The sequence below is a fragment of the Cervus canadensis genome, chromosome 31, assembly GCF_019320065.1.
Source record: "Cervus canadensis isolate Bull #8, Minnesota chromosome 31, ASM1932006v1, whole genome shotgun sequence".
Lineage (NCBI taxonomy): Eukaryota > Metazoa > Chordata > Mammalia > Artiodactyla > Cervidae > Cervus > Cervus canadensis.
This window is the reverse complement of record NC_057416.1, coordinates 5,886,030-5,958,118: the sequence shown is the minus strand read 5'-3', so window position 1 is coordinate 5,958,118 and position 72,089 is coordinate 5,886,030. Positions and strand designations below refer to the sequence as shown.

At 45.0% G+C, this 72,089-nt stretch overlaps 1 protein-coding gene and 2 pseudogenes across 1 annotated transcript in view; all 3 read left to right on the top strand.

The window, feature by feature from the left end:
- LOC122432336 (beta-defensin 103A-like) overlaps nt 1–2,994 on the top strand; it is an 11,572-nt gene extending 8,578 nt beyond the window's left edge. Inside the window, exons 2-3 of the mRNA XM_043454178.1 lie at nt 1,999–2,162; nt 2,849–2,994. Coding sequence (XP_043310113.1) covers nt 2,105–2,162; nt 2,849–2,994 — 204 coding nt within the window. The 5' untranslated portion in view covers nt 1,999–2,104. The remainder of the gene's footprint in view (nt 1–1,998; nt 2,163–2,848) is intronic.
- Nucleotides 2,995–41,176: 38,182 nt separating this feature from the next.
- On the top strand, nt 41,177–42,188 carry LOC122432334 (annotated as a pseudogene).
- A 19,797-nt stretch (nt 42,189–61,985) lies between these two features.
- Nucleotides 61,986–63,156, top strand: LOC122432281 (annotated as a pseudogene).
- The last annotated feature ends 8,933 nt before the right edge of the window (nt 63,157–72,089 follow it).

The following is a 72,089-nucleotide window of genomic DNA, read 5'->3' as shown; positions in this document are numbered from 1 at the left end:
AAATCAAAACCACAATGAGGTACCATTACACGCCAGTCAGGATGGCTGCTATCCAAAAGTCTACAAGCAATAAATGCTGGAGAGGGTGTGGAGAAAAGGGAACCCTCTTACACTGTTGGTGGGAATGCAAACTAGTACAGCCACTATGGAGAACAGTGTGGAGATTTCTTAAAAAAAACTGGAAATAGAACTGCCATATGACCCAGCAATCCCACTTCTGGGCATACACACTGAGGAAACCAGATCTGAAAGAGACACGTGCACCCCAATGTTCATCGCAGCACTGTTTATAATAGCCAGGACATGGAAGCAACCTAGTGCCCATCAGCAGATGAATGGATAAGGAAGCTGTGTACATATACACCATGGAATATTACTCAGCCATTAAAAAGAATTCATTTGAATCAGTCCTAATGAGATGGATGAAACTGGAGCCCATTATACAGAGTGAAGTAAGCCAGAAAGATAAAGAACATTACAGCATACTAACACATATATATGGAATTTAGAAAGATGGTAACGATAACCCTATATGCAAAACAGAAAAAGAGACACAGAAATACAGAACAGACTTTTGAACTCTGTGGGAGAAGTGAGGGTGGGATATTTCAAAAGAACAGCATGTATACTATCTATGGTGAAACAGATCACCAGCCCAGGTGGGATGCATGAGACAAGTGCTCGGGCCTGGTGCACTGGGAAGACCCAAAGGGAGCAGGTAGAGAGGGAGGTAGGAGGGGGGATCGGGATGGGGAATACATGTAAATCCATGGCTGATTCATGTCAATGTATGACAAATACCACTAGAATATTGCAAAGCAATTAGCCTCCAACTAATAAAACTAAATGAAAGAAAAAAAAAAATCGTGCAGGTTGTGTGTAGGGAGGACTTTAACTCAAACCCAAGTGGGTTTGATTCCGAAGACCATCTTTTATGAAATATTCAACAATCCCAGAAAACTAATTTACTTACTGAATTATATAAACAACAAATTTATATATTTGTTTATATATATATATATATTTATATATTTGTTTATATATAAATAAAAAATACTTTAGCTTAAGTGTGATCTGTGTATCACTTGGGATATACTTATCCTACCAGATCGTTTGTTGATCACCTGAAATCCAAGTTAAACTGGGTGTCCTACATTTTCCCTGCAGCCCTCCTCAGGAGACAGCATGCTCCAGGCTGTGCTGTGGTAACAGCGCCTCCAGATCTTAGCATCTTAAAAGAGACAAAGTTAATTCTTGCTCAAATGACGCCAACCCGTGAGGAACTAGGGGCTCTGAGCAGACCCCACCCCCGAGGAGCAGCCACCACTGTGGGCACTGCTGGTCCTGTGTCCGAGGAAGGCGCTCGCAGGATTCTCATGCTGGCGATTAATGGGCCCAGGCCTGAAGGGAAATGTCAGACACCTTCCTGACTCACGAATTTGGTGGTTTTTCAGACCGCAGTAAAGTATATGCTGTGTTTGACCTGAGATGTTGCACTCCATCACAGGCCAAGGACACAGGACAGAGGCTCTGGAATGCAGCCCACTTTCCCTTCCTTCCCACACTACTTAAAAGGTGATTCCATTCTGGGTGTATCCCTGCAGGCTCAGGGCATAACCCAGCACCAGTCTACACCTAGATTCTGAATACACCAGCCTTGGACTGGATTCATGGGGCTCAGATTCTCCCAGGACTTTAGGAAGAAGGCAAAAGCTTAGAAGACCACAGTGGGCACAGGTGAGCTCCCAGCTACATGTCCCAGGACTGCATCCAGGAGTGGGCAGGTCTTTCCTGTCTCAGACAGCCAGACATGAGCCAGCCTACATGAGCACCCAGACCTCAGAGGCAACAGAACAGGCCTGTGCTCACATCAGGCTCTGAGTTTCCCTGAGGTTTGTAATTAACTCCTGGGGGGGAATAGGCATGGTCTGCTTTGTAAGGGACCTTGGCATGAAGCTTAAGGAAATGTATCATATTGTCATCCCTGTAATATTACAGGAATTGCAGCTGCTGAATGCTTCTCCCTATGGCTGCGGACCTGGAGCCTTTATAAAGTGAGCGAGCACACCGTCCTGTCCAGTCTCAGCTGGGAAGCCAGCCAGCCATGAGGGTCTACTACCTTCTCTTTGCGTTGCTTTTCTTGTTCTTGCTGCCTGTTCCAGGTAAGATGTGCTGGGAAATGACAGGACTGAATGGATTGAGAATTTGTCAGTCAGAGTCAGCCCTCTCCATTCATTTGGGAATTTTAGATAAACTAGTTTTGTTGCTTGAGAACTGGACATTACAGTTTTTCTCCTTTATTTTACTTGAAAAAGACCATCAAGAAGCTCAAAGTAGGGTCTCCATCCCTTCTGATTCACTCTTAAGAGGCTAATCAGCTCACAGACCATCCCTCCATGGGAGGATTGTTATACCTGTTCATGAGACAGGAAGAAAGTGATGTAAATCTTTATTTATTTATTTTATGTGTAAATCTTTTAATACCAACAGGAAATCGAACTTAATCTGAGGACAGAAGCACAGGTTCCCTTTTATTAGCTTAGCGGTTGGAGGTACAGTCTTTCGGTCTCTTAAGGACCCGGGGACCATCGTGACCCCTGCCTCCCAGGTGTCAGTTCACAAGGGGGCTGCCACGGTCACGCCACTTTCTCAGCTGAGCCGAACCCACAGACGCATGGTGGGTAGCTAGCCCCACCTTCTTCTTTGCTCCAGATGGTATAGAGAAAGGAAAAAGACATAAAAGAACAAAAAATGGCGATGTATAACTTACTAGAGGGATTCCAAACGCCCTGGACTTGCACCGCGGCCTTCCTAAATCCTTCCGTGCGCTTAGTTTCTTCAACCGCAGGCAATAGCGGAATCATAAGCGGGTTACAAAAGTATTATTGCAAAAGAAGAAGCGGCCGGTGTGCTCTGATTGGCTACCTTCCAAAGGAGGAACAGATAGGCCGCTGTGCCCTTAGTGGCCAAAAATGCTGCCAGAAAAAGAAATGAAATATCCAGCATCACGAGGAGAACGTTGCATAGTGTGAAAATGCCTCCTTATAGACTCCAGAAGCCAAATTAAATTAAAGACTTTTAACAAAAAATTAGAAGCTTGATTATTATCGTGATTATTTTTTAACATTCTCTTTATTGTGCTAGTTCTTACCAAACAGGCAACCTAGAAAGTGTTAATGACTCACCTTTAATTCAAATTAAGTATAATCCCTAGAGGAAGCCACAAGAGGCTCTCAGATGATGTTCCAAAGATTGTCAGATTTTATTCCTCTTTCAAAACTTTAACCCCACAATGACACTGGACCACTTGTTCTTTCTGAAACACTTCCTTTGCCTTCTGTCACCCATCTGAGCTGTGCAGTCTGTCCATCTGTCATAGCATCTCCCCAGCAAATCCAGCTCTGAAACTTCAGGGCATCCCTGAGGGTCTTCCCAAGTCCTTCTGAGCACTTTCCAGCTCAGAGACACGGGATCCTGGCTCCTCCTCAACCTTGCCCTTAGCTTTCCTCTTCTCTTGCTTCTGTTCCGACTGAACTCAGGCCTGGATAAAATCTCTCCTCCAGCTATGTCTCCAAACCCATCTCTCAGGGGCACCTCAAATTCTACCTCCTTCTAGAAAACATATTTGTTTCCCCAACAAATATGATCTTTCCTTTTAAAAGGGTTCTGATCTGAGTGGTCCATCTATGACTCCTGCTTGATTTTTACATTCACTACATTTGCATATTTCCAATATCCATATTTGGTTGCGGATTTTGAAGGACGCTTCATCATTTCAACACTCCTGGCCCAAGTGTTTTGTCACAAAAGCTGCTCAACAAGTGTTTATTGTGACCCCATGGACTGGGGCCCACCAGGCTCCACTGTTCATAAGACTCTTCAGGCAAAAATACCGCAGTGGGTTGCCATGTCCTCCTTTATGTGAACTGAAGTACATTCCGAGGCCCTGTAACTATTCAGTGGTCTCTGGAGGTTGATACAGCATGATTCCAGCAAATGTGGTGGCAGGTCCATCACCCGCAACTAGAGCCCCAAGTCAAGGAACTGAGTTCTCAGGAAGAAAGGGCAAACACTCAAAGACAACAGCTTGGACCCCACAATTCAGCATTAAAAAAAAAAGAAAAAGGATGTGATGGGACTGTATGCTGCCCTTCTACAGTACACAACTAAGGAACCAGGCAAAACCTGTGAAACTTCTGATTCAGACTCTGGCACAAGCAATGCAGGACCGTAATGAGGAGAGCAGAAAACAGGTAGGTGAGGGACTTCCCCAGAGGTCTGGGGCTGGGATTCTGTGTTCCCAGCTCAGGGCGCCTGGGTCCACCCCTGGTCACGGAACTAGATCCCACATGCTTCAGCTAGATTCTGTCCAAGGTCCAAGGCAGTCAAATGAATGAATTAGCTAATTAAATGCTTAAAATATCTGTGCTCAACCATTTAAGAGAAAAGAAAAAAAAAAAAAAAAAACACTAAAGTGAGACTTATGATATCTCCAACCTCTATAGATTTCCAGGCCTAAAGCATAGGGAACAAGAACCCAAACAGGCCAACAATTCTTCTGAGTCGAAGAGAGTGGGGTCAAAGTTCAGAGAGTGCAGACATCTTCACTTCTGGACAGAAAACCAGCAACGGGCCTCAGGATCAGGGCTGTGTGCCTGTGTGCTAAGTCGCTCCAGTTGTGTCCGACTATTTGCCACTCTGTGGACTGTGGAGTTGCTGAAAGCATAGGGGAAAACTGTACTTTTCATTCAATTCTAAAACTGCTCTAAAAAAATGAAGTCTATGATACTAGGTGCAATTTTGGTTCAGCCTTATGGAATGAACTGTGATGCTAAAATTCTAGACACTATCTTAAGGAAACAAATGATCATTTCAGTAAAAGCAACAACAACGACAGAAAAAAGAATAATATCAACTATCTATAAAAAAAAAAAACCCACTTAAGATATCAAATATAAAGGCAAATGGATTTAAAGTGAAAGGATGGAAACAGATATGCTGCTGCTGTTGTTTAGAAGTTCAATCCTGTCCAACATTCTTGAGACCCCTATGGAATCATCCAGGCAAGGTTACTGCACCAGGTTGCCATGCCCTCCTTCAGGGAATCTCCCCCACCCAGGGATCAAAACCATGTCTCCGCATCTCCTGCATCTCAGGCAGATTCTTCACTATTGAGACAACAGATATGCTATGGAAAAATTAACTTAAACTAAACAGAGGAGGCTGTATTGGTTAATTGACTGGCTTCCTGGTGGCTCGATGGTAAAGAATCTGCCTCCCATGTGGGAGACCTGGGGTTCGATTCCTGATTTGGGAAGATGCCCTGGAGGAGGGCATGGCAACCCACTCCAGTGTTCTTGCCTGGAGAATTCCCATGAACAGAGGAGCCTGGCAGGCTACAGTCTATGGGGTCACAAAGCGTGAGACACAACTGAGTGACTAAGCATGGGACACAATTAAATAACTTCTAGGACAAGGACCAGATATAGAGAGGGGTACTTATCCTAATGAGAAAATGTTTAATTCATCAAGAATAATGAGATGGATGAAACTGGAGCCCATTATACAGAGTGAAGTAAGCCAGAAAGATAAAGAACATTACAACATGCTAACACATATATATGGAATTTCGAAAGATGGTAATGATAACCCTATGTGCAAAACAGAAAAAGAGACACAGAGGTACATAACAGACTTTTGGACTCTGTGGGAGAAGGTGAGGGTGGGATGTTTTGAAAGAACAGCATGTATATTATCTATAGTGAAACAGATCACCAGCCCAGGCTGGATGCATGAGACAAGTGCTCGGGCCTGGTGCACTGGGAAGACCCAGAGGAATCGGATGGAGAGGGAGGTGGGAGGGGGATCGGGATAGGGAATACATGTAACTCCACGGCTGACTCATGTCAATGTATGACAAAACCCACTGCAATGTTGTGAAGTAATTAGCCTCCAACTAATAAAAATAAATGAAAAAAAAAATACATCTGAGTAGTGAATCAGAATGTACTTAGCAAAGAAAGTTTAAAATTCTTAAAGAAAACTTATAGGAATAAGCGGAGAAACAGACAAATTAGCAAAAGTGTCAGTGGGGGAGCACAGCATTAGACTCAGCCCTAGTCCACTTCTGAGGACAGGTGTGACCCAGGTGACCATTAGACGTCATGGCACCCACCCCATCCACAGGAGAAGGGAACTGGGAACAACAGCCTCTGCCCATTAACACCCAGGGCTCCATGCTGACAACACCTGAGTTTGTGGAGTCATAGAGGTGAAGGGCTTTGCTCTTCAAAACCTTATCTGTAGGACCGGGACACCCCTTCTTGCCTGAGGAAGTGATGCACTCTCCCAGAAAGACACTGCACTGCCTCAATTTCCTACTCACAGGTTAAAGGTTTGGAGACACAGCATTTATCTTCCTTTTAAAGAATGAGACCCTGAGTTGCCTCTCAGCCCAGGCATGAAGCAACCATGATCCACATGGCCTTGTTTGGCTTTTAAACTGTGAAAACTAATACTCCATTTAGACTTTACCTACAGTGAACCCTTCTCTCTATCTTATATTAACTCATCTCTGGTTTCTGGTGAGCCACCCCATGGTTTCTTGGGTGTGTGACCTCCTTGCTGAAGCAACAGGACCCTTCCCTGATGGACAGAGATGCCCCTGGGCTTTATCTCCAGATTAACAGCTCTGCAAAGCAGTCATCTTTAGATCTTGCCTAGGAAAAATAAGCCACTGCAATTGGAGAATTCCTACAAGGGCCATGTCCCACTAGTGAGGAACTGTGGCAAGAAACTCTCTTGAAACTCACCATGGCACCCAGCAAGCCTTTTGGAAACTTCCTTCTGTGAAAACTCATGCCCGGTCTTACACATAAAACTGCATCATCTTCCTTAAACTGCATCTTCCTTAAGAGAAAAAAATCTGCTGTGCTGCAAACCATAGATCATTAAAACACACCAATTTTTATTTTGTTTACTTATTCTGGCTACACCAGATCGTCGTTGTGGCATGTGGGTTCTAGTTCCCTGACCTGCTATGCTTGGGAGTACAATCTTACCCACTGGACCATCAAGGAAGTCCCAGAAAACAGCATGTTTAAAAACTACATTTAAAAAACACTTTGAATTGGAGTATAGCTGACTAATAATGTTGTGATGGTTTCAGGTGGACAGCAAAGAGACACAGCCATGCGTATACATGTATCCATTCTCCCCCAAACTTCCTTCCCATCCAAGCTGTCACATAACATTAAGCAGAGTTCCCTGAAAAACAGCATTTTCAATGAAGAGCCACTGCAGACAACGATTTAGTCTCACTTCTTTCTCCAGTGTAGTATTAGAGCATGCATGTAAATTAACCCTGTAGCATAGAGTTTGACTGCAAGGTCCATAAATAAACAGAGACATATATATATCTTATGTATCAGTTCAGTTCAGAGTCCTGTCTGACTCTTTGCAACCCCATGAAATCACACCATGCCAGGTCTCCCTGTCCATCACCAACTCCCAGAGTTCACCCAAACTCATGTCATCAAGTTGGTAATACCATCCAGCCATCTCATCCTCTGTCGTTCCCTTCTCCTCCTGCCCCCAATCCCTCCCAGCATCAGGGTCTTTTCCAGTGAGTCAACTCTTTGCATGAGATGGCCAAAGTATTGGAGTTTCAGCTTCAACATCAGTCCTTCCAATGAACACACAGGACTGATCTCCTTTAGGATGGACTGGTTGGATCTGTATAGATAATGATATATATATAAGTAGATGATGTCTACCTCTCTCAAATATCATGTAGAGCTAAAGTAGAAGGAATCATGATCAAGACAACTTATTTTCCATCAGAAAATTTCTATGCCTGGGTGCCAGCCAGGGACTCTGTCTGTTGGAGGCACCCTGCATGGCTTTGCCGAGCCTCAGATGTCAGATGCTGAGCCACAGTGGGGAACCTGAACAAGACTGAAGTTCTGGAGGCTCCTTCAGGACCGGGTCCACCCGGGGTACCCACATTTCTAAAGGGCTTGGAGTTCCACTCAGAGCTGCATGGCAAGCTCCATCCTGAGCTTTAGCATTTCTGAAAAGCCAGGTCAGTGTCTCTCCAGCACTGAGATGGATGGATGTTACTAAGTGAGGGCTGTTACTTAGTGATGGAGGTCACTCTTCACCCAGTGAAGGGATCCCCACTGCTGGGCCTTTGTGATACTAGGCTGGGGAGATGCATTCAGTGGCATTATCCTCCTCCCACTCTGTCTCTGATGAAAGGAAAGGACGCACCCATCTGCCCATCACATGTCCCACTGAGATTTTATGAGACTGGCATGTGATTGTCTTGCAGTGAATTAAGAAAAGTTTTTTTTCCCTCTTTCTTTTTTCCCTTTTGGATCTTTCTACCTTTAACTGTTCCTAACCTACAGTCTGCACTGATAACCAGGTTTCTTCTTATCAGAAGACTAACCGATTATGCAAACTACATCCAGCACCTGTTGCCCTCCATTTCTGCAGGAGTCACATCTGCATCTGTTATCCTTTAATTTAGTCTAGCCACATCCTGATACTTAACTCTATCGCATCATAAACCTCCCCTCGTAGTTTAATTTCCCTTCCTTTGCTCTGTGTTACCTCATGTTGATGCTTAACTTTACGGTACACTCTTTGGAAGCCACCCCCTAGTGGTTTGCTTTCCCCCTTCTGTATTACAGGAAGAAAGTTGCCAGGAAATCCCCAAAGGACAATGGACCCAACCACCAGGACCAACTGCCAGTCCCAAAAAGCAGCTACCTGATTCTGGCCTTGACTGTTTCCAAACAGCCCAAAAAGAGATCATTCAGGACCCCTAAACCTTTTGCGGTGTATCTCCAACCCCTGACTGAGAGCACCAATTGTATGATGCCCTCGATTCCAAATGGAGGGGAGACAGTCTCCTTGAGGCAAGAGCCTACTGTGTTCTCCCTTCTGCCAGCTTAAGGGTTAAAGCCATCTTTCCTTTTGCTCCAAACTCTGTCTCCACAAGTTTTATTCAGCTCTGGTGGGCAGAGAAAACCAAGATTTTGGCGGCAACTGTTGCTGCCAAGCCGTAACAGGCTAGCTGGGGTGGGGAGAGGGTTGGGACCACTGGGTCTCTTCCCTCAGGGCCCCAGGGGCCAGAAAGAGGATGGCTGTCTCTGCGGATGCTGGGAGTCAGCAAGTCTTGCCCAGGGAGTGAAACTGCCTCTGGACGAGTCAGTCCCTATTTGGGCTTGAAACAGCCTTTCAGGAAAACAGTGTATGTGTGAGTTACTTAGTTGTGTCTGTCTCTCTGCAACCCCACAGACTGCAGCACACCAGACCCCTATATTCATGGGACTCTCCAGGCAAAAACACTAGAGTGGGTTGCCATTTCCTTCCCAAAAGAACTAGCGAACTAAAGAAAGTGGATTCACTCAGTCGTGTCCAACTCTCTGCAACCCCATGGACTGTAGCCCACCAGGCTTCTCCATCCTTGGATTTTTCCAGGCAAGAGGACTGGTGTGGGTTGCCATGTCCTTCTGCACAGGAAACCAGTGGGCAGATTCAAAGCCCTGCAGGGGTGAGGGTGGGGCTGGGGAGCGGGTAAGCCAAGGTTGAGCAAGAAGTCTGTGCCCCTGCCAGGGGAGACAGGCCCCTGGGCCTTGCCACACCCTTGCCCAACAGCTGAACTGACTTCCAGGGAGAAGCATCTGGTCAAAAGGGCAGCAGGAAAGCTTGTTTTGGGGATTTCAACAGCCTCATTAGCATAAGAGAGACTGACCCTGCTCTGTGCTATAAAGTCCACTCCCAGGACACACAGAAAGAGACTCAGTTAACCAATTCATAAGAACAAATCCACAGCCAGCGCGGAATTCCTCCTGGAACCTGGGACCTTTATAAAGCGGCAAGCGCAGCCTCTGCTCCAGCGTCAGCCCCAGAGCTCCGGCCGCCAGCATGAGGCTCCATCACCTGCTCCTCGCGCTCCTCTTCCTGGTCCTGTCTGCTGGGTCAGGTGAGCTCCTGGGAGCCCCGGGGGAGCCGCGGGCTCTCTCTCCTGTTTCTAACTCCTTCTGTCCTGCTACCCTCATCTACACGTGGTCAGACTAAACCCACCGTGTGTGATGCTTCTGAGAAGACAGAGCTGAGTCCTTACTAGCGGGAGGGGTCTGGGAACCGCCCTGCAAAGTTCCTGGCTGTTTCTAAGCCACTCTAGCAAGACAAAGCTTCGGAGCCCATCTCCTCATTGGTTTCATGAGGAGAAAACAGAAGATGCCTCTGATGACTGACTCTCTTTTTTTCTTTTTCATAAAAACAAGAAATCTGATTTTGTCCCATGACAGAAGTGCACAATGTCACTTTATAAATCTTTCTACTTGAACGGTGGCGGCTCTGGGCAACCAGAGAAGTCCAGAGGAGAGTCAGGCCGAGCCTGGGCTTTGGGAGCTGCCCCTGGGACAATCGGTGCTCACTCTCCTCAGCAGGAAGGTCCTCCTGGACACGTCGCTGACGATCCGACCCTCGCTCCTCAGCTGGGAGGCACCACATCCAAAGCAGTGTGCAGGATCGGATGTCTAATTTTCATCTTATCCTTGATATTTCCAGAAATAGGATGAAAATCTATAGGAAGAAAGGAAGGAGGGAAGGAGGGAGAGAGCGGATGCAGAGACTGAGACCTGACAACAGATTAGATGTCAGAATGAAGTTGAAAAGCCCTTTTCATCAGTGTTGTTTATGACTGTAACCCAACTCTTACACAGAGGCAGGGAGAGAGGCCAGGGGTGTAAGGATGACGGCTGCTTAGTGCCCGGGGCCCGGGTTCAATCCCTGGGCGGGAGAGGTAGAGGGACCAGAGGTGTCTTGTGGTCAGGAGGAAAAAGGCATGTGAGGTAGATGGAAAGGCCGCTGGTCGGAAGGAAACCTCAAAGGGAGGAGGAGAGCGTGTGAGGGAAGCGGGAAAGCTGCTGGTCAGGAAGAAACCACAAAGGGGGGAGAAAGGCTGTGAGCGAAGTGGGAAGGCCGCTGGTCAGGAGGAAACCAGTAAGGGAGGAGGAGAGCCTGTGAGGAAAGCAGGACAGCCGCTGGTCACGAGGAAACCACAGAGGGATGAGGAGAGGGGCTGATTCGCCCCAGTTCTGAGAGTTCTGAGTCAGTAGAGACAATGATACAAAACTTTTTTTTCCAAACCATTATCACTCTCAGTTGTAAGTTACTTTGAGAGTAAGTTCTCTTTAAACAGTTCTTACACTTTCAGCTGCATCTTTTCCTCCTATCTCAGCTCCATTACTTGACTGACTCCATGAGTTGGAAAACTAGACGGTGAAAATAGACGCCCGCGGGTCGCTTCTGACTCCTGGCCAGAAGGTGGATGTAGCAGAGTTTACGGGTCTTTGCCCTCGAGGTGGAGCTGACCCCGCACACAGCCGTGCTCCTCATACCCCAGTCCCTCAGCCTCTACTTCTGGAAACGTGAGGGTCCACCGGAGCCCGGGCAGGGTCAGCGTCTGCCTGGAAACTGGTCGACGGTGTCCTGGACTCACATCCTGTTGTCACGAGGCCGTGTCCACATATCAGCACAGAAAGCCCCAGGGCCTCGCTCAGAGGGCACACAGCTGCCCTTCTCGAGATGCCGCTTTTCCTGCTGACATGTTCTTTGCCTCTTCTTTCTCTTTTTAGGATTTACTCAAGGGATAAGAAATTCTGTAAGCTGCCGTTGGAATTTAGGCATCTGTCTACCGAACGGGTGCCCTGGACGCATGAGACAGATTGGCTTCTGTTTCTGGCCCCGAGTAAAATGCTGCAGATGGAGATAAAAGAAGGCCATGAGGTGGCCAGGACCGATGCGGAGTCAGAAACTGCACCCTTCGACAGAGCATCTAAAATTGAAACCAGAATAAATTTTGTTCAAAATTAAAGAATTGCCCACTGGTCACTGAGGTTGTTGTGTGGTGTCTGATCCCAGGCGAATTCCCAAATCCCTGAGGATGCTCTCTGAGCTCCTTACGGGAACCAGGGGGGATCGTGGTGGGTTCTCTGATCCCCCTGTTTCTTGGGGGCCTGACCTTCCCCAGCCCCTCTGTCTGCTGTCCTTCCTGATTCCTGGCTCAGGGCACCCTGGCCTGCCCCTCGTCTCCCCTCAAACATGCACCCCAAGGGTCCAGAATCACCAGAACACCAGTCTGGTAGGAAACCCCCGACCCCTGCTCAGGAGGAAACCCCCTCCCCTGTTCCCCTGCAGCCCTCACTTCCGTTTGGTTTATGCTTCTTCCTCCTGCCTTGTGCACACGTGGATAGACTTTCGATTCCCTTTTGGGCCGTAAGCTCTCTGTAGGAATGGACTTGTCCTACTCCTGGATGTGCCGGGCATTGAGCCGAGACATTGCTTCACCAACTGTCATCAGTTGAATAACACAGTTGACAGGGACAAAGCATGTCTCTCTGTGCGAACATGATAGGATGCAACTAAATGCGATGGAAAAACAAATCCTATGGAAAGCACAATTCAGTGAGGACAACACAGCAAGGAACTCAGAGCCCGCCAGGGCAGGGTGAGCACGCGGACCTCAGCCTGCCTGCAGTTTCTTCAGAGGGTTTCCCAGTTAAATCAAGAGCCTTGCTGGTGCAGGCGGTATGTGTGAGCAGCTCTCTGGTCTTCACACAAACTCTTCCCTCAGTGCAAGCTGAGGTCACCAAGGGGATGGTGTTAGGAGACAGGGCGTTTGGGAGGCTATTTGGTTATGAGGGTGGGACCCTCAAGGGTGGAATGAGGGCCTTTATGAAAGAGACCCCAGAGAGATCGCTCACCCTTGTGCCCTCTGAGGACACAGGGAGAACACCGCCGTCTACCAGCCACCTGCTCTGTCTTGATCCTGGAGCTCCCAGTCTCCAAATCTGAGAAGTAGAGGTCTGTTGTTAATCAGCCACCTATTACAATACCACATGTAAAATAGATAGCCAGCGGGAATTAGCTGTATCACTCAGGGAACTCTGACGGGGGCTCTGGGACCAGCTGGAAGGGTGGGATGGAGAAGGAGACAGGACAAGGTTTTGGGAGGGAGCGGACATGGGTGATTCTTGTTGATGTATGACAGAAAACCTCGAAATTCTGTAAAGCAATCATCCTTCAATTAAAAAATACAGTGCAAAAAAAGAGCCACCTAGCCTTTGGTGTTTCTGTTTTAGTAGCCTGAAAGGGCAGACACATGACAAGTGAGAATTCTAGCACAGGTGGAATTAAGGTACCAAATCACTGGGGCTAAGATAGGGAAATGACATGAATTAACTGACTGTGCCCAATGCCATCTCCTTACAAGGAGCCTTCGATGTGGACGAGGGATGCAGCTCAGTGTCAGAGAGATAAGGGCTGAGAGCCTAAACCAGCCCCGGCTCATACTGACGTGGAGGGGGCACCATAAGCCAAGGAGGGCAGGCAGTTTCTGAGCGTGAAAAGAATGGAAGCCTCCAGAAGGAAGAGCATCCTGCTGACACCATGATTTGAAGCCAGCGAGACCCATTTGGGACTTTGGATCCTCAGAACCACAATAACAAGTATGTGTTCCTTTAAGCCACTTAGCTGGTGGCAATTTGATAAGCTGCAACAGGAAATCAATACAGCAATCGCTTAAAATCATGTCTTGAGCCTAAAATGAGGAGCTCAAAAGAGACAAACCTGTGTGTGTTTAATGGAGGAAAAAAATGATAACGGCTGTCAACATTTTGCTCAGCTTTATATTTCTTTATTCACAGAAATGCCCATGGTGCATCTGCCAACTCTTTTTCATCTCAAAGGTTGTATTTGGGACTCAGTGTTACACCTTATAATCTTATATCCCTTTTATCCTTTATTTTTAAAATTTTATCATGGACAGTTTATCTGATATTGAGTGTGGTTTGGTGGTACTGTTTATTAAAGTTTTATCATATTCTTTATTGCGATTTTAATTTTTAATTTTTGCTTAACTTTTAAAGTTTTTTTCTAAATGTATCTGCTGATATTTTATTGCCATAACATTTCTGAGTGTCTTGTTGCACTCTTGCATGGGAGGAATGCTCTTCTCATTTCAGCACCAAATAGAGGAGGATGGCTTTTCCATGTGACTCATGAAACAAACAGGTTCCTGCTCTGATCCAAAGCCAACCTTTCCACCTGAGTTCTGGATCTCATTTCTCTTCTTACTTATGGGTGAGGCCCAAATCAGCTCCACCTCTTGCCTCCATCTACTCAATCTATGGCAAATGCAATGGCACCCCACTCCAGTCCTCTTGCCTGGAAAATCCCATGGATGGAGGAGCCTGGTGGGCTACAATCTGTGGGGTTGCTGGGAGTTGGACACTACTGAGTGACTTCACCTTCACTGTTCACTTTCATGCACAGGAGAAGGAAATGGCAACCCATTCCAGTGTTCTTGCCTGGGGAATCCCAGGGACAGGGAGCCTGGTGGGCTGCCGCCTATGGGTGGCACAGTCAGACACGACTGAAGTGACTTAGCAGCAGTAGCACTGCATCTATAGAAACTAACAGCAGGGATTGACCCGGCATCCAGTGGTTAAAGACTTCATGCTGCCAATGCAGGGGGCTGGATTCCATCCCTGGTTGTGGAACTAAGATTCCACATGCTAAGGAAGAGACCAATAGTTCCAAAACAGACAAACAAAAAGTACCCACCAAAGCCAGTGCTTAAAAAAAAAAACCTAAAACAAGGAAACAGTTCTTCGTTGACATGATAGCAATCATCATCTTGCATTTCTTTGCACTTAGTTTTTCAGCAAAACTCTTCAGAAGGAGTGTCTGCCGCCCCGACTTCCTCTCATCACTCTCAGGGCAATTGGTACCATCAACTCTGGCTGGGCCCACCCCTTTCCCCCAGGATGACTCCTGCAACAGGGATCATGAGGCATCCTGTGTGACCTCACTCAGCCCTTCCTCTGCCCTTTGTTGACCTGGCCCCTCATTGTGTGGCAACGGACAGGGGCTCTCGGCTGTCCCTGCCTCAGTGGATTGGCCGCAGTGCACTGAGAAGGGCGGAGGAGCCAACTGCAAGGTATTCAGGAGAGAGAGAGAGAGTCATCTGTGTTTGAAGAAGTGGTGGGATAGATGCCTAACAATTAGGGAGTCAGTGTAAAGGATCGCTCTCCGTATGAGTACAAGAGAGAAATATGACCCAATGCTTTTAGTTTCTCCTTTCTTTTCTATTATTATAAAAGTACTGTTGCTGGGCCAATGAAGTAAAACCCTCACAGCTATTCTGTTGAACTAGGTAAGACTTACTGAAACAGCTTACTGCAAACACTCATTTTATTTTTAGGTTGATATCACTAAATTAAAATAGATCTCTACTTAGTGAAAGATTCCAATGCTGATCAAAAGATTAAAGGTGAAAACATTTTATTGCTAAGTTGCCTCAGGACAGAGGGAAAAATCTCACAACATACAGTTCATGTAAGATGGAAGAGAGGTGTGTGAGTGAAGACTAGAGACCATGACGTATTATGAGAAGCTTTTCCCTGTTATGTTGGGAATGGGTGAGTGGGTGCTTGTGCTCAGGAACACTTTGGGAGAAAGCAACTTAATGGGCTCTCTCCAGACCCTCAAAACCCTAAGGATTATGCCTGAGCCTTCCTTCCTTTTCTCCTTCCCTCCTTCCCTCCCTGATTCCCTCCATTCATCCATTTATTCATTCACCTATAGGTTGACTTTTCCATACTAGGACCTGTTCATACTAGGACCTCTTTACTGAAACACCAAAACTCTTAATGTCTTCTCCCAAATGTATTCCTCACATCACTATTTACGGGATAAATGTTTTTAGCTCTGTTTTACAGCTGGATTTAGATATAAGGTAATTTCTTCAAAGCCGTGCAGGTTGTGTGTAGGGAGGACTTTAACTCAAGCCCAAGTGGGTTTGATTCCAAAGACCATGTTTTTATTAAATATTCAACAATCCCAAAAAACAAATTTACTTCCTGAATTATATAAACAACACATTTATAGATTTGTTTATATATTTACACATATATAAATTTATATATTTGTTTATATATAAACAACAAATACTTTAGCTTGAGTGTGACCTCTGCATCACTTGGGACATACTTATCCTATCAGATTGTTTGTTGAGCACCTGAAATCCAAGCTAAGCTGGGTGTCCTGCATTTTCCCTGCAGCCCTCCTCAGGGGACAGCCTGCTCCAGGCTGTGCTGTGGTGACAGCGCCTCCAGATCTTAGCCTCTTAAAGGAGCCAAAGTTGATTCTTGCTCAAATGACGCCGACCCATGAGGGACCAGGTGCTCTGAGCAGACCCCACCCCCGAGGAGCAGCCACCACCGTGGGCGCTGTTGGTCCTGTGTCCAAGGAAGGCGCTCTCAGGACTCTCATGCTGGCGATTAAGGGCAGAGCCCTGAAGGGAAACATCAGACACCTTCCTGACTCACGAATTTGGTGGTTTTCAGACTGCAGTAAAGAATAAGCTATGTTTGACCTGAGATGTTGCACTCCATCACAGGCCTAAGACACAAGACAGAGTCTCTGGAATGCAGCCCACTTTCCCTCCCCTCCCACACAACTTAAAAGCTGATTCCATTTCGGGCGTATCCCTGCAGGCTCAGGGTGTGACCCAGCCCCAGTCTACACCTAGATTCTGAATACACCAGCCTTGGACTGGACTGATGGGGCTCAGGCTCGCCCAGGACTTTGGGAAGAAGCAAAAGCTTTATAAGACCACAGTGGGCACAGGTGAGCTCCCAGCTACATGCCCCAGGACTGCATCCTGGAGTGGGCAGGTCTTTCCCGTCGCAGACAGTCAGACCTGAGCCAGCCCTACACAAGCACCCAGAGCTCAGAGGCATCAGAACAGGCCTGTGCTCACATCAGGCTCTGAGTCTCCCTGAGGTTTGTAATAACTCCTGGGGGGAATGGGCATGGTCTGCTTTGTAAGGGACCTTGGCATGAAGCTTAAGGAAATACATCATATTGTCATCACTGCAATATTACAAGAATTGCAGCTGCTGAATGCTTCTCCCTATGGCTGTGGCCCTGGAGCCTTTATAAAGTGAGCGAGCACACCGTCCTGTCCAGTCTCAGCTGGGAAGCCAGCCAGCCGTGAGTCTCTCTACCTTCTCTTTGTGTTGCTCTTCTTGTTCTTGCTGCCTGTTCCAGGTAAGAAGCGCTGGGAAATGACAGGGCTGACTGGATTGAGAATTTGTCAGTCAGAGTCAGCCCTCTCCATTCGTTTGGGAATTTTAGATAAAGGAGATTTATTGCTTGAGAACTAGACATTACCAGTTTTTCTTTTTGTTTTTTTCTTGACAAAGACCATCAGGAAGCTCAAAGTAGCATCTCCATCCCTTCTGATTCACTCTTAAGAGACTAATCAGCTCACAAACCATCCCTCCATGGGAGGATTATTATACCTGTTCATGAGACAGGAAGAAAGTGATCTAAATCTTTAATACCAACAGGAAAAATGAACTTAATCTGAGGACAGAAGCACAGGTTCCCTTTTATTAGCTTAGCAGTTGGAGGTACAGTCTTTCTGTCACTTAAGGACTTGGGGGATCATCGTGGCCCCTGCTTCCCTGGTGTCAGGTCGCAAGAGGGCTACTACTGTCATGCAACTTTCTCAGCTGAGCCGAACCCACAGAATCATTGTTAGTAGCTAGCCCCACATTCTTCTTTACTCCAGATGGTAAAGAAAGAAGAATAAGACATAAAAGAACAGAGAATGGCAACATATAACTAATTAGGGAGATTTCAAAAGCCTTGGACTTGCACCTCGGCCTTCCTAAAACCTTCTGTGTGCTCCGTTTCTTCACCGCAGGCAATGGAGGAATCATAAGCAGGTTACAAAAGTATTACTGCAAAAAAGAAGCGGCCGGTGTGCTCTGATCAGCTGCCTTTCAAAGGAGGAACAGATAGGTCGCTGTTCCCTGAGTGGCCAAAAATGCTGCTGGAAGAAGAAATGAAAAGTCCAGAAACACGAGGAGAATGTTACATAGTGTGAAAATGCCTCCTTGAAGACTCCAGAAGCCAAATCAAATTAAAGACTTTTAACAAAAAATTAGAAGCTTGATTATTATTGGGGTCCTTTGGACCAGAACCTTGTGGTACGGAGTCGATGATAAGAAAGTGAAAGAGAGAAAGAGGCTGATATCCCTTGGTTTATGCAGAGAACCAATAAAGTCCTTGATACAGGACTTGCATCGCTCACGAAGGCACCAGGCGCCCTCTCGAGGGGGTCTTAGAAGCCCGGGCAGAAAAGTGAGCACCACGGGTCTCCACGTTCCAGAGAGTCAGCCAGAAAAAGAGAGAGAGAGAGAGAGACAAAAAAGACCCGGGGACCTAAGCTCTGATGGAGCAAAGGTGTTTTAATGATTTTTCTATGAGTATATACAGGCTGCAGTACAGGAAACTTCTTTCAGGAATGATAGAGATCAGAAAACCAAATGTACAGCAACCGTTACCAAGGGAACAAGGGTTAATGTTAGTCACAAGGTCAGGAGACAATCCATATCTCAAGAAAGGGGAAGGAGATTAAGGTGTTTTGTCCTAAGGAGAATGTTTACTAAAGGAGACTCATGCTTGCCTCACACAATGACCTCAGTCCCTGGGAGCAGCGTGCTGTTCCACTTGAAGAGGGACAAAGGACTCATGAGAGACAGCATGTAGGAATCCTCCCGTCAAACATTCCCTGACAATTCCCCCTTATTTATTTATAATATTTGTAAGAAGAGTTCTGACCATTAGAGTTTGTTTAGTTTTGACAATCTTTGCATGAAGGCAACAGTAGACAACAAATATAATTGTTAAGACAATCACCAAAATTATGGTTCTAGATCCAATGAGTAAGACTTTGAAACCATCTACGTGGGTCTAGCCCAGATAATTGATCAGCTAATTGTTTAGCTAAAGTTTCCATATCAATGGAAGAGGGCAGATTATTAGAAAAGGTTTCAAATATTTCTTTTTGTAATAACTGTACATTCAGAGAGGCATTATCATGTATGTTTTGTAAATGAAACTTGATTTGTTCCCAGTTGTAGGCACTATTATTAAAATGAACAGGAGCAACACAAAATTGAGTAGAATTCCAGTCACATTTTAGCATCACCTGTTTTTGTACATCTGTTAATTGATCTCCAACCCATTCGGTGGCTGTTTTCAGTTCCTGTATTTCTTTTTGAATATCCTCATCTATTTGAGCCTGAGTGGCCCACATAGTATGAGCATTTTTAGTCCAATTTTGGATAAAATTATGTGTTTGAATTGAGGTTTGTAAAGTAACGCTGGTGATGACAGCAACGGTGTAAATAGTTATTAATCCTATAATGCCAAAAATCAGCCATCCAATGAATCATTTACATCGCTAGAGCAATTTAGTAAATAACTGGGAAGCAAGTCTAGCCTTGGGACCTTTTTCCCAGGGCCGTTGGAGATTTATTGGTAACCATAGACTACGTCGAGATTGAAGAATTAAAAGAGAATCACATCTTAAGGAAATAGAGGAGTTAAGACAAGTATATAATCTGCAATTTATGCAAGTTACAGGACGTATAGTCTTATTGAATTGTAAGTTCCCTATAGCTATAACAAAAGGAAATGGAACACAGGCTTGTGTAAAATATGATTGATTATAGTGAAAGAAATAATTGCTATAGCTATGATTGGTCCCTGTGGAATGTCTGGTCCAAGTCCCAAGTTCTTCGGTGTTTGCAAGTTTTCAGCTGTCCCATTGTTTAGGCCCAATCTGTTTATCAAAGATGATTCGAGGACGAGGTGGGGGCCATTCCATCATCAAGCTAGCCAAGAAGTCCTCTGTCATGGTAATGTCCCATTGTAGTATTAGTAACCTTCCATGTTACTTGAGTAATATAATCATACATAGTATTGTTAATATCATCTGATATTTGCCACATACTATGGGGTCCCCAATTGACAGTTGTATGATTAGCTATAAACATTAATTTTCCTGGTTTGGCCTGACATTTGTCCCAATGAACAGGAATATATTTAAAGTTCTTATTAGTAAACCCTTGGCATGTTGTTCTTTGTTCTTTCCCTAATTCTTTCCCTAAAGTTTCAGTAGTGTAAACATGGTTCACTGACAAAGAAAGGGCAGTAAATAATACAAGTAGTGTCCAAAAATCCTTTTCTGGAGGCAGGACAAAAGCCCAAGTTTGTTGACTAATGTTTATACATAATTCTGCTGGGCCCATACATAAAGGAAGGACTTCATAACCTAGAACGATATTAATTAGTTTTTCTTTTTCTTCAGGATGAGAGGGCCCCTCCAGTTCCAAGGAGGGGGCATATGTGTTGACTCGTTAGTGGATGTGATTGGTTCTATATCTGTCCATTTTACAACCTACAATAAAAAAGGGGGGGTTAGGTATATAAGCCCAGTAAGTGTGATCAATCAGGTCAGCCTGAGCGGGGGAAGCAAAAGCAAGCAAAGCAAACATAGCAAAGAAAAATATTTTTAGGATTCCGAGGCATTCCCTGTTGAGAAATCAGGTTTTCAGTTTAATTAGTAAGGGTTTTTAATCTGTCCCCAAGTAGGGAGATCATAAGGTCGATGACGTCGAGTGCGGCGTTTTTTGGAAATTTTCAATGTCGCCATGGCTTATATTGGAATTCTTTCTTCCTGGGTTTTTCGCTGTTTCATCTCTAGTCTGAATGCTGGGGGCCCCCTTAGGTTGAATCTTCTGAAGAGGAAGTCATGTGAGCTCATTGGATCTATCTGGAGAAATAGAAGCATATCCTTTCCCTATAAGATTAGTTTCTTAGATTTCTATTGATTAGTTAACCCATCTTGATATCAAATGGGCAAAGGAAAGGAGGTGTCCTATAATGTTTCCAAACTTCTTTTTTTGTTTGTTTGTTTTTTGCTTTTGTCAAAACATCTCTTTGTGGTAAGTTTAAAAACTTTAAAACAAATAAGGCTATATTAACAACAGTTATAAAAAGAGAGGAAAGTGATGATGATGAAAACATTCTTAGGAAATATTTCAGTCCAAAAGAAAAAAAATCATTCAGAAATCTGTTTGGGACTGGTATTTGGCTGTGGTTTGTGTTATTTGGGGCAAAGGATTAGGAGTAACCATTCAAATATTTTTTCCCAAGTGAAATTATTGAAAAGGCGATGCAGAACAACTTGACAAATGAAATGTTGCTCACATCCAAATATATTTGACCTTGTCCTTGAAAAAGAAATGCAGCTTAGCAACTGTTGAATCTCACTGTTCAGTGTGTTAAAGAGGATGACTACACCTCCAAGACAGATCTGAAAAGAAGGCAAACATTCCACATTTCTGATATTCTTAGGAACAAATAATCCATTCGGGAAATGGTGTCTTTTTTTTTTTTTTTTTTAATGCCGTTTTCGCCCTGCTTTAAGAATCCTACACATTGGGAACAGAAATAGTCACACCAACAATAGTTATAGGCTTAAAGGCTACATTATACCAGAATCTAGCAAAGTTTGCTCTGGACAAGGAAGACAAAAGTGTTCCTGTGTATTTTCTCTTATTTAATTTTTTATTTGCAGTTACAGTGTGTAATGTGTTTGTCCAATCATGTCTTGTGTTTGTGGACTATAAGGAATGTCTGCAATCTGTTTAATAGAGAATGAATGTAAAAACTGTTTGAACTGCTTAGAAATATAGGCAGAGTCATTGTCTGTTTTTATAGAATTAGGTGTTCTCATTATCGTGAAGTAAGTTGATAGGTGGGTTATAACATGTTGTGTAGTCTTACCTTAGAGAGGTGTTGCCCCAAGAAAAGAAGAATTTGTATTGATCGAGACATGTAAGAAGGAAGAGGAAGAAAGTTCAGGACAATGAGTTACATCAATTTGCCATAAAATTTTCCTTCATTTGTCATAAGCCTTTTTAAAATTCCAGCACTATATATCTTTAAAAGTTAAAAGGCCAAAACAAAGTATGATAGCATAATAAACAAATGCAATGCTTACTTCAAATAAACATACCATACTTTGTGGTTTTCACTGTGATCCACCCAAGCATTTCAACTGCATTTTCCAATATATTTGCAGTCTGAATATATCTGCTGACCAAAGTTAATTCTGTTAAATATTGTTTTCCCAGAATCTTTCTCTTGTTTCCAATTTGGTTTAATTTGGAGAAAGAACATTTGCTGTAGCTAGAATGACAATGAAAAACTAGTCTAGTAAAGTTTATGTAAATACCACTTTATTCTATAATAAATGTTTCAACAATTAAAAAAATATTTTTGTATTCATCATTTTATTTGCCATTTTTTATATCTTTTTATTAAAAGCATATATTTTACTTTTTTATAGTAACCATGAAATGTCTTGTATGTTAGCATTTTATAGACCGTTGAACATATTTTTCAAATCATATTATATTATTCTATTTCTATATAAATATATATTTATATTCATTAACAGCTCAAAATCTCTTCAGCTCTTTTGCAAGAAAAACCCCTTTTAAGAGTAAGCCAGTGTTTAGCAATTAACGCTTTAAAATCCTACTTTATTTGGAAATGACCCAGCCATTTAACAAACTTTTACTACTCAGTTCAGCACAACTCTAGAAACCTAAGTCACTCTAATCCCAAGAGATGGCTCCAGATTATAGATAATAGATCATTTTATCAAAAATACAATTATTTTTAAGAGCTTATCTAAAAGTTTTTATCTCATCTATATATTTGTGCATATATATATATATATATATAAAGAGTTACCTTTTTGTTGACAAACTTAGTTTACCTTAAACCAAGGCATAATAAAAGTATTATATAATGTTGATGACTCAAGACATGTCTCAACTAGATTAACAAATAATTATATTTAAATCACATTCACATTTAAATAAACATTATATCTAACATTGAACACCCTTCAGTTCATGTAAAGCTGAATCTAAATAGAGCTCATTAACTCCACACTATCTAAAAACAAAGACATACATTGAGACATAGATAATTTTAGATACATAGGCATAGTTTTTTATTTGAAATTTAAAATATCTTTTTGTTTTATTCATTTATTTTGAGTTCTACCAATTTGTTAATGGCTGGAGTCCTAGATAGAGTAGGCTGTGTATCTCAAGGACATGATAAGAGTTAACTTAAGGGGGTTTTTTAGGCCTATTTTTGTTTCTCAGGCAGAACTGGAGGTCAAAAAATATATATATTTTAACAAGTTAACCTTTTTTTTAACTGCACGTGCAAGAAGAACCGGTTTTGCAATTTTAAAAAAAATTTTATTTTTATCAGTTTTTTCCAGAGTCTAAAGAATATCATAGTCATTCAGTGTCAAAAAATATCATTTCTCTTTTTTGTAGCTATAGTATATTATTACTGATATATGCATGAGGGAATTGTTGTCACATAGGAAGTAAAGCCTTGGCTACAAAATTCTGACAAACACTAGGACTGTTATGGAGACGGCAACGGCACCCTATTTCAGTACTCTTGTCTGGAGAATCCTAGGGACGGGGGAGCCTGGCGGGCTGACATCCATGGGGTCGCATGGAGTAGGACGTGACCGAAGTGACTTAGCAGCAGCAGTAGCAGGACTTTTAAGCATACCTTGAGGTAACATAGTCTATTGAAATCTTTTATGAGGCCCGATATGATTAGGATAAGGGAGAGAAAAAGTGAATTTCTCTCGGTCTAAAGGGTGTAAAGGTATATTTAAAAAGTAATCTTGTGAATCAGTAATAATAATGTGTCAATTTTGAGGTATAGTAATAGGTGATGGGATCTCTGGTTGCAATGTACCCATAGGTTTCATAAAAGAATTAACTTTTCTAAACTCTGTTAAGAGACACCATTTGTTATGTTTCTTTTTTATAACAAAAATAGAGTTTTAAAAAGAGCAAGATTTTTCAATATGTTTCAATTTTAATTGTGTGTTTATAAGTTCTTTAGTAGCTTGTAATTTTTTTTTCGTAAGGGGCCATTGCTTTGTCTAAATAGGCTCATAATTTTTCTTAGTTATTTTAATAATTGTTTTGTTTGTTAAATGAGCAGTGGCCCCTAGGAAAAATGTGGAATGTATATCTGAGTTTGCCATTGTATAAGTAAGTTCCTTTTTATTAGATTAAAGGGTACATTTATCACATAAGGTTTTAATGTTGCAGGTTAGCTTTCTGGTCCCTCACATGAGTATATTTGAACACTTTGATAAACTTCTTGTACTTTAGTTTGAGAAATTCTTGCAATTTGGCAGGAGACCTTTTGTATAGGCCAGGATTTGGGCCATAAATGTTTGGAAATAATAGTAATATCAGATCCAGTGTCGAGGAGACCAGAAAATCTTTTACCATTAATTTTGATATTTATATTTGGTAGGGCATACTCAGATACTAATGATGTCCACAAAGATTGTTTTTGATCTGTACTGCCAAACCCACCTGTCTTTACATTATTAGAGGAATTAATAGAAATGTAAGGTAAAAGAAGTAATTGAGTAATTTTGTCTCCCTTATTGAATTGCCATAGAATCTGAGATGACATCAGAATTTGAATCTCTCCTTTATAATCTGAATCAATCATTCCAAGGTGAACAGTAATTCCTTTAGAAGTCAGACTAGATCGGCCAAGCAAAAGACCAAAAGTTTGTGGGGGCAGGGGTCCAAAAAGTCCGGTAGGCACTCTAGTAGGGACTGTTTGAGGGTAAAGGAAAAAATCATTTAGGGCTGGTATATCAATGGCAGCACTGCCGGATGTTGAGGGTTTGAGGGAAAAGATAGAATTTGCTCCTGTTTGGGGTTTTCTGGAATAGGTTTTCCATCAATATCAAATTTAAATTTACAACTTTTGGCCCAGTGCATTCTTTTATGGCAGCGAGGGCAAATGTTTTGGTATTTTATTAGCCTTCTTAAGGCAGTCCCTTTTTAAATGATTTTCATCTCCACAATTAAAGCATCCTTCATTTTCCTTTCTAAAGGTAGCAGCCATTGCCTCAACCAGCATTTGCATCTTTTGAGTTTTTGATCCTAGATTGCGATAAGCTTTCAAATAATTAATAATAATCTTAGTCTCACAAATTGCAGCTATAGCTCTTTGACATTTCTGATTTGCATTCTCATAAGCAAGTAATTTCTCTAGCTGTTTTTTGGTTTCTTCTCCGATTATGGTACGGGAAATAGCAGCTTCTAATCTAGTTTAAAAATTAGCATAACTTTTTATTAGGTTCCAACAAATGAGAGACTTTTGGAGTTGCGACTGTTGGCAGAGGAGAAGCATTTGGAGCAGCCGGGGAAGGGCTAGTAAGAAAATTTTGAGATATTTTGTATTGTTTTAATTGGGCCTTTTGTAAAGTTTAATCATTTAATTTTTAATTAATCCTCTTTATGTAATAAGTGTTCTGTCTGTTGTTGAATATTGGAAGGGCTATAATGTACCTTGAAATGGCAGAATTATAGCTTTAATAAGAGCCCACAGGGGCGAGAGATCAATTGGAATATTTTTTCCTTGTTTGGCTGCTCATTTAACATTTTTTTCGACCTGGAGCCAAATTTCTAAATTAAAACTGCATTTATCAGGAAACTGAGGATTATGTTCAACTACTGTTTGAAGGCAAGCCTATATTCATTGCCGTGAAGCCAGAAGTCCCTGAAATTTAAACAAATGGTGAAGTAAAGTAGAAAAATAATGGGGCTGGCCAGCTGTTTAACCCATGCCTTAGTACTTACCGACCTCACTAGGTCCCTGAGTCATTCCGCCCGATATGCCACGTACACCAGTGTCCCTGTTCGGGCGCCATTTGTTGGGGTCCCTTAATGGACCAGAACCTTGTGGTATGGAGTCGACGATAAGAAAGTGAAAGAGAGAAAGAGGCTGATATCCCTTGGATTACGCAGAGAACCAATAAAGTCCTTGATACAGGACTTGCATCGCTCACGAAGGCACCAGGCGCCCTCTCGAGGGGGTCTTAGAAGCCCGGGCAGAAAAGTGAGCATGACGGGTCTCCACACTCCAGAGAGTCAGCCAGAAAAAGAGAGAGAGAGAGAGAAGAGAGAGAAAGAGACAAAAAAGACCCGGGGACCTAAGCTCTGATGGAGCAAAGGTGCTTTAATGATTTTTCTATGAGTATATATAGGCTGCAATACAAGAAACTTCTTTCGAAAATGATAGAAATCAAAAAACCAAATGTACAGCAACCGTTACCAAAAAAACAAGAAATAATGTTAGTCACAAGGTCAAAAAACAATCCATATCTCAAAAAAAAAAAAAAAAGAGAGAGAGATTAAGCTGTTTTGTCCTAAAAAAAATGTTTACTAAAAGAGACTCGTGCTTGCCTCACACAATGACCTCAGTCCCTGAGAACAGCCTGCTGTTCCGATTAAAAAGACAAAAGACTCATGAGAGACAACATGTAAAAATCCTCCCGCCAAACATTGCCTGACAGATTATCATCCTGATTATTTTTTAACATTCTGTTATTGTGCTGCTTGTTACCAAATAGGCAGCTTAGAAAGTGTTAATGACTCCCCTTTAATTCAAATAAAGTACAATCCCTAGAGGAAGCCACAAGAGGGTCTCAACTGATGTTCCAAAGATTGTCAGAATTTATTCCTCTTTCACAGCTTTCACCCCACAATTAGGCTGGACCACTTGTTCTTTCTGAAACACTTCCTTTGCCTTCTGTCACCCATCTGAGCTGTGCAGTCTGTCCATCTCTCAGAGCATCTCCCCAGCAAATCCATCTCGGAAACTTCAGGGCATCCCTGAGGGTCTTGCCAGGTCCTTCTGAGCACTTTCCAGCTCAGAGACACGGGGACCCTGGCTCCACCTCGACCTTGCCCTTAGCTTTCCTCTCGCGCTTGCCTCTCTTCTGACTGACCTCCGGCCTGGATAAAATCTCTCCTCCAGCTATGTCTCCAAACCCATCTGTCAGGGGCACCTCAAGTTCTACCTCCTTCTTAAAAACACATATTTGTTTCCCCAACAAATATGATCTTTCCTTTCAAAAGGGTTCTGATCTGAGTGCTTCTGTGTCCATAAGATTATTCAGGCAAATATACTGGAGTGGGTTGCCATGTCCTCCTTTCTGTGAGCTGAAGTACATTCCAAGGCCCTGTAACTATTCATGGTCTCTGGAGGTTGATACAGAATGATTCCAGCAAACGTGGTGGCAGGCCCATCATCCCCAACAAGAGCCCCCAGTCACGGAACTGAGTTCTCAGGAAGAAAGGGCATACACTCAAAGATAAGAGCTTGGACCCCACAATTCAGCATTAAAAATAAAAAAGAATGTAATGGGACTGTATGCTGCCCTTCTACAGTACACAACTAAGGAACCAGGCAAAACCTGTGAAAGCACTGATTCAGACTCTGGCACAAGCAATGCAAGACGGTAATTGAGGAGAGCAGAAAACAGGTGAGGTGAGGGACTTCCCCGGCGGTCTGGGGCTGGGAATCTGTGCTCCCAATGCAGGGGGCCTGGGTCCACCCCTAGTCAGGGAACTAGATTCCACATGCTGCAACTAGATTCTGCCTGCTGTGATTAAGGTCCAAGGCAGCCAAATTAATGAATTAACTAATTAAATTGTAACAATATCTGTGCTCAGCCATTTAAAGAAAGAAAAGAAAACAACTGAAGTAAGACTTATGGCATCTCAAGCCTCTGCAGATTTGCAGGCCTAAAACATAGGGAACAAGAACCCAAACAGGCCAACAATTCTCCTGAGTCAAAGAGAGTGGGGTCAAAGCTCAGAGAGTGCAGACATCTTCACTTCTGGACAGAAAACCAGCAACGGGCGTCAGGATCAGGGCTGTGTGCCTGTGTGCTAAGTCAATTCAGTTGTGTCCGACTCTTTGCCCTCTGTGGACTGCAACTCTGTGGAGTTGCTGAAAGCATAGGGGAAAACTGTGCTTTTCATTCAATTCTAAAACTGCTCTAAAAAAATGAAGTCTATGACACTAGGTGCAGTTTTAGTTCAGCCTTATGGAATAAACTGTGATGCTAAGATTCTAGACACTATCTTCAGGAAACAAATGATCATTTCAGTTAAAAAAGAAACAAAAAAACAAGAAAAGCAAGAATCAGATATTAATTATCTATTTAAAAACTCACTTGAGATATCAAATATAAAGGCAAATGGATTAAAAATGAACGGATGGAAACAGATATGCTGCTGCTGTTGTTTAGATGCTCAGTCGTGTCCACTACTCTTGTGACCCCTATGGAATCATCCAGGCAAGGTTACTGCACCGGGTTGTCATGGACTCCTCCAGGGAATCTCCCCCTCCCAGGGATCAAAACCATGTCTCTGCATCTCCTGCATCTCAGGCAGATTCTTCAGTGTTGAGACAACAGATATGCTGTGGAAACATTAATTTAAAGAAAACACAGGAGGCTGTATTGGTTAACTGACAGGCTTCCTGGTGGCCAAGATGGTAAAGAATGTGCCTGCCATGTGGGAGACCTGGGTGTGATTCCTGGTTTGGGAAGATGCCCTGGAGGAGGGCATGGCAACCCACTCCAGTGTTCTTCCCTGGAGAAGCCCCATGGACAGAGGAGCCTGGCAGGCTACAGTCTATGGGGTCACAAAGGGTCAGACACGACTGAGTGACTAAGCATGGGACACAATCAAGTACTTCTAGAACAAGGACAAGATATAGAGAGGGGTATTTATCCTAATGATAAATGTTTAATTCATCAAGAATACATATGATTACTGAATCAGAATGTACTTAACAAAGGAAGTTTAAAATTCTTAAAGACAACCCATAGGAATAAGCATAGAAACAGACAAATTAGCAATTACAACTGGAATTTCCCTGGCATCCAGTGGTTAGGATCCCTAGCTTACAATGCAGGGGGCACAGGTTCCATCCCTGGTTGACCTCTTATATCATATACAAAATTAAACACAAGATAGATTAAAGGTTTACAAAAACCACACAACTCCTAAAAGAAAGCATAGGAGAAAAATTCTTTGGCATGGGTCTCCACAAGGATGGTTTTGAGCTTGCCACCTAAACCACAAGCCACAAAAGCAAAGCTAGACGGTAGGATCCATCAAACTGAAAAGTTCTACACAGGAAAGGAGACAATGAACAAACTGAAAAGACGGTGCTCTTCTAGTGCTCCAGGGATCTCTGAGGCTGGAGGAGACGGGAGCAGGCTGTGGGCAAGAGAGTGGGGTGAGAGAGGATGGTCACATCCCAGGTCATGTCCGAGTCCCTGGGATGGCCACCAGGTGTGGGTACTTGGCTTCACATAGGTAGGAATTCAAGAGCGAGTCACGGTGAAGTGAAAGAAGGTCAATCCAGGGAGAAAACACTCTATACAGAGAGTGTTGGCCATCCTGGAAGTCAAGCGCAGCACCAGGGTATGGGGCGCTCAGTGTTTATAGGGGGGGTCATTTCATAGGCTGATGAGTGGAAGGAGTATGCCAGCTATTTTCAGTAAACAGTAGGGATTTCCAGGAACTAGGTCAGCACCCACTTTTTGACTTTATGTTCAGCCCTGGAACTGTCATGGTGCCTCTGGGTGTGTCACCTAGCTGCTGCGTTACAAAAGGATTTAAAAAAAAAAATTACTTCAAGTCTTATTTGTGGTATGCAGGATATTCATCTCAGCACACTGGTTTAGTTGCCCCATGATAAGTGAGGAAGGAAATGACAACCCACTCCAGTATTCTTGCCTGGAAAATGCCATGGATGCAGGAGCCTGGTGGGCCAAGGTCCACGGGGTGGCAAAGAGTTGGACACGACCGAGCGACCTCACTTTCTTTCTTTCACATGGAATCCTACTTCCAAGGCCAGGGACTGAACCCACATCCCCTGCGTTGCAAGGCAGATTCTTAACACTCAGACCACCAGGAAGTCCCTGTCATTCTTTTAGAGGTTGTGCCCCGCCCACTTCCGGTCTCATCTGCACCAGATAGCGGGCCTTTGAAAACGCTTTGGGAGCTCTCGCCTTACAGGAGAATGCCCTGGTGAGGTTCTCAGGACCCTGTGCTGACTGCAGGCGGCGCGCGGGACCCTGTGAAGAGAGGCTGATTTTGCTCCAAGTTACACCACGGCCACTTAGCATGCTGAGGCCTTGGACAACATTTTTGTTGGATTTGCAGCCAATTTTAATTGACGTTTTAAGTCAGTTTTGCCTGTGGCCTCACACATGGCTTTCTAGTCCTCAGGACCGTCTTGTATAAAACTTGGGTCATACCTACCTGGCGGCTTTGTTTAGGGGAACTCAAAGTGATAACTTGAATACAAGTGGCCAGCTACTGAGCAAGGCTCATTGCAAAATATAAGTGTGGGACAAGTTCAAAGAAAAAACTACTAAAAGTGTCAGTGGGGGAGCACAGCATTAGACCCAGCCCTAGTCCCATTCTGAGGAAAGGTGTGACCGGGGTGTGACCCAGGTGACCATCAGAAGCCATGGCACCCACCCCATCCACAGGAGAAGGGAACTGGGAACAGCCTCTGCCCATTAACACCCAGTATTCCATGCTGACAACAGCTGAGTTTGTGGATTCATAGATATGAAGGGCTTTGCTCTTCAAAACCTTATCTGTAGGACTGGGACACCCCTTCTTGCCTGAGGAAGTGATGCACTCTCCCAGAAAGACACTGCCTCAATTTCCTACTCACAGGTTAAAGGTTTGGAGACATAGCATTTATCTTCCCTTTAAAGAATGAGACCCTGAGTTGCCTCTCAGCCCAGGCATGAAGCAACCATGATCCACATGGCCTTGTTTGGCTTTGAACCTGTGAAAACTAATAATCCATTTAGACTTTACCTACAATGAACCCTTCCCTCTATCTTATATTAACTCATCTCTGGTTTCTGGTGAGCCACCCCATGGTTTCTTGGGTGTGTGACCTCCTTGCTGAACAACAGGACCCTTCCCTGATGGACAGAGATGCCCCTGGGCTTTATCTCCAGATTAACAGCTCTGCAAAGGAGTCATCTTTAGATCTTGCCTAGGAAAAATAAGTCACTGCAATTGGAGAATTCCTACAAGGGCCATGTCCCACTAGTGAGGAACTGTGGCAAGAAACTCTCTTGAAACTCACCATGGCACCATGCAAGCCTTTTGGAAACTTCCTTCTGTGAAAACTCATGCCCGGTCTTACACATAAAACTGCATCATCTTCCTTAAACTGCATCTTCCTTAAAAGAATAAAAAAACCTCTGCATCTTCCTTAAAAGAAAAAGAAATCTGCTGTGCTGCAAACCATAGATCATTAAAACACACCAATTTTTATTTTGTTTATTTATTTAGGCTACACCAGGTCATCGTTGTGGCATGTGGGTTCTAGCTCCCTGACCTGCTATGGTTGGGAGTATAGTCTTACCCACTGGACCATCAAGGAAGTCCCGGAAAACAACATTTTTAAAAATTACATTAAAAAACCCTTTGAATTGCAGTATAGCTGACTAATAATGTTGTGATGGTTTCAGGTGGACAGCAAAGAGACACAGCCATGCATATACAGGTATCCATTCTCCCGCAAACTCCCTTCCCATCCAAGCTGTCACATAAAATTAAGCAGAGTTCCCTGAAAAACAGCATTTTCAATGAAGAGCCACTGCAGACAACGATTTAGTCTCACTTCTTTCTCCAGTGTCCTATTAGAGCATGCATGTAAATTAACCCTGTAGCATAGATTTTGACTGCAAGGTCCATAAATAAACAGATATATATATATATCTTATGTATCAGTTCAGTTCAGTTCAGTCACTCAGTCGTGTCTGACTCTTTGCAACCCCATGAATCACAGCATGCCAGGCCTCCCTGTCCATCACCAACTCCCAGAGTTCACCCAAACTCATGTCATCAAGTTGGTGATGCCATCCAGCCATCTCATCCTCTAACGTCCTCTTCTCCTTCTGCCCCAATCCCTCCCAGCATCAGGGTCTTTTCCAATGAGTCAACTCTTTGCATGAGGTGGTCAAAGTACTGGAGTGTCAGCTTCAACATCAGTCCTTCCAATGAACACACAGGACTGATCTCCTTTAGGATGGACTGGTTGGATCTGTATAGATAATGATATATATATAAGTAGATGATGTCTAACTCTCTCAAATATCATGTAAAGCTAAAGCAGAAGGAATCATGATCAAGACAACTTATTTTCCATCAGAAAATTCCTATGCCTGGGAGCCAGCCAGGGACTCTGTCTGTTCGAGACAGCCTCCATGGCTTTGCTGAGCCTCAGAGGTGAGATGCTGAGCCACAGCAGGGGACCTGAACAGGACTGAAGCTCTGAGGCTCCTTCAGGATGGGGTCCACCCGGGGTACCCACATTTCGAAAGTGCTTGGAGTTTTACTCAGAGCTGCATGGCAAGCTCCATCTGAGGTTTAGCATTTCTGAAACGCCAGGTCAGTGTCTCTCTGGCACTGAGATGGATGTATGTTACCAAGTGAGGGCTGTTACTTAGTGATGGAGGTCCCTCTTAACCCAGTGAAGGGATCCCCACTGCTGGGCCTTTATGATACTAGCCTGGGGAGATGCGTTCAGTGCCAGTATCATCCTCCCACTCTGTCTCTGATGAAAGGAAACAGAGCACCCATCTGCCCATCCCGTGTCACACTGAGACTTTTTGAGACTGGCGTGTGATGGTGTTGCAGTGAATTAAGAAAAGTTATTTTTCCCTTTCCTTTTTACCTTTTGCATCTTTCTCCACTATAACTGTTCCTAACCTACAGTCTGCACTGATAACCAAGTTTCTTCTTCTCAGAAGACTAACCGATTATGCAAACTACATCCGGCACCTGTAGCCCTCCATCTCTGCAGGAGTCACATCTGCATCTGTTATCCTTTAATTTAGTCTAGCCACATCCTGATACTTAACTCTATCGCATCATAAACCTCCCCTTGTAGTTTAATTTCCCTTCCTTTGCTCTGTGTTACCTCATGTTGATGCTTAAGTTTAAGGTACACTCTCTTGGAAGCCACCCCCTAGTGGCTTGCTTCCCACCTTCTGTATTTCAGGAAGAAAGTTGCCAGGAAATCCCCAAAGGACAATGGACCCAACCACCAGGACCAACTGCCAGACCCAAGAAGCAGCTACCTGACTCTGGCCTTGACTGTCTCCAAACAGCCCAAAAAGAGATCATTCAAGACTCCTACACCTTTTGTGGTGTATCTCCAACCCCTGACTGTGAGCGCCAATTGTATGATGCCCTCGATTCCCAACAGAGGGGAGACAGGCTCCTTGAGGCAAGAGCCTACTGTGTTCTCCCTTCTGCCAACTTAAGGGTTGAAGCCATCTTTCCGTTTGCTTCAAAATCTGTCTCCACAAGTTTTATTCAGCTCTGGTTGGCAGAGAAAACCAAGATGTTGGGGGCGACTGTTGCTGCCAAGCCGTAACAGGCTAGCTGGCGTGGCGAGAGGGTTGGGACCACTGGGTCTCTTCCCTCAGGGCCCCAGGGGCCAGAAAGAAGATGGCTATCTCTGTGGATGCTGGGAGTCAGCAAGTCTTGCCCAGGGAGTGAAACTGCCTCTGAATGAGTTAGTCCCTATTTGGGCCTGAAACAGCCTTTCAGGAAAACAGTGTATGTGTTAGTTGCTTAGTTGTGTCCGTCTATGCAACCCCACAGACTGCAGCACCCCAGGCCCCTACGTTCATGGGACTCTCCAGGCAAGAACACTGGAGTTGGTTGCCATTTCCTTTCCAAAAGAACTAGAGAAATACAGAAATTGGAGTCACTCAGTCGTGTCTGACTCTCTGCAACCCCATGGGCTGTAGCCCACCAGGCTTCTCCATCCTTGGAATTTTCCAGCAAGAGGACTGGAGTGGGTTACCATGTGCTTCTGAAGAGGAAACCAGAGGGCAGATTCAAAGCCCTGGAGGGGTGAGGGTGGGGCTGGGGAGCGGGTAAGCCAAGGTTGAGCAAGAAGTCTGTGTCCCTGCCAGGGGAGACAGGCCCCGGGGCCTTGCCACATCCTTGCCCACCAGCTGAACTGACTTCCAGGGAGAAGCATCTGGTCAAAAGGGCAGCAGGAAAGCTTTTTCTGGGCTTTTCAACAGCCTCATTAGCATAAGAGAGACTGACCCTGCTCTGTGCTATAAAGGCCACTCCCAGGACACACAGAAAGAGACTTAGCTAACCAGTTCATAAGAACCAAATCCACACCAGCGCGGAATTCCTCCTGGAACCTGGGACCTTTATAAAATGGCAAGCACAGCCTCTGCTCCAGCGTCAGCCCCAGAGCTCCAGCCGCCAGAATGAGGCTCCATCACCTGCTCCTCACGCTCCTCTTCCTGGTCCTGTCTGCTGGGTCAGGTGAGCTCCTGGGAGCCCCGGGGGAGCCGCGGGCTCTCTCTCCTGTTTCTACCTCCTTCTGTCCTGCTACCCTCATCTACACGGGGTCAGACTAAACCCACCGTGTGTGATGCTTCCGAGAAGCCAGCGCTGAGTCCTTAATACTGGGAGGGGTCTGGGAACCGCCCTACAAAGTTCCTGGCTGTTTCTAAGCCACTCTAGCGAGTCAAAACTTCTGAGCCCGTCTCCTCATTGGTTTCATGAGGAGGAAACAGAAGATGCCTTTGATGAGTGACTCTCTTTCTTTTTCATAAAAGCAAGAAATCTGATTTTGTCCCATGACAGAAGTGCAGAATGTCGCCTTATAAAGCTTTCTACGTGAAGGGTGGCGACTCTGGGCAACCAGAGAAGTCCAGAGGAGAGTCAGGCCGAGCCTGGGCTTTGGGAGATGCCCTTGGGATGCTCCGTGCTGAGTCTCCTCAGCAGGAAGGTCCTCCTGGACATGTCGCTGATGATGCGACCCTTGCTCCACAGCTGGGAGGCACCACATCCAAAGCACTGTGCAGGATTGGATGTCTATTTTCATCTTATCGTTGATATTTCCAGAAATGGGATGAAAATATGTAGGAAGAAAGGAAGGAGGGAGGGAGGGAGAGAGAGGATGCGGAGACTGAGACCTGACATCTGATTAGATGTCAGAATGAAGTTGTAAAGCCCTTGTCATCAGTGTTGTTTATGACTATAACCCAACTCTTACACAGTGGCAGGGAGAGAGGCCAGGGGAATAAGGATGAGGCTGCTCAGTGCCCGGGGCCCGGTTCAATCCCTGGTGAGGGAACTAGAGGGACCAGAGGTGCCTTGTGGTCAGGAGGAAAAAGGCGTGTGAGGGAGATTGAAAGGCCGCTGGTTGGAAGGAAACCACAAAGGGATGAAGACAGCCTGTGAGGAAAGCGGGTAGGCCTCTGGTCACGAGGAAACCACAAAGGGATGAGGAGAGGGGCTGCCTCGCCCCAGCACTGAGAGCTCTGAGTCAGTAGAGACAATGATAGAAAACTTCTTTTTCCAAACCATTATCACTCTCAGTTGTAAGTTACTTTGAGAGTAAGTTCTCTTTAAACAGTTCTTACACTTTCAGCTGCATCTTTTCCTCCTATCTCAACTCCACTACTTGACTGACTCCATGAGTTGGAAAACGAAACAGTGAAAATAGACGCCCGCGGGCCTCTTCTGACTCCTGACCAGAAGGTGGATGCAGCAGAGCTTCCTGGTCTTTGCCCTCATGGTGGAGCCGACCCCGCACACAGCCATGCTCCTCACACCCCAGTCCCTCAGCCTCTGCTTCTGGAAACGTGAGGGTCCACCGGAGCCCGGGCAGGGTCAGCGTCTGTCTGGAAACGGGTCCCCGGTGTCCTGAACTCACATCCTGTTGTCACGAGGCCGTGTCCGCATCTCAGCACAGAAAGCCCCAGGGCCTCGCTCAGAGGGCACTCAGCTGCCCTTCTCGAGATGCCGCTTTTCCTGCTGACACATTTTTTCCCTCTTCGTTCTCTTTTTAGGATTTATGCAAAGACTAGTAAATTATCATATCTGCCATTGGAAGAGAGGCATCTGTGTGCCAAAGAGGTGCCCTGGAAGCATGAGACAGATTGGTACCTGTTTCAGGGCCCAAGTAAAATGCTGCAGGAGATAAAAGAAGGCGAAGACGTAGCCAGGACCGATGCGGAGTCAGAAACTGCGCCCTTCAACAGAGCATCTAAAATTTAAACCAGAATAAATTTTGTTTAAAATTAAAGAATTGCCCACTGGTCACTGAGGTTGTTGTGTGATGTCTGATCCCAGGCTAATCCCCAAATCCCTGAGGATGCTCTCTGAGCTCCTTACAGGGATCATTGGGGGACCATGGTGGGTGCTCTGATCGCCCTGTTCTTGGGGGCCTGACCTTCCCCAGCCCCTCTGTCTGCTGTCCTTCCTGCTTCGTGGCCCAGGGCACCCTGGCCTGCCCCTCATCTCCTCTCAAACATGCACCCCAAGGGTCCAGAATCACCAGAACACCAATCTGGTAGGAAACCCCCGACCCCTGCTCAGGAGGAAACCCCCTCCCCTGTCCCCCTGCAGCCCTCACTTCTGTTTGGTTTATGCTTCTTCCTCCTGCCTTGTGCACACGTGGATACACTTCCGGTTCCCTTTTGGGCCGTAAGGTCTCTGTAGGAATGGACTTGTCCTATTCCTGTATGTGCCGGGCATTGAGCCGAGACATTGCTTCACAAACTGTCATCAATTGAATGACACAGTTGACAGGGACAAAGCATGTCTCTCTGTGCGAACATGATAGGATGCAACTAAATGCGATGGAAAAACAAGTCTTGTGGAAGCACAATTCAGTGAAGACAACATAGCATGGAACTCAGAGCCCGCCAGGGCAGGGTGAGCACACGGACCTCAGGCTGCCTGCAGTTTCTTCAGAGGGTTTCCCAGTTAAACCAAGAGCCTGGCTGGTGCATGCGGTGTGTGTGAGCAGCTCTCTGGTCTTCACACTAACTCTTCCCTCAGTGCAAGCTGAGGTCACCAAGGGGATGGTGTTAGGAGACAGGGCGTTTGGGTGGTGATTTGGTCATGAGGGTGGGACACTCATGGGTGGAATGAGGGCCTTTATGAAAGAGACCCCAGAGAGATCGCTCACCCTTGTGCCCTCTGAGGACACAGGGAGAAGACCGCCGTCCACCAGCCACCTGCTCTGTCTTGATCCTGGAGCTCCCAGCCTCCAAGACTGAGGAGTAAAGGTCTGTTGTTAATCAGCCACCTATTACAATACCACATGTAAAACAGATAGCCAGCGGGAATTAGCTCTATGACTCAGGGAACTCTGACAGGGGCTCTGCGACCAGATGGAAGGGTGGGATGGGGAAGGAGATGGGATGAAGTTTCGGTAGGGAGGGGACATGGGTGAACACTTGGATGATACTTGTTGATGTGTGACAGAAAACCTCGAAATTCTGTAAAGCAATCATCCTTCAATTAAAAAATACAGTGCAAAAAAAGAGCCACCTAGCCTTTGGTGTTTCTGTTTTAGTAGCCTGAAAGAGCAGACACATGACAAGTGAGAATTCCAGCACAGGTGGAATTAAGGTACCTAATCATTGGGGCTTAAGCTAGGGAAATGACCTGGATTATCAGGCTGTGCCCAATGCAATCTCCTTCCGAGGAGCCTTAGATGTGGAGGAGGGATGCAGCTCAGTGTCAGAGAGATAAGGGCTGAGAGACTAAACCAGCCCCGTCTGGCACTGACATGGAGCGGGGCCATAAGCCAAGGAGGGCAGGCAGTTTCTGAGCATAAAAAGGATGGAAGCTTCCAGAAGGAACAGCGTACTGCTGACACCGCGATTTGAAGCCAGCGAGACCCATTTGGGACTTTGGATCCTCAGAACCACAATAACAAGTATGTGTTGCTTTAAGCAACTTAGCTGGTGGCAATTTGCTAAGCTGCAACAGGAAATCAATACAGCAATCGCTTAAAATCATGCCTTGAGCCTAAAATTAGGAGTTCAAAAGAGACAAACCTGTGTGTGTTTAATGGAGGAAAAAAACAGCTGTCAACGTTTTGCTCAGCTTTATATTTCTTTTTTCACAGAAATGGCCATGGTTCATCTGCCAAACCTTTTTCATCTCAAAGTTTATATTTGGGACTCAGTCTTACACCTCATGTATCTTATATCCCTTTTATCCTTTGTTTTTAATTTTTTATCATGGAAAGTTTATCTGATATTGAGTGTGGTTAGGTAGTACTGTTTATGAAACTTTTATCATATTCTTTATTGGGATTTCAATTTTTTATTTTTGCTTAACTTTTTAGATTTTATTCTAAATGTATCTGTTGATGTTTTATTGCCATAACATTTCTGAGTGTCGTGTTGGACTCTTGCATGGGAGGAATGCTCTTCTCATTTCAGCACCAAGAAGAGGATGGCTTTTCCATGTGACTCGTGAACCAAACAGCTTCCTGCTCTGGTCCATAGCCAACCTTTCCACCTGAGTCCCTGATCTCATTTCTCTTGCTTACTTGTGGGTGAGGCCAAAATCAGCTCCACCTCTTGCCTATATCTACTCAATCTATGGCAAATGCAGTGGCACCCCACTCCAGTACTCTTGCCTGGAAAATCCCATGGATGGAGGAGCCTGGTAGGCTGCAGTCTGTGGGGTCCCTTGGAGTCAGAAATGACTGAGTCACTTCACCTTCACTTTTCACTTTCATGCACAGGAAAAGGAAATGGCAACCCACTCCAGTGTTCTTGCCTGGGAAAACCCAGGGACGGGGGAGCCTGGTTGGCCGCCGTCTATGGGTCGCACAGAGTCAGACACGACTGAAGTGACTTAGCAGCAATAGCACTGCATCTATAAAAACTAACAGCAGGGACTGACCCGGCGTCCAGTGGTTAAAGACTTCATGCTGCCAATGCAGGGGGCTGGTTTCCATCCCTGGTTGTGGAACTAAGATTCCACATGCTAAGGAAGAGGCCAAAAGTTCCAAAACAGACAAACAAAAAACACCCCCCAAAAGCCAGTGTTAAAAAAAAAAAAATCCTAAAAGTAGAAAACAGTTCTTCATTGACATGAGAGCAATCATGAGCTCGGATTTCTTTGCACTTAGTTTTTCAGCAAAACTCTTCAGAAGGAGTGTCTGCAGCCCCCACTTCCTCTCATCACTCTCAGGGGGATTGATACCATCAAGTCTGGCTGGGCCCACCCCTCTCCCCAGGATGACTCCTGCCAACAGGGATCACGAGGCATCCTGTGTGACCTCACTCAGCCCTTCCTCTGCCCTTTGTTGACCTGGCCCCTCACTGTGTGGCAATGGACAGGGGCTCTCGGCTGTCTCTGCCTGAGTGGACGGGCCGCAGTCCACCCGAGAAGGGCGGAGAAGCCAACTGTAAGGTAAGTTGTCAGGAGAGAGAGAGAGAGACATCAGTGGCTGACGAAGGGGTGGGAATAGCTGCATAACATTTAGGGAGTCAGTGTAAAGGATCGCTCTCAGTATAAGAGTACCAGAGAGAAATGTGACCCAATGCTTTTAGTTTATGCTTTCTTTTCTATTATTATGAAAGTACTGTTGCTGGGGCCAAGGAAATAAAACCCTCACAGCTATTCTGTAGAATTAGACTTATTGAAACAGCTTACTGCAAACACTCATTCCATTTTTGGGTTGATGTCACTAAAATAAAATAGATCTCTACTTAGTGAAAGATTCAAATGCTGATCAAAAGATTAAAAGTGAAAACATTTTATTGCTAAGTTGCCTCAGGACAGAGAGAAAAATGTCAGAACATACAGTTCATGTACGATGGAGGAGAGGTGGGTGAGTGAAGGCTAGAGACCATGATGTATTATGAGAAGCTTTTCCCTGTTTTGTTGGGAATGGGTGAGTGGGTGCTTGTGCTCCGGAACACTTTGGGATAAAGCAACTTAATGGGCTCTCTCCAACCCTCAAAACTCTAAGGATTTTGCCCGAGCCTTCCTTCCTTTTCTCCTTCCCTTCTTCTCTCCCTGATTCCCTCCATTCATCCATTTATTCATTCACCCATAGGTTGACTTTTCCATACTAAGACCTGTTCATACTAGGACCTCTTTACTGAGACACCAAAACTCTTAATGTCTTCTCCCAAATGTATTCCTCAAGCACTATTTACGGGATAAATGTTTTTAGCCCTGTTTTACAGCTGGATTTAGAAATAAGGTAATTTCTTCAAAGCCGTGCAGGTTGTGTGTAGGGAGGACTTTAACTCAAGCCCAAGTGGGTTTGATTCCAAAGACCATGTTTTTATTAAATATTCAACAATCCCAAAAAACAAATTTACTTACTGAATTGCATAAACAACACATTTATAGATTTGTTTATATATTTATATATATACATTTATATCTTTGTTTATATATAAACAACAAATACTTTAGCTTGAGTGTGATCTCTGCATCACTTGGGACATACTTATCCTACCAGATTGTTTGTTGATCACCTGAAATCCAAGCTAAACTGGGGGTCCTGCATTTTCCCTGCAGCCCTCCTCAGGGGACAGCCTGTTCCAGGCTGTGCTGTGGTGACAGCACCTCCAGATCTCAGCATCTTAAAGGAGCCAAAGTTGATTCTTGCTCAAATGACGCCAACCTGTGAGGGCCCACGTGCTCTGATCAGACCCCATCCCTGAGGAGCAGCCACCACCATGGGCGCTGCTGGTCCTGTGTCCGAGGATGACACTCTCAGGACTCTCATGCTGGCAATTAAGGGCCCCAGCCCTGAAGGGAAACGTCAGACACCTTCCTGACTCACAAGTTTGGTGGTTTTCAGACCACCATAAAGAATAAGCTAAGTTTGACCTGAGATGTTGCACTCCATCACAGGCCAAGGACACAGGGCAGAGTCTCTGGAATGCAATCCACTTTCCCTCCCCTCCCACACAACTTAAAAGCTGATTCCATTTCCGGCATATCCATGCAGGCTCAGGGTGTGACCCAGCCCCAGTCTACACCTAGATTCTGAATACACCAGCCTTGGACTGGACTGATGGGGCTCAGGCTCGCCCAGGACGTTGGGAAGAAGCAAAAGCTTAGAAGGCCGCAGGTGAGCTCCCAGCTACATGCCCCAGGACTGCATCCAGGAGTGGGCAGGTCTTTCCCGTCTCAGACAGTCAGACCTGAGCCAGCCCTACACGAGCACCCAGAGCTCAGAGGCATCAGAACAGGCCTGTGCTCACATCAGGCTCTGGGTCTTGAGGAGGTTTGTAATTAATTCCTGGGGGGAATGGGCATGGTCTGCTTTGTAAGGGACCTTGGCATGAAGCGTCAGGAAATACGTCATATTGTCATCCCTGTAATATTACAGGAATTGCAGCTGCTGAATGCTTCTCCCTGTGGCTGCGGAACTGGAGCCTTTATAAAGTGAGCGAGCACACCGTCCTGTCCAGTCTCAGCTGGGAAGCCAGCCAGCCATGAGGGTCTACTACCTTCTCTTTGCGTGGTTCTTCTTGTTCTTGCTGCCTGTTCCAGGGAAGATGGGCTGGGAAATGACAGGGCTGACTGGATTGAGAATTTGCCATTCATTTGGGAATTTTAGATAAAGGAGATTTCTTGCTTGGGAATTAGACATTACCAGTTTTTCTTTTTTTTTTTTTTCTTGACAAAGATCATCTAGAACCTCAAAGTAGGCTGTCCATCCCTTCTGATTCACTCTTAAGAGACTAATCAGCTCACAAACCATCCCTCCATGGGAGGATTGTTATACCTGTTCATGAGACAGGAAGAAAGTGATGTAAATTTTTAATACCAACAGGAAAAATGAACTTAATCTGAGGACAGAGGCGTAGGTTCCCTTTGACTAGCTTAGTGGTTGGAGGTACAGTCTTTTGGTCTCTTAAGGATCCGGGGGACCATCGTGGCCCCTGCCTCCCAGGTGTCAGGTCACAAGGGGGCTACCACGGTCACGCCACTTTCTCAGCTGAACCGAACCCACAGAATCATTGTTAGTAGCTAGCCCCACCTTCTTCTTTATTCCAGATGGTAAAGAAAGAGGAAAAAGACATACAAGAACAGAAAATGGCAACAGATAACTTATTAGAGAGATTTCAAAAGCCTTGGACTTGCACCTCGGCCTTCCTAAAACCTTCCGTGTGCTCTGTTTCTTCACTGCAGGTAATGGTGGAATCGTATGCGGGTTAAAAAAGTATTATTGCAAAAAAGAAGCGGCCAGCGTGCTCTGATCGGCTGCCTTCCAAATGAGGAACAGATAGGTCGCTGTTCCCTGAGTGGCCAAACATGCTGCCGGAAGAAGAAATGAAAAAGCCAGAAACACGAGGAGAAAGTTGGATAGTGTGAAAATGCCTCCTTGAAGACTCCAGAAGTCAAATCAAATCAAAGACTTTTAATAAAAACTTAGAAGCTTGATTATTATCATGATTATTTTTTAACACTCTGTTTATTGTGTTACTTGTTACCAAATAGGCAACTTAGAAAGTGTTAATGACTCCCCTTTAATTCAAATAAAGTATAATCCCTAGAGGAAGCCACAAGAGGCTCTCAGATGATGTTCCAAAGATTGTCAGACTTTATTCCTCTTTCACAACTTTCACCCCCCAATGACACTGGACCACTTGTTCTTTCTGAAACACTTCCTTTGCCTTCTGTCACCCATCTGAGCTTCGCAGTCTGTCCATCTGTCAGAGCATCCCCATCAAATCCATCTCTGAAACTTCAGGGCATCCCTGAGGGTCTTCCCAAGTCCTTCTGAGCACTTTCCAGCTCAGAGACATGGGGACCCTGGCTCCTCCTCGACCTTGCCTTCAGCTTTCCTCTCACTCTTGCCTCTGTTCTGACTGACCTCAAGCCTGGATAAAATCTCTCCTCCAGCTATGTCTCCACATCCATCTCTCAGGGGCACCTCAAATTCTACCTCCTTCTTAAAAACACACATTTGTTTCCCCAACAAATATGATCTTTCCTTTTAAAAGGGTTCTGATCTGAGTGTTCCATCTGTGAGACCTGCTTGATTTTTACATTCACTACATTTGCATATTTCCAATCTCCATATTTGGCTGCAGGATTTTGAAGGGCACTTCATCACTTAATCACTCCTGGCCCAAGTGTTTTGGCACAAAAGCTGCTCAACAAGTGTTTATTGTGACCCCATGGACTGGGGCCCACCAGGCTCCTCTGTCCATAAGATTCTTCAGACAAAAATACTGGAGTGGGTTGCCATGTCCTCCTTTATGTGAGCTGAAGTACATTCCAAGTCCCTGTAACTATTTAGTGGTCTCTGGAGGTTGATACAGAATGATTCCAGCAAACGTGGTGGCAGGCCCATCATCCCCAACAAGAGCCCCCAGTCAAGGAACTGAGTTCTCAGGAAGAAAGGGCAAACACTCAAAGACAAGAGCTTGGACCCCACAATTCAGCGTTTGAAAAAAGAAAAAAAGAGGACATGATGGGACTGTATGCTGCCCTTCTACAGTACACAACTAAGGAACCAGGCAAAACCTGGGAAACCACTGATTCAGACTCTGGCACAAGCAATCCAGGACCATAATTGAGGAGAGCAGAAAACAGGTGCAGTGAGGGATTTCCCTGCCGGTCTGTCAGCTGGGATTCTGTGCTCCCAACATAGAGGGTCTGGGTACATCCCTGGTCAGGGAACTAGATCCCGCATTCTGCAACTGGATTCTGCCTGCCATGGTCAATGTCCAAGGCAGCCAAATTAATGAACTCACTAATTAAATTGTAAAAATGTCTGTGCTCAACCATTTTTAAAAAAAGAAATGACAAAAAGTGAAGTGAGACTTATGACATCTCCAGCCTCTACAGATTTCCAGGCCTAAAGCATAGGGAACAAGAACCCAAACAGGCCAACAATTCTTCTGAGTCGAAGAGAGTGGGGTCAAAGTTCAGAGATTGCAGACATCTTCACTTCTGGACAGAAAACCAGCAATGGGCGTCAGGATCAGGGCTGTGTGCCTGTGTGCTAAGTCGCTTCAGTTCTCTTCGACTCTTTCCCTCTGTGGACTGTGGAGTTGCTGAAAGCATAGGGGAAAACCTGTGCTTTTCATTCAATTCCAAAACTGCTCTAAAAAAATGAAGTCTATGATACTAGATGGAATTTTTGTTCCGCCTTATGGGATAAACTGTGATGCTAAGATTCTAGACAATATCTTAAGGAAAAAGATGATCATTTCAGTAAAAAAACAAAAAACAAAAAAAACAAACAAGAATCAGATATCAATTATCTATAAAAAAAAAAAAACCCACTTGAGATATCAAATATAAAGGCAAATGGATTAAAAATGAAAGGATGGAACCAGTATGCTGCTTCTGTTGTTTAGACGCTCAGTCATGTCCAACACCCTTGAGACCCCTATGGAATCATCCAGGCAAGACTGCTAGAGTGGGTTGCCATGCCCTCCTTCAGGGAATCTTCCCCACCCAGGGATCAAAAGCATGTCTCTGCATCTCCTACATCTCAGGAGATTCTTCACTGTTGAGACAACAGATATGCTATGGAAACATTAATTTAAAGAAAACACAGTAGGCTGTATTGGTTAACTGACAGGCTTCCTGGTGGTTCAGATGGTAAAGAATGTGCCTGCCATGTGGGAGACCTGGGTTCGATTCCTGGTTTGGGAAGATGCCCTGGAGAAGGGCATGGCAACCCACTCCAGTGTTCTTCCCTGGAGGATACCCATGGGGAGAGGAGCCTGGCAGGCTACAGTCTATGGGGTCACAAAGGGTCAGACACGACTGAGTGACTAAGCATGGCACACAATCAAGTAACTTTTAGGACAAGGACCAGATATAGAGAGGGGTAATTATCCTAATGATAAAATGTTTAATTCATCAAGAATACATATGATTACTGAATCAGAATGTACTTAGCAAAGGAAGTTTAAAATTCTCAAAGAAAACTTACAGGAATAAGCGGAGAAAGAGACAAATTAGCAATTAGAATTGGAATTTCCCTGACAATCCAGTAGTTAAGATCCCTAGCTTTCAATGCAGGGGGCACAAGTTCTGTCCCTGCTTGAGTAAGTAAGATCTCTTATATCATATACAAAATTCAATGCAAGATAGATTAAAGGTTTACAAAAACCACACAACTCCTAAAAGAAAGCATAGGAGAAAAATTCTTTGGCATGGGTCTCCACAAGGATGGTTTTGAGCTTGCCACCTAAACCACAAGCCACAAAAACAAAGCTAGACGGTAGGATCCATCAAACTGAAAACTTCTGCACAGCAAAGGAAACAATGAACAAACTGAAAAGACGGTGTTCTTCTAAGCTCCAGGGATCTCTGAGGCTGGAGGAGACCGCAGCAGCGCTGCGGGCAAGAGAGTGGGGTGAGAGAGGATGGTCACGTCCCAGGTCATGTCCGAGTCCCTGGGATGGCCACCAGGTGTGGGTACTTGGCTTCACATAGGCAGGAATTCAAGAGCGAGTCACGGTGAAGTGAAAGAAGGTCAATCCAGGGAGGAAACACTCTATACAGAGTGTTGGCCATCCTGGAAGGCAAGCCCAGCTCCAGGGTATGGGGCTGTCAGTGTTTATAGGGGTGGGTCATTTCATAGGCTGATGAGATGGAGGAGTATGCCAGCTATTTTGTGGAAAGGGTGGGGATTTCCAGGAACTAGGTCAGCACCCACTTTTGGACCTTTGTGGTCAGCCCTGGAACTGTCATGGTGCCTCTGGGTGTGTCACCTAGCTGCCATATTTCAAAGGGATTTAAAAATATATATTTACTTCAGGTCTCAGTTGTGGTATGCAGGATATTCACCTCAGCACACTGGCTTTGATGGCCCATGGCAAGTGAAGGAAATGGCGATCCACTCCAGTATTCTTGCCTGAAAAATTCCATGGGCAGAGGAGCCTGGTGGGCCAAGGTCCATGGGGTCGCAAACATTCGGACATGACTGAGGGACCTCACTTTCTTTCTTTCACGTGGAATCCTACTTCCCAGGCCAGGGACTGAACCCACATCCCCTGCGTTGCAAGGCAGATTCTTACAACTGGACCACCAAAAAGTCCCTGTCATTCTTTAAGAGGTTGTGCCCACCCACTTCCGGTCTCATCTGCACCAGATAGCGGGCCTTTGACAGCACTGTGGGAGCTCTCGCCTTACAGGAGAATGCCCTGGTGAGGTTCTCAGGACGCTGTGTTGACTGCAGGCGGCAGGCAGGACCCTGTGAAGAAAGGCTGATTTTGCTCCAGGTTACACCACTGACCCTTAGCAGGCTGTGGCCTTGGACACACCTTTTTGTTGGATTTGCAGCCACTTTTAATTGACTTTTTAAGTCAGTTTTGCCTGTGGCCTTACACATGGCTTTCTAGTCCTCAGGACCATCTTGTATAAAACTTGGGTCATACCTACCTGGCGGCTTTGTTTAGGGGAACTCAAAGTGGTAACTTGAATACAAGTGGCCAGCTACTGAGCAAGGCTCCTTGCAAAACATAAGTGTGGGACAACTGCAAAGAAAAAACTACTAAAAGTGTCAGTGGGGGAGCACAGCATTAGACCCAGCCCTAGTCCCCTTCTGAGGACAGGTGTGAATGGGGTGTGACCCAGGTGACCATCAGAAGCCATGGCACCCACCCCATCCACAGGAGAAGGGAACTGGGAACAACAGCCTCTGCCCATTAACACCCAGGGCTCTGTGCTGAGAACACCTCTGTTTGTGGAGGTGTAGATGTGAAGGGCTTTGCTCTTCAAAACCTTATCTGTAGGACTGGGACACCCCTTCTTGCCTGAGGAAGTGATGCACTCTCCCAGAAAGACACTGCCTGAATTTCCTACTCACAGGTTAAAGGTTTGGGGACACAGCATTTATCTTCCCTTTAAAGAATGAGACCCTGAGTTGCCTCTCAGCCCAGGCATGAAGCAACCATGATCCACATGGCCTTGTTTGGCTTTTAAACTGTGAAAACTAATAATCCATTTAGACTTCACCTAAAATTAACCCTTTGCTCTCTCCTATATTAACTCATCTCTGGTTTCTGGTGAGCCACCCCATGGTTTCTTGGGTGTGTGACCTCCTTGCTGAAGCAACAGGACCCTTCCCTGATGGACAGAGATGCCCCTGGGCTTTATCTCCAGATTAACAGCTCTGCAAAGCAGTCATCTTTAGATCTTGCCTAGGAAAAATATGCCACTGCAATTGTAGAATTCCTACAAGGGCCATGTCCCACTAGTGAGGAACTGTGGCAAGAAACTCTCTTGAAACTCACCATGGCACCCAGCAAGCCTTTAGGAAACTTCCTTCTGTGAAAACTCATGCCCGGTCTTACACATAAAACTGCATCATCTTGCTTAAACTGCATCTTCCTTAAAAGAAAAGAAAGTCTGTGCTGCAAACCATAGATCATTAAAACACACCAATTTTTATTTTGTTTACTTATTCAGGCTACATCAGGTCGTTGTTCTGGCATTAGGGTTCTAGTTCCCTGATCTGCTATGCTTGGGAGTACAGTCTTACCCACTGGACCATCAAGGAAGTCCCAGAAAACAGCATTTTTAAAAATTACATTTAAAAAACACTTTGAATTGGAGTATAGCTGACTAATACTGTTGTGATGGTTTCAGTTGGAAAGCAAAGAGACACAGCCATGCGTATACAGGTATCCATTCTCCCCCAAACTCCCTTCCCATCCAAGCTGTCACATAACATTAAGCAGAGTTCCCTGAAAAACAGCATTTCAAGAAGAGTAATCAAAAATCTTCCAGCAAACAAAAGCCAGGACCAGATGGCTTCACAGCTGAATTCTACCAAAAATTTAGAGAAGAGCTAACACCTATCTTACTCAAACTCTTCCAGAAAATTGCAGAAGGAGGTAAACTTCCAAACTCATTCTATGAGGCCACTATCACCCTAATTCCAAAACCAGACAAAGATGCCACAGAAAAAGAAAACTACAGGCCAATATCACTGATGAACATAGATGCAAAAATCCTTAACAAAATTCTAGCAAACAGAATCCAACAACATATTAAAAAAAATCATACACCATGACCAAGTGGGCTTTATTCTAGGAATGCAAGGATTCTTTAATATCCGCAAATCAATCAATGTAATACACCACATTAGCAAATTGAAAGATAAAAACCATATGATTATCTCATTACATGCAGAGAAAGCCTTTGACAAAATTCAACACTCATTTATGATTAAAACTCTCCAGAAAGCAGGAATAGAAGGAACACACCTCAACATAATAAAAGCTATATATGACAAACCCACAGCAAGCATCACCCTCAATGGTGAAAAATTGAAAGGATTTCCCCTGAAATCAGGAACAAGAAAAGGGTGCCCACTCTCACCACTACTATTCAACATAGTGTTGGAAGTTTTGGCCACAGCAATCAGAGCAGAAAAAGAAGTAAAAGGAATCCACATAGGAAAAGAAGAAGTGAAACTCTCGCTGTTTGCAGATGACATGATCCTCTACATAGAAAACCCTAAAGACTCTTCCAGAAAATTACTAGAGCTAATCAATGAATATAGTAAAGTTACACAATATAAAATTAACACACAGAAATCCCTTGCATTCCTATATACTAACAATGAAATAACAGAAAGAGAAATTAAGGAAATAATACCATTCACCATTGCAACAAAAAGAATAAAATACTTAGGAGTATATCTACCTCAAGAAACAAAAGACCTATACATAGAAAACTATAAAACACTGATGAAAGAAATCAAAGCGGACACAAACAGATGGAGAAACATACCGTGTTCATGGATTGGAAGAATCAATATTGTCAAAATGGCTATTCTACCCAAACCAATCTATAGATTTAATGCAATCCCTATCAAGCTACCAATGGTATTTTTCACAGAACTAGAACAAATAATTTCACAATTTGTATGGAAATACAAAAAACCTCGAATAGCCAAAGTAATCTTGAGAAAGAAGAATGGAACTGGAGGAATCAACCTGCCTGACTTCAGACTCTACTACAAAGCCACAGTCATCAAGACAGTATGGTACTGGCACAAAGACAGAAATATAGATCAATGGAACAGAATAGAAAGCCCACAGATAAATCCACGAACCTATGGACACCTTATCTTTGACAAAGGAGGCAAGGATATACAATGGAAAAAAGACAACCTCTTTAACAAGTGGTGCTGGGAAAACTGGTCAACCACTTGTAAAAGAATGAAACTAGAACACTTTCTAACACCATACACAAAAATAAACTCAAAATGGATTAAAGATCTAAATGTAAGACCAGAGACTATAAAACTCCTAGAGGAGAACATAGGCAAAACACTCTCTGACATAAATCACAGCAAGATCCTCTATGACCCACCTCCCAGAATATTGGAAATAAAAGCAAAAATAAACAAATGGGACCTAATGAAACTTAAAAGCTTTTGCACAACAAAAGAAACTATAAGTAAGGTGAAAAGACAGCCCTCAGATTGGGAGAAAATAATAGCAAATGAAGAAACAGACAAAGGATTAATCTCAAAAATATACAAGCAACCCCTGCAGCTCAATTCCAGAAAAATAAATGACCCAATCAAAAAATGGGCCAAAGAACTAAACAGACATTTCTCCAAAGAAGACATACAGATGGCTAACAAACACATGAAAAGATGCTCAACATCACTCATTATCAGAGAAATGCAAATCAAAAACCACAATGAGGTACCATTACACGCCAGTCAGGATGGCTGCTATCCAAAAGTCTACAAGCAATAAATGCTGGAGAGGGTGTGGAGAAAAGGGAACCCTCTTACACTGTTGGTGGGAATGCAAACTAGTACAGCCGCTATGGAAAACAGTGTGGAGATTTCTTAAAAACTGGAAATAGAACTGCCATATGACCCAGCAATCCCACTTCTGGGCATACACACTGAGGAAACCAGATCTGAAAGAGACACGTGCACCCCAATGTTCATCGCAGCACTGTTTATAATAGCCAGGACATGGAATCAACCTAAATGCCCATCAGCAGATGAATGGATAAGGAAGCTGTGGTACATATACACCATGGAATATTACTCAGCCGTTAAAAAGAATTCATTTGAATCAGTTCTAATGAGATGGATGAAACTGGAGCCCATTATACAGAGTGAAGTAAGCCAGAAAGATACAGAACATTACAGCATACTAACACATATATATGGAATTTAGAAAGATGGTAACGATAACCCTATATGCAAAACAGAAAAAGAGACACAGAAGTACAGAACAGACTTTTGAACTCTGTGGGAGAAGGTGAGGGTGGGATGTTTCAAAAGAACAGCATGTATATTATCTATAGTGAAACAGATCACCAGCCCAGGTGGGATGCATGAGACAAGTGCTCGGGCCTCGTGCACTGGAAGGCCCAGAGGAATCGGGTGGAGAGGGAGGTGGGATGGGGGATTGGGATGGGAAATACATGTAACTCCATGGCTGATTCATGTCAATGTATGACAAAACCCACTGATATGTTGTGAAACAATTAGCCTCCAACTAATAAAGAAAAATAAAATTAAAAAAAAAAAACAAACAGCATTTCAAGAAGAGCCAATATAGACAACGATTTAGTCTCACTTCTTTCTCCAGTGTAGTATTAGAGCATGTATGTAAATTAACCCTGTAGCATAGATTTTGACTGCAAGGTCCATAAATAAACAGATACATATATATATCTTATGTATCAGTTCAGTTCAGCTCAGTCACTCAGTCGTGTCTAATTCTTTGTGACCTCAAAATCACAGCACGCCATGCCTCCCTGTCCGTCACCATCTCCCGGAGTTCACCCAAACTGAAATCCATCAAGTTGGTGATGCCATCCAGCCATCTCATCCTCTGTCATCCCCTTCTCTTCCTGCCCCCAATCCCTCCCAGCATCAGGGTCTTTTCCAATGAGTCAACTCTTTGCATGAGGTGGCCAAAGTATTGGAGTTTCAGCTTCAACATCAGTCCTTCCAATGAACACACAGGACTGATCTCCTTTAGACTGGACTGGTTGATCTGTATAAATAATTATATATATATGTATATATATAAGTAGATGATGTCTACCTCTCTCAGATATCATTTACAGCTAAAGCTCTAAACCAAGCGAAAACTAAACCCAGTTTCTTCTTATCAGAAGACTAGCCTATTATGCAAATTACATCCAGCACCTGTGGCCCTTCATTTCTGCAGGAGCCACATTCTATATCTGTTATCCTTTAACTGAGTCTAGCCACATCCTGATACTTTATCGCATCATAAACCTCCCCTTGTAGTTTTATTTCCCTTCCTTTGCTCTGTTACCTCATGTTGATGCTTAACTTTACAGTACACTCTCTTTGGAAGCCAACCCCTAGTAGTTTGCCTTCCCCTTTCTGTATTACAGGAAGAAAGTCGCCAGGAAATCCCCAAAGGACAATGGACCCAACCACCAGGACCAACTGCCAGACCCAAAAACCAGCTACCTGACTCTGGCGTATTGACTGTTTCCAGACAGTGCAAAAAGACAACATTCAGGACCCCAACACCTTTTGTGGTGTATCTCCAACCCATGACTGTGAGCACCAATTGTATGATGCCCTCGATTCCCCATGGGGGGAGACAGTCTCCTTGAGGCAAGAGCCTACTGTGTTCTCCCTTCTGCCAGCTTAAGGGTTAAAGCCATCTTTCCTTTTGCTCAAACTCTGTCTCCACAAGTTTTATTCACCTGCGGTGGGCAGAGAAAACCAAGATTTTGGCGGCGACTGTTGCTGCCAAGCCGTAACAGGCTAGCTGGCATGGGGAGAGGGTTGGGATCACTGGGTCTCTTCCCTCAGGGCCCCAGGGGCCAGAAAGAGGATGGCTGTCTCTGCGGATGCTGGAAGTCAGCAAGTCTTGCCCAGGGAGTGAAACTGCCTCTGATTGAGTTAGTCCCTATTTGGGCCTGAAACAGCCTTTCAGGAAAACAGTGTATGTGTTAGTTGCTTAGTTGTGTCCAACTCTCTGCAACCCCATAGACTGCAGCACACCAGGCCCCTCCGTCCATGGAACTCTCCAGTCCAGAAGACTGGAGTTGGTTGCCATTTCCTTTTCCAAAAGAACTAGAGAAATAAAGAAAGTGAAGTCGCTCAGTCGTGTCCGACTCTCTGCAACCCCATGGACTGTAGCCCACCAGGCTTCTCCATCCTTGGAATTTTCCAGCAAGAGGACTGGAGTGGCTTGCCCTGTTCTTCTGCACAGGAAAACAAATGGGCAGATTCAAAGCCCTGGAGGGGTGAGGGTGGGGCTGGGGAGCGGCAAAGCCAAGGTTGAGCAGGAAGTCTGTGCCCCTGCCAGGGAAGACAGGCCTCTGGGCCTTGCCACACCCTTGCCCAACAGCTGAAATGACATCCAGGGAGAAACATCTGGTCAAAAGGGCAGCAGGAAAGATTTTTCTGGGGTTTTCAACAGCCTCATTTGCATAACAGTGACTGACCCTGCTCTGTGCTATAAAGGCCACTCCCATGTCACATAGACAGAGACTCAGTTAACCAGTTCATAAGAACCAAATCCACAGCCAGCGCGGAATTCCTCCAGGAACCTGGGACCTTTATAAAGCGGCAAGCACAGCCTCTTCTCCAGCGTCAGCCCCAGAGCTCCGGCCGCCAGCATGAGGCTCCATCACCTGCTCCTCGCGCTCCTCTTCCTGGTCCTGTCTGCTGGGTCAGGTGAGCTCCTGGGAGCCCCGGGGGAGCCGCGGGCTCTCTCTCTTGTTTCTACCTCCTCTGTCCTGCTACCCTCATCTACACGGGGTCAGACTAAACCCACCGTGTGTGATGCTTCTGAGAAGACAGAGCTGAGTCCTTAGTAGCGGGAGGGGTCTGAGAACCGCCCTGCAAAGTTCCTGGCTGTTTCTAAGCCACTCTATCAAGTCAAAGGTTCTGAGCCCGTCTCCTCATTGGTTTCATGAGGATGAAACAGAAGATGCCTCTGTTAAGTGACTCTCCTTTTTATCTTTTTCATAAAAGCAAGAAATCTGATGTTGTCCCATGACACAGAGTGTCATTTTAAAATCTTTCTACAGGAAGGGTGGCGGCTCTGGGCAAGCAGAAAAGTCCAGAGGAGAGTCAGGCCAAGCCTGTGTGTTGGGAGCTGCCCTTGGGACGCTCCGTGCTGACTCTCCTCAGCAGGAAGGTCCTCCAGGACACGTCGCTGATGATGTGACCCTCGCTCCACAGCTGGGAGGCAGCACAGCCAAAGCAGTGTGCAGGATCGGGTGTCTAATTTTCATCTTACCCTTGATATTTCCAGAAATAGGATGAAAATATGTAGGAAGAAAGGAAGGACGGAAGGAGGGAGAGAGAGGATGGGGAGACTGAGACCTGACAACTGATTAGATCTCAAAATTAAGTTGAAAAGCCCTTGTCTATCAGTGTTGTTTATGACTGTAACCCAGCTCTTACACAGTGGCAGGGAGAGAGGCCAGGGGAGTAAGGATGACCGCCTCACAGTTTCCAAGGCTCAAGTTCAAACCCTGGCGGGGGGTAACTAGAGAGGGACCAGAGGTGCCTTGTGGTCAGGAGGAAAAAGGCCTGTGAGGAAGATTGAAAGGCCGCTGGTCAGGAGGAAACCACAAGGGGAGGAGGAGAGCCTGTGAGGAAAGTGGAAAGGCCACTGGTCGGGAGGAAACCACAAAGGTAGGAGGAGAGGGGCTGACTCGCTCCAGCGCTGAGAGCTCTGAGTCAGTAGAGACAAAGATAGAAAACTTTTTTTTCCAAACCATTGTCACTCTCAGTTGTAAGTTACTTTGAGAGTAAGTTCTCTTTAAACAGTTCTTACACTTTCAGCTGCATCTTTTCCTCCTATTTCAAATCCACTACTTGACTGACTCCATGAGTCGGAAAACTAAACAGTGAAAATAGACACCCACAGGCCTCTTCTGACTCCTGGCCAGAAGGTGGATGTAGCAGAGCTTCCTGGTCTTTGCCCTCGAGGTGGAGCTGACCCCGCACACAACCGTGCTCCTCATGCCCCAGTCCCTCAGCCTCTGCTTCTGGAAACGTGAGGGTCCACCAGAGCCCAGGCAGGGTCAGCGTCTCTCTGGAAGCTGGTCCACGGTTGCCTGGACTCACACCCTGTTGGCACTAGGCCGTGTCCGCAGTTCTTGAGATGCTGCTTTTCCTGCTGACATGTTTTTTTCCTCTTCGTTCTCTTTTTAGGATTTACTCAAGTAGTAGGAAATTCTGTAAGCTGCCGTTTGAATTTTGGCATGTGTGTGCCAATCAGGTGCCCTGTACTCATGAGAGAGATTGGCACCTGTTTCAGGCCCAGAGTAAAATGCTGCAGAAGGTGGTAACAGAAGGCGACGATGCGGCCGGGACCGATGTGGAGTCAGAAACTGCACCCTTCAACAGAGCATCTAAAATTGAAACCAGAATAAATTTTGTTCAAAATTAAAGAATTGCCCACTGGTCACTGAGGTTGTTGTGTGATGTCTGATCCCAGGCGAATTCCAAAATCCCTGAGGATGCACTCTGATCTCCTTACGGGAACCATGGGGGAATCATAGTGGGTGCTCTGATCCCCCTGTTCCTTGGGGGCCTGACCTTCCCCAGCCCCTCTGTCTCTGTCCTTCCTGCTTCCCGGCCCAGGGCACCCTGGCCTGCCCCTCGTCTCCACTCAAACATGCACCCCAGGGGTCCAGAATCACCAGAACACCAGTCCTGTAGGAAACCCCCAACCCCTGCTCAGGAGGAAACCCCCTCCTCTGTCCCCCTGCAGCCCTCACTTCCATTTGGTTTATGCTTCTTACCCCTGCCTTGTGCACACATGGATACACTTCCGATTCCCTTTTGGGCTATAAGATCTCTATAGGCATGGACTTGTCCTATTCCTGGATGTGCCGGGCATTGAGCCGAGACATTGCTTCACCAACTGTCATTAATTGAATGACACAGTTGACATGGACAAAGCATGTCTCTCTGTGTGGATATGATGCGATGCAACTAAATGTGATGGAAAAACAAGTCCTGTGGAAAGCACAATTCAGTGAAGACAACACAGCACGGAACTCAGGGCCCGCCAGGGCAGGCTGAGCACGCGGACCTCAGCCTGCCTGCAGTTTCTTCAGAGGGTTTCCCAGTTAAACCAAGAGCCTGGCTGGTGCATGCGGTATGTGTGAGCAGCTCTCTGGTCTTCACACTAACTCTTCCCTCAGTGCAAGCTGAGGTCACCAAGGGGATGGTGTTAGGAGACAGGGCTTTTGGGAGGTGATTTGGTCATGAGGGTGGGACCCTCATGGGTGGAATAAGGGCCTTTATGAAAGAAGCCCCAGAGAGATCGCTCACCCTTGTGCCCTCTGAGGACACAGGGAGAAGACCGCCGTCCACCAGCCACCTGCTCTGTCTTAATCCTGGCCCTCCCAGCCTCCAAATCTGAGAAATAGAGGTCTGTTGTTAATCAGCCACCTATTACAATACCACATGTAAAACAGATAGACAGCTGGAATTAGCTTTTGACTCAGGGAACTCAGACAGGGCTCTGCGACCAGCTGGAAGGGTGGGATGGGGAAGGAGATGGGACGAAGTTCCGGGGGGGAGGGGACATGGGTGAACCCTTGGATGATTCTTGTTGATGTATGACAGAAAACCTCAAAATTCTGTAAAGCAATCATCTTTCAATTAAAAAATACAGTGCAAAAAAAGAGCTACCTAGCCTTTGGTGTTTCTGTTTTAGTAGCCTGAAAGGGCAGACACATGACAAGTGAGAATTGTAGCACAGGTGGATTTATGGTAATTAGTCATTGGCCTTTAAGATAGAGAAATGACATGGATTAACTGACTGTGCCCAATGCCATCCCCTTACAAGGAGGCTTCGATGTGGATGAGGGATGCAGCTCAGTGTCAGAGACGTAAGCTGAGAGACTAAACCAGCCCTGGCTCCCACTGACATGGAGTGGGGCCATAAGCCAAGGAGGGCAGGCAGCTTCTAAGCGTGAAAAGGATGGAAGCCTCCAGAAGGAACAGCATCCTGATGACACCGTGATTTGAAGCCAGCGAGACCCATTTGTGACTTTGGATTCTCAGAACCACAATAACAAGTATGTATTCCTTTAAGCCACTTAGCTTGTAGCAATTTGCTAAGCTATACCAGGAAATCAATACAGCAATGACTTAAAATCATGCCTTGAGCCTAAAATTAGGAGCTCAAAAGAGACAAACCTGTGTGTGTTTAATGGAGAAAAAAAATGATAATGGCTGTCAACATTTTACTCAGCTTTATATTTCTTTTTTCACAGAAATGCCTATGGTGCATCTGCCAACTCTTTTTCATCTCAAAGGTTGTATTTGTGACTTAGTCTTAGATTCATATATCTTATATCACTTTTATCCTTTATTTTTAATTTTTTTAATCATGGAAAGTTTATCTGACATTGAATGTGGTTTGGTGGTACTTTTTATTAAAGTTTTATCATATTCTTTATTGGGATTTCAATTTTTTATTTTTGCTTAACTTTTTAGGTGTTATTGTAAATGTATCTGCTGATGTTTTATTGCCATGACATTTCTGAGTGTCTTGTTGGACTATTGCATGGGAGGAATGCTCTTCTCATTTCAGCACCAAGAATAGGATGGCTTTTCCATGTGACTCATGAAACAAACAGCTTCCTGCTCTAGTCCATAGCCAAACTTTCCACCTGGGGCCTGGATCTCATTTCTCTTGCTTACTTGTGGGTGAGGCCCAAATGAGCTCCACCTCTTGCCTCCATCTACTCAATCTATTGTGAATGCAGTGGCACCCCACTCCAGTACTCTTGCCTGGAAAATTCCATGGACGGAGGAGCCTGGTAGGCTGCAGTCTGTGGGGTCCCTTGGAGTTGGACATGACTGAGCCACTTCACTTTCAATTTTCACTTTCATGCACAGGAGAAGGAAATGGCAACCCACTCCAGTGTTCTTGCCAGGGAAAACCCAGGGACGGGGGAGCCTGGTGGGCTGCTGTCTATGGGTCGCACAGAGTCAGACACGACTGAAATGACTAAGCAGCAGTAGCACTGCATCTATAGAAACTAACAGCAGGGATTGACCCGGCGTCCAGTGTTAAAGACTTCAGGCTGCCAATGCAGGGGGCTGGAATCCATCCCTGGTTGTGGAACTAACACTCCACATGCTAAAGAGACCAAAATTTCCAAAACAGACAAACAAAAAACACCCCCCAAAAGCCAGTGTTTAAAAAAATAAAACCTAAAAGAAGGAAACAGTTCTTCATTGACATGATAGCAATCATGAGCTCGGTCTTCTTTGCACTTAGTTTTTCAGCAAAACTCTTCAGAAGGAATGTCTGCAGCCCCCACTTCTTCTCGTCACTCTCAGGGTGGTTGGTACCATCAAGTCTGGCTGGTCCCAGCCCTCTCCCCCAGGATGACTCCTGCCAACAGGGATCATGAGCCATCCGGTATGACCTCACTCAGCCCTTCCTGTGCCCTTTTTTGACCTGCCCCTCATTGTTTGGCAATGGACAGGGGCTCTCGGCTGTCTCTGCCTGAGTGACGGGCCGCAGTCCACCTGAGAAGGGTGGAGGAGCCAAGTGTAAAGCAGGTTTTCTGGAGAGAGAGAGAGGCATCGGTGGTTCAAGAAGGGGTGGGAATAGATGCCAAACATTTAGGGAGTCAGTGTAAAGGATCGCTTTCCGTATAAGAGTACAAGAGAGAAGTGTGACCCAATGCTTTTTAGTTTATGTTTTCTTTTCTATTATTATAAAAATACTGTTGCTTGGGCCAATGAAGCAAAACCCTCACAGCTATTCTGTAGCATTAGGTAAGACTTATTGAAACAGCTTACTGCAAACACTCATTCTATTTTTAGGTTGATGTCACTAAAATAAAATAGATCTCTACTTAGTGAAAGAGTCAAATGCTGATCAAAAGATTAAAAATGAAAACATTTTATTGCTAAGTTGCCTCAGGACAGAGAGAAAAATCTCAGAACATACAGTTCATGTAAGATGGAAGAGAGGTGGGTGAGTAAAGGCTAGAGACCATGACGTATTATGCCAAGCTTTGACCTGTTATGCTGGGAATGGGTGAGTGGGTGCTTGTGCTCAGGAACACGTTGGCATAAAGCAACTTAATGGGCTCACTCCAGAGCCTCAAAACTCTCAGGATTTTGCCCGAGCCTTCCTTCCTTTTCTCCTTCCCTCCTTCTCTCCCTGATTCCCTCCATTCATCCATTTATTCATTCACCCATAGGTTGATGTTTCCATACTAGGACCTGTTCATACAGACGTTTGACTGACTACCTGCTCTGTGCCAGGCTCTGTTCAAGATGTGAGAGAATAAAACAGGACTTGTTGCTTTAGATATTTACATATAAAGAAAACGAGAGATATGAACACTGTAAAGCAAACCTGAGATGGAGAGAAGGAAGAGATGGAGAAAAATTTCAGTTATTTACCTGGTATGCGTGGGTGCTGAGTTACTTCAGTCATGTCCAACTCCTTCCAACCCCATGGACTACAGCCCATCAGGCTGCTCTGGCCTTTGGTTTCCCAGACAAGAACAGTGGAGTGAGTTATTTGACATCCAGGGGATCTTGCTGACCCAGAGATCAAAACTGCATCTCTTGCATTGGCAGGTGGGCTTTTTAGCACTAGGACCACCTGGGAAGCCCCACAGCTAGTACCCTTCTATGCTTTTAACTTAAGAATATGTTGATGTAATAATAGAGTAAGAAATACTCTAGCCTATAAAGCCTCACCTGGTTGTGGTCTGTGTAAGAGATGACCTAGTAAGCTTGCTTAGGATGGATCAGTCTCTCTGGAAATGGTAGCTAGAAATATGTTGAGAGTGCAAAAGGAGAGAAGATCATTCCTGTTTCCAAAATTCTTTTTGCTTTTTAATTGCAAAAGGTGTGTGGAGGGGGCGGGCGGGGAGGGGGTAGTATTTATTCTGAAAGGATAAAGAGACAGATGCAGAGATATACAAAAAAGCTGAATAAATAAATGAATAATTTGTAAACAGAATGCAATTTTTAATGATTTTTCTCAAAAAAAAAGAAAAAAAAAAAAAGAAAAAAACCCCCAAACCTCAGAGCCCTAAGGAGAAGTGACAACCAATGTGGAAACCCTGACTTCCTGTAAACCTCTTCCTTTACAAAAGGGAGACACTTGGGTCTGGGACCCAGAGTCCACAGATGAGACACCCTCAAATTACTCCCAGGCCATAACTGAATATCTCTAGTAGGGACTTCCCAGGTGGCACAGTTGTAAGGAAACACAGGAGACCCAGATCCGATCCCTGGATCAGCAAGATCCCCTGGAGTAGGAAATGGCAACCCACTCCAGTACTCTTGCCTGGAAGATTCCATAAACAGAGGAACCTAGTGGGCTACATCCCCCGGGGTTGCAAAGAGTCCAACCAGACTGAGCACAATACAATCACCAGTCGGAATACAAGTCCTTTCTCTCTACCTGTTGGTCAAACTCTTTCCCAGATCTCCTGCCTAATTCAGGTTAGCCATCAGACACTGCTGGGTCGACCTGGAATCCAGAAAGATCCTCTTCCATCATGAGGCTCCTGTACCTTCTCTTCCTCTTACTCATATGTCTTATCCAAACGACATCAGGTAACCGGTGGCTAAGCTGGCTCCAAACTTGGAGCCTGGAGTAGGGAAAGTCAGGTTGATTCTCATTCAGTGATATGCTGAAATATATAGCAACTGAATGATATATCTGAAAGAAGCATGCATATACAATATGCTCCACTTTTCAAATAAGGAAAGAGAAGCTTAAAGTGAAAAATAGTCTCCCATGATTGCCCTTAACTAGTTGGTATTAAGTCCATAAATTGTAAAGCTGATAGATAATATTTACAGGAGACTTTGCAGGTTCCAGATCATTTCATGTGACTAACAGTAACACTAATAGTAATAGCAAATTATATTGACCACTTCCTCGTTACTGAGACACCAAAACTATTAATGTCTTATCCCAAATGTATTCCTCAGAGAACTATTTGCAGGATAGGTGTTTTTAACTCCGTTTTTCAGCTGGGACTTAGAAATAAGGTAATTTGTTCAAAGTCGTGCAGGTTCTGTGAAAAATAGCCTTGGTAGCTTGATAGGGATTGCATTGAATCTATAGATTGCTTTGGGTAGTATAGCCATTTTGACAATATTGATTCTTTTAATCCATGAACACAGTATATTTCTCCATCTGTTTGTGTCCTCTTTGATTTCTTTCATCAGTGTTTTATAGTTTTCTATGTATAGGTCCTTTGTTTCTTGAGGTAGATACACTCCTAAGTATTTTATTCTTTTTCTTGCAAAGGTGAATGGTATTTTTTCCTTAATTTCTCTTTCTGTTTTGTCATTGTTAGTGTATAGGAATGCAAGGGATTTCTGTGTGTTAATTTTATATCCTGCAACTAAACCACAATGAGGTACCATTACATGCCAGTCAGGATGGCTGCTATCCAAAAGTCTACAAGCAATAAATGCTGGAGAGGGTGTGGAGAAAAGGGAACCCTCTTACACTGTTGGTGGGAATGCAAGCTAGTACAGCCGCTATGGAAAACAGTGTGGAGATTTCTTAAAAAACTGGAAATAGAACTGCCATATGAACCAGCAATCCCACTCCTGGACATACACACCGAGGAAACAAGATCTGAAAGAGACACGTGCACCCCAATGTTCATCACAGCACTGTTTATAATAGCCAGGACATGGAAGCAACCTAGATGCCCATCAGCAGATGAATGCATAAGGATGCTGTGGTAGGTATACACCATGGAATATTACTCAGGCATTAAAAAGAGTTCATTTGAATCAGTTCTAATGAGATGGATGAAACTGGAGCCCCTTATACAGAGTGAAGTAAGCCAGAAAGATAAAGACCATTACAGTATACTAACACATATATATGGAATTTAGAAAGATGGTAATGAGAACCCTATATGCAAAACAGATAAAGAGACACAGATGTACAGAAGATACTTTTGGACTCTGTGGGAGAAGGCGAGGGTGGGATGTTTTGAGAGAACAGCATGGAAACAAGTATATTATCTAGGGTGAAACAGATCACCAGCCCAGGTTGGATGCATGAGACAAGTGCTTGGGCCTGGTGCACTGGGAAGACCCAGAGGGCTCGGGTAGAGAGGGAGGTGGGAGGGGGATCGGGATGGGGAATACATGTAAATCCATGGCTGATTCATGTCAATGTATGACAAATACCACTACAATATTGTAAAGTAATTAGCCTCCAACTAATAAAAATAAATGTTAAAAAAAAAAAAAGTCATGCAGGTTGTGTGCAGGGAGGACTTTAACTCAAGCCCAAGTGGGTTTGATTCCAAAGACCATGTTTTTATTAAATATTCAACAATCCCAAAAAACAAATTTACTTACTGAATTATATGAACAACACATTTATAAATTTGTTTAATATATTTATATATATACATAAATTTATATATTTGTGTATATAAACAACAAGTACTTTAGCTTGAGTGTGATCTCTGAATCACTTGGGACATACTTATCCTACCAGATTGTTTGTTGATCACCTGAAATCCAAGTTAAACTGCGTGTCCTGCATTTTCCCTGCGGCCTTCCTCAGGTGACAGCATGCTCCAGGCTGTGCTGTAGTGACAGTGCCTCCAGATCATAGGATCTAAAAAGAGCCAAAGTTGATTCTTGCTCTAATGACACCAACCCGTGAGGGACCAGGTGATTTGATCAGGCCCCATCCCCGAGGAGCAGCCACCACCGTGGGCGCTGTTGGTCCTGTGTCAAGGAAGGAGCTCTCAGGACTCTCATGCTGGCGATTAAGGGCCCTAGCCCTGAAGGGAAACGTCAGACACCTTCCTGACTCACAAATATGGTGGTTTTTCAGACCACAGTAAAGAATAAGCTAAGTTTGACCTGAGATGCTGCACTCCATCACAGGCCAAGGACACAGGACACAGTCTCTGGAATGCAGCCCACTTTCCTTCCCTTCCCACACAACTTAAAAGCTGATTCCATAAGGGCGTATCCCTGCAGGCTCAGGGCGTGACCCCCCCAGTCTACACCTAGATTCTGAATACACCAGCCTTGGACTGGATTCATGGGGCTCAGGCTCGCCCAGGACTTTAGGAAGAAGGCAAAAGCTTAGAAGACCACAGTGGGCACAGGTGAGCTCCCAGCTACATGCCCCAGGACTGCATCCAGGAGTGGGCAGGTCTTTCCTGTCTCAGACAGTCAGACCTGAGCCAGCCCTACACGAGCACCCAGATCTCAGAGGCATCAGAACAGGCCTGTGCTCACATCAGGCTCTGAGTCTCCCTGAGGTTTGTAATTAACTCCTGGGGGGAATGGGCATGGTCTGCTTTGTGAGGGACCTTGGCATGAAGCTTGAGGAAATACGTCATATTTTCATCACTGCAATATTTCAGGAATTGCAGCTGCTGAATGCTTCTCCATACGGCTGTGGACACGGAGCCTTTATAAAGTGAGCGAGCACACCATCCTGTCCAGTCTCAGCTGGGAAGCCAGCCAGCCGTGAGGGTCTACTACCTTCTCTGCGTTGCTCTTCATGTTCTTGCTGCCTGTTCCAGGTAAGAAGCGCTGGGAAATGACAGGGCTGACTGGATTGAGAATTTGTCGTTCAGAGTCAGCCCTCTCCATTCATTTGGGAATTTTAGATAAAGGAGATTTATTGCTTGGGAACTAGACATTACCAGTTTTTCTTTTTTTTTTTTTTTTTTGACAAAGACCATCAAGAAGCTCAAAGTAGCGTCTCCATCCCTTCTGATTCACTCTTAAGAGACTAATCAGCTCACAAACCATCCCTCCATGGGAGGATTATTATACCTGTTCATGAGACAGGAAGAAAGTGATGTAAATCTTTAATACCAACAGGAAAAATGAACTTAATCTGAGGACAGAAGCATAGGTTCCCTTTTATTAGCTTAGCAGTTGGAGGTACAGTCTTTCTGTCACTTAAGGACTTGGGGGATCATCGTGGCCCCTGCTTCCCAGGTGTCAGGTCACAAGAGGGCTACTACTGTCATGCAACTTTCTCAGCTGAGCCGAACCCACAGAATCATTGTTAGTAGCTAGCCCCACATTCTTCTTTACTCCAGATGGTAAAGAAAGAATAAAAAGACATAAAAGAACAGAAAATGGCAACAGAAACTTATTAGGGAGATTTCAAAGCCTTGGTCTTGCACCTTGGTCTTCTTAAAACCTTCTGTGGGCTCCGTTTCTTCACCGCAGGCAATGGCGGAATCATAAGCTGGTTACAAAGGTATTACTGTAAAAGAAGAAGTGGCCGGCATGCTCTGATCAGCTGCCTTCCAAGGGAGGAACAGATAGGCCACTGTTCCCTGAGTGGCCGGACATGCTGCCGGAAGAAGAAATGAAAAGTCCAGAAACACGAGGAGAATGTTACATAGTGTGAAAATGCCTCCTTGAAGACTCCAGAAGCCAAATCAAATTAAAGACTTTTAACAAAAAATTAGAAGCTTGATTATTATCATGATTATTTTTTAACATTCTGTTTACTGTGCTGCTTGTTAACAAATAGTCAACTTAGAAAGTGTTAATGACTCACGTTTAATTCAAATAAAGTATAATCCCTAGAGGAAGCTACAAGAGGGTCTCAACTGATGACCCAAAGATTGTCAGAATTTATTCCTCTTTCACAACTTTCACCACACAATAAGGCTGGACCACTTGTTCTTTCTGAAACACTTCCTTTGCCTTCTGTCACCCATCTGAGCTGTGCAGTCTGTCCATCTCTCAGAGCATCTCCCCAGCAAATCCATCTCGGAAACTTCAGGGCATCCCTGAGGGTCTTCCCAGGTCCTTCTGAGCACTTTCCAGCTCAGAGACACGGGGACACAGGCTCCTCCTCGACCTTGCCTTCAGCTTTCCTCTCACTCTTGCCTCTGTTCTGACTGACCTCAGGCCTGGATAAAATCTCTCTTCCAGCTATGTCTCCAAACCTGTCTCTCAGGGGCGCCTCAAATTCTACCTCCTTCTTAAAAACACATATTTGTTTCCCCAACAAATATGATCTTTCCTTTTAAAAGGGTTCTGATCTGAGTGCTTCTGTGTTCATAAGATTATTCAGGCAAATATACTGGAGTGGGTTGCCATATCCTCCTTTCTGTGAGCTGAATTACATTCCAAGGCCCTGTAACTATTCATGGTCTCTGGAGGTTGATACAGAATGATTCAAGCAAACGTGGTGGCAGGCCCATCACCCCCAACAAGAGCCCCCAGTCAAGGAACTGAGTTCTCAGGAAGAAAGGGCAAACACTCAAAGACAAGAGCTTGGACCCCACAATTCAGCATTAAAAAAAAAAAAGAATGTGAAGGGACTGTATGCTGCTCTTCTACAGTACACAACTAGGAACCAGGCAAAACCTGTGAAACTACTGATTCAGACTCTGGCACAAGCAATGCAGGATCGTAATTGAGGAGAGCAGAATACAGGTAGGTGAGGGACTTCCCCGGCGGTCTGGGGCTGGGAATCTGTGCTCCTAACGCAGGGGGCCTGAGTCCACCCCTGGTCAGGGAACTAGATCCCACATGCTACAAATAGATTCTGCCTGCTGTGATTAAGGTCCAAGGCAGACAAATTAATGAATCAATTAATTAAATTGATTCATAGACCTAAAAATATCTGTGCTAAAACATTTAAAAGAAAAGAAAACAAGTGAAGTGAGACTTATGGCATCTCCAGCCTCTACAGATTTCCAGGCCTAAAGCATAGGGAACAAGAACCCAAACAGGCCAACAATTCTCCAGAGTCGAAGAGAGTGGGGTCAAAGTTCAGAGAGTGCAGACATCTTCACTTCTGGACAGAAAACCAGCAATGGGCGTCAGGATCAGGGCTGTGTGCCTGTGTGCTAAGTCACTTCAGTTGTGTCCGACTCGTTGCCCTCTGTGGACTGTGGAGTTGCTGAAAGCATAGGGGAAAACTGTGCTTTTCATTCAATTCTAAAACTGCTCTAAAAAGCTGAAGTCTATGATACTGGGTGCAATTTTGGTTCAGCCTTATGGAATAAACTGTGATGCTAAGATTCTAGACACTATCTTCAGGAAACAAATGATCATTTCAGTTAAAAAAGAAACAAAAAAACAAGAAAAGGAAGAATCAGATATTAATTATCTATTAAAAAAAACTCACTTGAGATATCAAATATAAACGCAAATGGATTAAAAATGAACGGATGGAAACAGATATGCTGCTTCTGTTGTTTAGATGCTCAGTCGTGTCCAACACTCTTGTGACCCCTATGGAATCATCCAGGCAAGGTTACTGCACTGGGTTGTCATGCCCTCCTCCAGGGAATCTCCCCCTCCCAGGGATCAAAACCATGTCTCTGCATCTCCTTCATCTCAGGCAGATTCTTCACTGTTGAGACAAGAGATATGCTGTGGAAACATTAATTTAAAGAAAACACAGTAGGCTGTATTGGTTAACTGACAGGCTTCCTGGTGGCCCAGATGGTAAAGAATCTGCCTGCCATGTGGGAGACCTGGGTGTGATTCCTGGTTTGGGAAGATGCCCTGGAGAAGGGCATGGCAACCCACTCCAGTGTTCTTCCCTGGAGAAGCCCCATGGACAGAGGAGCCTGGCAGGCTACAGTCTATGGGGTCACAAAGGGTCAGACACGACTGGGTGACTAACCATGGGAAACAATCAAGTACTTCTAGAACAAGGACAAGATATAGAGAGGGGTATTTATCCTAATGATAAATGTTTAATTCATCAAGAATGTATATAATTACTGAATCAGAATGTACTTAACAAAGGAAGTTTAAAATTCTTAAAGAAAATTTATAGGAATGAGCAGAGAAACAGACAAATTAGCAATTACAACTGGAATTCCCCTGGCAATCCAGTGGTTAGGATCCCTAGCTTTCAATGCAGTGGGCACAGGTTCCATCTCTGGTTGACAAAATTAAACACAAGATAGATTAAAAGTTTACAAAAACCACACAACTCCTAAAAGAAAGCATAGGAGAAAAATTCTTTGGCATGGGTCTCCACAAGGATGGTTTTGAGCTTGCCACCAAAAGCACAAGCCACAAAAACAAAGCTAGACGGTAGGATCCATCAAACTGAAAACTTCTGCACAGCAAAGGAGACAATGTACAAACTGAAAAGACGGTGTTCTTCTAATGCTCCAGGGATCTCTGAGGCTGGAGGATATGGCAGCAGTGCTGCGGGAGAGAGTGGGGTGAGAGAGGATGGTCACAACCCAGGTCATGTCCGAGTCCCTGGGATGGCCACCCAGTGTGGGTACGTGACTTCACATAGGCAGGAATTCAAGAGCGAGTCATGGTGAAGTGAAAGAAGGTCAATCCAGGGAGGAAATACACCACACAGAGAGCATTGGCCATCCTGGAAGGTAAGCCAAGCACCAGAGTATGGTCCTGTCAGTGTTTATAGGGGTGGGTCATTTCATAGGCTGATGAGTGGGACGAGGATGTCAGCTATTTTCAGGAAAGAGTGGGGATTTCCAGGAACTGGGTCAGCACCCACTTTTTGACCTTTATGGTCAGCCCTGGAACTGTCATGGCGCCTCTGGGTGTGTCACCTAGCTGCTGCGTTACAAAAGGATTTAAAAAAAAATTTACTTCAAGTCTTAGTTGTGGTATGCAGGATATTCATCTCAGCACACTGGTTTAGTTGCCCCACAGTAAGTGGAAAAGGAAATGACAACCCACTCCAGTATTCTTACCTGGACAATGCCATGGACGGAGGAGCCTGGTATGCCAAGTCCATGGGGGTGACAAACAGTTGGACACGACTGAGCGACCTCACTTTCTTTCTTTCACGTGGAATCCTAGTTTCCAGGCCAGGGACTGAACCCACATCCCCTGCATTGCAAGGCAGAATCTTAACACTCAGACCACCAGGGAAGTCCCTGTCATTCTTTTAGAGGTTGTGCCCCGCCCACTTCCGGTCTCATCTGCACCAGATAGCTGGCCTTTGACAGCGCCATGGGAGCTCTCGCCTTACAGGAGATTGCCCTGGTGAGGTTCTCAGGAAGCTGTGCTGACTGCAGGCGGCACGCAGGACCCTGTGAAGAGAGGCTGATTTTGCTCCAAGTTACACCACTGCCACTTAGCATGCTGAGGCCTTGGACACACATTTTTGTTGGATTTGCAGCCAATTTTAATTGACTTTTTAAGTCAGTTTTGCCTGTGGCCTCACACGTGGCTTCCTAGTTCTCAGGACCGTCTTGTATAAAACTTGGGTCATACCTACCTGGCGGCTTTGTTTAGGGGAACTCAAAGGGATAACTTGAATACAAGTGGCCAGCTACTGAGCAAGGCTCATTGCAAAATATAAGTGTGGGACAAGTTCAAAGAAAAAATTACTAAAAGTGTCAGTGGAGGAGCACAGCATTAACCCAGCCCTGGTCCCTTTCTGAGGACAGGTGTGACCGGGGTATGACCCGGGTGACCATCAGAAGCCATGGCACCCACCCCATCCACAGGAGAAGGGAACTGGGAACAACAGCCTCTGCCCATTAACACCCAGGGTTCCAGGCTGACAACAGCTGAGTTTGTAGAGTCATAGATTGAAGGGCTTTGCTCTTCAAAACCTTATCTGTAGGACTGGGACACCCCTTCTTGCCTGAGGAAGTGATGCACTCTCCCGGAAAGACACTGCCTCAATTTCCTACTCACAGGTTAAAGGTTTGGAGACACAGCATTTATCTTCCCTTTAAAGAGTGAGACCCTGAGTTGCCTCTCAGGCCAGGCATGAAGCAACCATGATCCACATGGCCTTGTTTGGCTTTGAACCTGTGAAAACTAATAATCCATTTAGACTTTACCTACAATGAACCCTTCCCTCTATCTTATATTAACTCATCTCTGGTTTCTGGTGAGCCACCCCACGGTTTCTTGGGTGTCTGACCTCCCTGCTGAAGCAACAGGACCCTTCCCTGATGGACAGAGATGCCCCTGGGCTTTATGTCCAGATTAACAGCTCTGCAAAGCAGTCATCTTTAGATCTTGCCTAGGAAAAATAAGCCACTGCAATTGGAGAATTCCTACAAGGGCCATGTCCCACTAGTGAGGAACTGTGGCAAGAAACTCTCTTGAAACTCACCATGGCACTGTGCAAGCCTTTTGGAAACTTCCTTCTGTGAAAACTCATGCCCGGTCTTACACATAAAACTGCATCATCTTCCTTAATGGAAAAAAAAAACTCTGCATCTTTCTTAAAAGAAAAAAACTCTGCTGTGCTGCAAACCATAGATCATTAAAACACACCAATTTTTATTTTGTTTATTTATTTAGGCTACAGCAGGTCATCGTTGTGGCATGTGGGTTCTAGTTCCCTGACCTGCTGTGCTTCGGAGTAGAGTCGTACCCACTGGACCATCAAAGAAGTCCCAGAAAACAGCATTTTTAAAAATTACATTTAAAAAATCTTTGGAGTATAGCTGACTAATAATGTTGTGATGCTTTCAGGTGGACAGCAAAGAGACACAGCCATGCATATACATGTATCCATTTTCCCCCAAACTCCCTTCCCATCCAAGCTGTCACATAACATTAAGCAGAGTTCCCTGAAAAACAGCATTTTCAATGATGAGCCACTGCAGACAACCATTTAGTCTCACTTCTTTCTCCAGTGTAGTATTAGAGCATACATGTAAATTAACCCTGCAACATAGAGTTTGACTTCAAGGTCCATAAGTAAACAGATATATATATATATGTATCAGTTCAGTTCAGTTCAGTCACTCAGTCGTGTCTGACTGTTTGCAACCCCATGAATCACAGCATGCCAGGCCTCCCTCTCCATCACCAACTCCCGGAGTTCACCCAAACTCACATCATCAAGCTGGTGATGCCATCCAGCCATCTCATCCTCTGTCATCCCCTTCTCCTCCTGCCCCAATCCCTCCCAGCATCAGAGTCTTTTCCAGTGAGTCAACTCTTTACATGAGGTGGCCAAATATTGGAGTTTCAGCTTCAACATCCGTCCTTCCAATGAACACACGGGACTGATCTCCTTTAGGATGGACTGGTTGGATCTGTATAGATAATGATATATATATAAGTAGATGATGTCTACCTCTCTCAAATATCATGTAGAGCTAAAGCAGAAGGAATCATGTTCAAGACAACTTATTTTCCATCAGAAAAATCCCATGCCGTGGTGCCAGCTAGGGACTCTGTCTGTTCGAGGCAGCCTCCATGGCTTTGCCGAGCCTGAGAGGTGAGATGCTGAGCCACAGCGGGGAACCTGAACAGGACTGAACTTCTGGAGGCTCCTTCAGGACCGGGTCCACCCAGGGTACCCACATTTCGAAAGGGCTTGGAGTTCTACTCAGAGCTGCATGGCAAGCTCCATCCTAGGTTTAGCATTTCTGAAAAGCCGGGTCAGTGTCTCTCCAGCACTGAGATGGATGGATGTTACTAAGTGAGGGATGTTACTTAGTGATGGAGGTCCCTCTTAACCCAGTGAAGGGATCCCCACTGCTGGGCCTTTATGATATTAGGCTGGGGAGATGCGTTCAGTGCCAGTATCATCCTCCCACTCTGTCTCTGATGAAAGGAAACGAAGCACCCATCTGCCCATCACGTGTCCCACTGATTTTCTATGAGACTGGCATGTGATTGTCTTGCAGTGAATTAAGAAAAGTTTTTTTTCCCTTTCTTTTTTCCCTTTTGCATCTTTCTCCACTTTAACTGTTCCTAACCTACAGTCTGCACGGATAACAAGTATCTTCTTATCACAAGACTAACTGATAATGCAAACTACACCAGCAGCTATTGCCCTCCATTTCTACAGGAGTCACATCTGCATCTGTTATCCTTTAATTTAGTCTAGCCACATCCTGATACTTAACTCTATGGCATCATAAACCTCCCCTTGTAGTTTAATTTCCCTTCCTTTGCTCTGTGGTAGCTCATGTTGATGCTTAACTTTACGGTACACTCTCTTTGGAAGCCAACCCCTAGCGGTTTGCTTTCCCCCTTCTGTATTAAGGAAGAACGTCGCCAAGAAATCCCCAAAGGACAATGGACCCAAACACCAGGACCAACTGCCAGACCCAAAAACCAGCTACCTGACTCTGGCCTATTGACGGTTTCCAAACAGTGCAAAAAGAGAGCATTCAGGACCCCTACACCTTTTGTGGTGTATCTCCAACCCATGACTGAGAGTGCCAATTGTATGATGCCCTTGATTCCCCATGGAGGGGAGACAGACTCCATGAGGCAAGAGCCTACCGTGTTCTCCCTTCTGCCAGCTTGAGGGTTAAAGCCATCTTTCCGTTTGCTCCAAAATCTGTCTCCACAAGTTTTATTCAGCTCCGGTGGGCAGAGAAATCCAAGATTTTGGCGGTGACTGTTGCTGCCAAGCCGTAACAGGCTAGCTGGCGTGGCGAGAGGGTTGGGACCACTGGGTCTCTTCCCTCAGGGCCCCAGGGGCCAGAAAGAGGATGGCTGTCTCTGCGGATGGTGGGAGTCAGCAAGTCTTGCCCAGGGAGTGAAATTGCCTCTGGACGAGTTAGTCCCTATTTGGGCCTGAAACAGCCTTGGAGGAAAACAGTGTATGTGTGAGTTGCTTAGTTGTGTCTGCCTCTCTGCAACCCCACAGACTGCAGCACACCAGGCCCCTATGTCCATGGGACTCTCCAGTCAAGAAGGCTGGAGTTGGTTGCCATTTCCTTCTCCAAAAGAACTGAAGAAATAACGAAAGTGAAGTCATTCAGTCATGTCCGACTCTCTGCGACCCCATGGACTGTAGCCTACCAGGCTTCTCCATCCTTGGAATTTTCCGGCAAGAGGACTGGAGTGGGTTGCCATGTCCTTCTGCACAGGAAACCAGAGGGCAGATTCAAAGCCCTGGAGGGGTGAGGGTGGGGCTGGGGAGCGGGTAAGCCAAGGTTGAACAAGAAGTCTGTGCCCCTGCCAGGGGAGACAGGTCCCTGAGCCTTGCCATACCCTTGCCCACCAGCTGAACTGACAGCCAGGGAGAAGCATCTGGTCAAAAGGGTAACAGGAAAGCTTTTTGTGGGGTTTTCAACAGCCTCATTGGAATAAGAGTGACTGACCCTGCTCTGTGCTATAAAGGCCACTCCCATGTCACACAGACAGAGACTCAGTTAACCAGTTCATAAGAAACAAATCCACAGCCAGCGCGGAATTCCTCCCGGAACCTGGGACCTTTATAAAGCGGCAAGCGCAGCCTCTTCTCCAGCGTCAGCCCCAGAGCTCCGGCCGCCAGCATGAGGCTCCATCACCTGCTCCTCACGCTCCTCTTCCTGGTCCTGTCTGCTGGGTCAGGTGAGCTCCTGGGAGCCCCGGGGGAGCCTCGGGCTCTCTCTCCTGTTTCTACCTCCTTCTGTCCTGCTACCCTCATCTACACGGGGTCAGACTAAACCCACCGTCTGTGATGCTTCTGAGAAGACAGCGCTGAGTCCTTAGTAGCGAGAGCGGTCTGAGAACCGCCCTGCAAAGTTCTTGGTTGTTTCTAAGCCACTCTAGCGAGTCAAAGCTTCTGAGCCCGTCTCCTCATTGGTGTCATGAGGAGGAAACAGAAGATGCCTCTGATGAGTGACTCTTTTTTCTTTTTCATAAAAGCAAGAAATCTGATTTTGTCCCATGACAGAAGCGCAGTATGTGGCTTTATAAATCTTTCTACTTGAAGGGTGGCGGCTCTGGGCAACCAGAGAAGTCCAGAGGAGAGTCAGGCCGAGCCTGGGCTTCGGGAGCTGCTCTTGGGCCGCTCGGTGCTGAGTCTCCTCAGCAGGAAGGTCCTCCTGGACACGTCGCTGATGATGCGACGCTTGCTCCTCAGCTGGAGGCAGCAAATCCAAGGCAGTGTGCAGGATCGGATGTCTAATTTTCATCTTATCCTTGATATTTCCAGAAATAGGATGAAAATATGTAGGAAGAAAGGAAGGAGGGAGAGAGAGGATGCGGAACCTGAGACCTGACAACTGATTAGATGTCAAAATGAAGTTGAAAAGCCCTTGTCATCAGTGTTGTTTATGACTGTAACCCAACTCTTACACAGTGGCAGGGAGAGAGGCCAGGGGTGTAAGGATGACGGCCGCTCAGTGCCCAGGGCCCGGGTTGAATCCCTGGCGGGGGAACTAGAGGGACCAGAGGTGACTTGTGGTCAGAAGGAAAAAGGCATGTGAGGGAGATGGAAAGGCCACTGGTCGGAAGGAAACCACAACGGGAGGAGGAGAGCGTGTGAGGAAAGTGGAAAGGCCGCTGGTCAGGAGGAAACCACAAAGGGAGGAGGAGAGCCTGTGAGGAAAGCGGGAAGGCCACTGGTCAGGAGGAAACCACAAAGGGAGGAGGAGAGGGGCTGACTCGCCCCAGCACTGAGAGCTCTGAGTCAGTAGAGACAATGATACAAAACTTTTTTTCCCCGAATCATTATCACTCTCAGTTGTAAGTTACTTTGAGAGTAAGTT